Genomic DNA, 72,089 nt, shown 5'->3' with positions numbered 1-72,089 from the left:
GAACTGTGCGGTTATGGAATCTTAGAAAGTCACCTCAATAGACTTAGTAAAATTAGAGATGACTGATTTTGATGTTATTCTCGGCATGGATTGGCTTTATTTATGCTATAACACTGTCGATTGCAGAAATAGAATAGTCCAATTTTAGTTTCTGAATGAACCTGTCCTAAAGTGGAAAGGTAGTACTTTAGCTTTCAGAAATCATCTTATTTCCTACCTTTGGGCATGGAAAATGATATCTAAAGGATGTTTCTATCATCATGTTAGAGTTAAGGACACTATTTTTGAAACTCCCAGTCTTAAATAAGTCCCAGTCATGAATGAATATTCAGATGTCTTTCCCAAAGATCTTCCAGGAATTCCTCCTGAAAGAGAAATAGACTTCAGCATTGATCTTTTTCAGTTACTTAGTCCATATCTATTTTGCCATACAGAATGGCACAAAAAAAATCAAAGAACTGAAAAAGCATTTGGAGTATCTCTTAGAATTGGGATTCTTTAAGCCTAGTGTGTCACCGTAGGGTATACCAATCTTATTTGTGCATAAGAAAGATGGTCCTCTCAGAGTATGCGTTGATTACCATAAGATCAATAAAGTCATGGTCAAGAATAAGTATCCACTTCCCAGAAGTAATAATTTAATTCAAAAACTTCAGGCTGCTAGCAATTTCTCTAAGATAGACCCCAGATCAGGCTATCATCACCTTAGAGTCAGAGAATGTGACATTCTAAAAATAGCCTTCCGTACTCGGTATGGTCTCTTCGAATTTATAGTTATGTCCTTTGGTATTACCAATGCCCCAACAACTTTCATGCACTTGATGAATAGGATGTTCAAGTAGTACTTGGACATATTTGTCATAGTTTTTGTAGATAACATTCTGATCTATTCCTGCAGTGAGCGTGATCATGCAGACCATCTCAAAATCGTACTTCAGACTCTTAGAGATCATCAAATATTCACCAAATTATGTAAGTGAAAATTTTGGCTAAGGTTAGTAGCATTCCTTGGTCATATCTTTTCTGGTGATGGCATTAAGGTTGATCCTCAAAAGACCAAAGTGGTAAAAAAACTGGGCCAGACCTGTATCTCTATCAAATATTAGGAGTTTCTTGGGTTTGGATAGCTTTTATAGATGGTTTGTTGAGGGATTTCTCCTATTGCATCCCCTATGTCTAGATTAACCTAGAAGAAACTTAAGTTTCAGTGGTTAGATCCTTTCAAGAAGAGTTTTCAGAAGTTAAGGACTCAAATCACCTCAACTCCAGTCTTAGCTCTTCCAGTTGGTCCCGATGGGCTCGTAGTGTATTGTGATACATCCAGAGTAGGTTTGGTTTTTGTCATTACGCAGCATGGTAAGGTCATAACCTACACCTATGGACAACTTAAAACCCATGAGAAGAATGATCCTACTCATGATCTTGAGTTAGCAGCCGTAGTATTTGCCTTAAAGATTTGGAGGCATTATCTATGCGGAGTTCGTATGGATGTGTTCAAAGATCATAAGAGCCTTCAGTATTTTTTTTATTTAGAAAGATCTTAATTTTCATCAGAGAAGGTGGTTAGAGCTCTTGAAATATTATGACATGAGTGTCCTTTATCATTCGGGAAAGGCCAATGTAGTGCCCAACACTCTCAGTAGACTGTCTATGGGTACTCTCAGTAGACTGTCTATGGGTAGTGTTGCTCATGTTGAGGACAGTAAGAAGAAGCTACCTCAATAAATCCATCATCTTTATAGACTAGGCATTCCTTTAGTGGATTCAAATGAGGGTGATATATGGGTTTAGAGTAGTTCATAATTATCTTTAGTTTCTGAAGTGAAAGAAAATCAAGATAGAGATCCCAGTCTAGTTAGGTTAAAAGAGTTAGTCAAGGATCAGAAAGTAGAGGTTTTCTCCCATGGAAGAGATGGTTTATTGCATTGTTAAGGTCTTCTGTGTGTTATAGTTGTAGGTAGCTTAAGGCAGTGAATTCTTGCAGAAGTGAATGGTGCACTCTACTCTATTCATCCAGGGGCCACAAAGATGTACTACGACTTGCGAGAAATCTATTGGTAGAGTGGGATGAAGAGAAATATTGCAGAGTTTGTGTCTAAGTGCTCTACATATTAGCAGGTTAAGGTAGAGAATCAAAAGCCTAGTGGGTCCATATAGGAGTTCAGTATTTCTACTTGGAAGTGGGAAGAAGTGAACATAGACTTTGTGATGGGTTTGCCTCGTACTCATTGCTAGCATGATTCAGTTTGGGTCATTGTAGATTGGATGACCAAATTAGCTCATTTTCTTCCAGTCCATACCTCTTATTCAACTGAGGATTATGCCAAACTCTACATCAGATAGTTGGTCAGATTTCACAGTATTCCATTATCTATTATTTTGGACAAACGTACCAAGTTCACCTCTCACTTCTGGAAAGAATTCCAAAAGGGTCTTGGTACCCAAGTTCATCTCAGTATAACCTTTCATCTATTTAGAATTTAGAAGACATGCTAAGGGCGTATGAAATTTATTTCATGGGTATTTGGGCTGACCACTTTCCTTTAATTGAGTTTGCATACATCAACAACTATCATTCCAATATTCGGATGGCTCCATTCAAAGCTCTCGATGATCGGAGGTACAGATCTCTAATCGATTGGTTTAAAGTTAGTGACGCCTTAGTCATAGTTCCTGACTTAGTATTCGATGCCTTAGAGAAAGTCTAGATGATTAGAGAAAAACTCCAGGCTACTCAGAGCTGACTGAAGTCTTAAGTAGATATGCACAAAAAAGATCTTGAATTTGAGATTGGTGATTATTTCTATCTAAAGATTTATCCCACAAAAGAAGTGAAGAGATTAGGTTAGAAGGAAAAGCTCAGTCCTCGATATGCCTGTCTCTTCAAAATTCTCAGTCGTTTAGGGAAGGTAGCTTATGAACTCGAATTACCTTCAGACCTAACCTCAGTTCATCTAGTCTTCCATGTCTCTTTACTGAAGAAGTGCATAGGTGACCCAACAACTGTAGTCCCTATTCAGAGCATAGATGTTTAGAATAGCCCCTCTTATAAAGAGATTCCAGTTGAAATTCTTGACTACCAGACTCATAGATTGAGGAACAAAGAAGTCCCTTAAGTGTAAGTTCTTTGGCAAAATCAGTCCGTTGAGGGAGTTACTTGGGAAGAAGAAGTAGACATACATACCAAGTATCCTCACCTCTTCTCCGCTAACTCAGATATGGCTCAAGGTAGCAGTTCTACCTAAGCTTTTCAGTTTTATGTTAGGCTTTCAGTTACTAGCTTAGTATTAAGTTCATGTTCAGAATTTAATTATAAACCTGGTATTAAGTACCATTGCATAGTCAGTCATGCATTCATGTATTAGTTCAGTTATATAATCATGCATCAGACATGCTTTCTTATTGTGAGAACCTTGGTTCATCAGAATACTCAGTCACGCAATTATGAATCAGTTATAAATGCATCATATATGCATGATCAATATGATATATTTAGTTATTAATTATGTCAATCATAAGATCATATTCCAATTGTTCATGTTCAGTATGTATGTTAGTTTATATTCTCCCCTCTCACTTAGTCTCAGTCAATTTTCTTGATAAAGTGCAACGGATAGGTTAATGGACTGTCAAACTTGCGATGGACCATCACCCAAGCCGTCGCTATAAGGTAGTAAGTCCTTTTTTTGGTTCACGTACAATGGTCGAAATGACGGACCATCGATCCACTGATAGACTATCGCACAAACTATTGCAGATCCTATTCAGCAAATTTTAAGTCATTTTTATATGGTATTTGGGTCTTTTACCACCCATTTTAACCCCTAATTATATCAGACCAAGGCTCATAAGTTCATTGATCATTCGCAACATCAAATTAGGGTTTCCTTACAAAGATAATATCCAAGAACAAGGTCCAAATCCTTTTTCAAGAAACTAAGAGATTCAGGTTCTTCAAGTCTAAGAACTCCAATAAACTCACAACCCAAGTATGTCATGTATTGATTCATGGGTCCCTTTTACCCATGAAGCTCAAGAATCTCTTTTCAAAATCCAAGATTTGTTTATGTATGAATGTTCATGATTTAAATTGAATTAAAATTCATGTTCATTATGTTGTGAGGTTTTAATTCATGTTTAAAATTACATATTGCAATTATTGACCCTAGGATGTGATAATTTGTATTATAATCATGATAAACCCTTAAATTTACATGTTAATTGATGTTTCCATGATCATTAGATGTGTTGATGAATGTATAATCAAAGCATGCTTCCCATGTGTTTGGTTAAATGATTATGTGAAGGAAAAATGTCATTCTAGTATGGTAATATAAAATCAACATTCATGTACAAGTTCACGCATGTTAATTGTTTGATGAAATGTCTTAGTCAGTGAATTATGGATATATGTGTAGCCATTTTGGTGGTTTAGCACTTGTAATTCATGAAATCCCCATCTTATTAAATTATGGATTGTCAATATTGGTAATGTATTCAAGAAAGTCATGCTTTGATAGTTTTATGCTATTGAGTCTTGGGGGTACTTGTAACCGAAAATTAGCTGTGTGCCTAGAGTCAGTGTCATGCTTTCAAAATACTATCAGTCAAGCCATGTTCTTCGAAATTCAGTCAATCATGTGACTCTGGAATACTCAGTAAATACAATAATCTAAGAAACCTCAGAAATTCAGTAATCTAAGCAGTATTTCGTTAGACAATGAAATTCAGTTAGCTCAGTCCAGTTACTTTAGTTAATAATGTTCAGTGTCTATCCATATGGGAGAAGAAATTAGCACCAACCAAACCCAAGGGTGGGAACCCACCTTTTATATGAGGGTATGATTCTTAGATGCAATCCTTGCATTCCAGAACTGCGTAGCCAGTGTAGGTTAAGACATCATAGATTTTTATTTGAGTGCAGATAAGGTGGCTTAACCTGTTATATGAGATTTCTCACCGTTCTCACTGAAGTTACCTATTATATGAGGGTTACTCACAGATTGTCCTTACCAGTGACGCGGTATTGACACCCTTCAAATTGGGGTTATAAATTAGACCCCAAGTCAGCCATAACGGCGTATTAGGATCATATCAGTTAGATGACTCCTTCCCATAGTTTTAGTATAGAATTAGGACTGTTAGATACAGTCATTAAGTCTCAGTAATACAACTAAGATAGTTCTAAGGAATTCAAGACTATCAGATACAGTCAACTCAGAATAGTATAAAACTCAACGAGTTCCATCAAAACCTACACTACCTGATAGAGTCGCACAGTATAAGTTATTTTAGTTACACAAATATTAGTATCTCATGTTAGCTGTACTTAGATTCAATAATCATATTATCACGAACTTAGCTACAGTTACTATCTATTCTCACGTTCATGTTATTCAGTCAGTTAGTATAGTTCAATCATGTGAACCTTTGTATTCAGTCTACCTCACATGCATACCACTACATTCGAACGTACTAACGCATTTGAGCTATGGTATTTTATACCATAGGTTTCGAAGCATGACCCCCAGAGCATTAGTAACATTCCAGTCTCTGCATTTAGAGTTAGCATTAAGTCCTCATCCTTCAAGGACATGACCATTACTTTATTACCTAATTAATTAATTTATTTTAGTAGTTAGAGTTAGTTGGGGACTTGTCCCATCAACTTTTTATTCAGACAGTTCAGTCAGTTAGAGGATTTTTAGACTAGCATGTTCAGATAATTATTTCAGTTGTTTTAGGTATTACATACCCTACCCAGATGTTATATTTTTCTATGTACTATGTCTCAGTTCTAAACTTTACAGCCTTACAACCTTTATTTCTGCATTTATATAGTATATTATGTAGTGTTTAGGTATAGATATCAATCATGGGTTAGATTGTGGTCCTTTGAGATCATGAGCACCGTGTAGCATTTTTGGGTATTTGATTGGGGTGTTACAAACTTAGTATCAAAGCCTAAGGTTCAATAGAGTCCTCGGAAGTCTGAAAGCTACATCTAGGAGAGTCTTGTGCATGGTTATGTTGCGTGCCACAATTATGTACAGGAGGCTATAAGATGTTTTATGAATAGTTTCCCTTCTTTCAATATTCATATTGTGCTAGTGAGCATAATATCCAGTACATCTCTCAGTCTGGTCTAATTTGTTTATCCCCTTTTTCTACATAACAGGTCTCCTAAAAGAAGAAATAGGAATCAGCCAACCCTTAAGCCTGAAGATCCTTTGGGCGAACATGTTTCTCATACAGAGTTCAGAGCTACATTCACTACTCTTGCTCAGTTAGTTCCTGCTCAGAATGATTGATCAATTGTCTTTCAGCCAACGCAGTGGCTAATTCAGCTGCAGCTAGGATTCGGGATTTCACCCGAATGAATCCTCCATCCTTTTTCAAGTCTAAGTCAGATAAGGACCCTTAGGAATTTCTTGACCAAGTTCAGAAGGTTATAGATATCATGGCTGTTACTTCTAGTGAGCGTGCAGAGCTAGCTGCATATCAGTTACTGAATATTGCTCACCCTTAGTCCAAACAGTGGAAGTCAAAAAGAGTTGTAGATGCATGGCCTATTGAGTGGGAGGAGTTTGCTACTGCATGATTAGATAGATTCTTTATCCTATAGCTAAGAGAATTTAAAGTGTTAAATTTATCAACCTCAGGTGGGGCAACATAACAGTGAAAGTGTATTCTCTAAAGTTTAATTAATTATCCAGATATGCCCCTCATGTGGTTGCAGATAGTAGGGCCAAGATGAGTAGGTTTATTTCTAGGGTGAACAATAGTGTGGTTAATGAGTGTAGGTCTGTGATGTTAAATAGTGACATGAAAATAGCTAGGCTTATGACTCATAGTCAGTAGATAGAGGCACAAAAAATTAAGATGAGGGTGAAGAAGAATAATAGAGCATGGAAAAGTAGTTTCAACTTTGCTCAGCACAAATCAGAAGGAGGAAACCATTATCAGTTTCATCCTAAGTTAGCAGTTCCAGCTCCTTCTTCAACTAGCACTCCAACTCCTAGATTCAGGGACGGTAACAGAGATAGAGCACTAGGCTCTAAGTCTAAGTGTAGTGTTAGCAGTTCCTGTACATATACCCTTTTCCAGACTTATGAAAGTACCATCAGGGTATTTGCACAACTAGCACTGGTATTTGTTTTGGTTATGGCAAGCTAGGCCATATTGTCAAAGACTGTCCTCAGCCAGGTCCTCAGAGTCAGCAGAACAGTTCCTCAGCTCAGTCTGGTCACCTAAACCAGCAAGTTGCCACCTCTATCACTACTAGTGGACAACGTCCAAAATGACTCTATGCTCTCAAGTCCCGATAAGATCAGGAAAATTTTCCTGATGTGGTTACTGGTACATTATAGATCTTTCATGTGCATATTTATTTTTTACTAGATCGAGGAGATTTTTTGTCTTTTATTAATCCCTATATAGAAGTTAATTTTGGAGTCAGTCCTAAAATTCTTGCAGAGCCATTTTCAGTCTTTACCCCTTTAGGTAAAACTATCATAGCTCAACGGGTATACAGGAACTATGCGGTTATGGTATCTTAGAAAGTCACCTCCACAGACTTAGTCGAATTAGAGATGAATTATTTTAATGTCATTCTCGGCATGGATTGGCTTTATTTCTGCTATGCCACTATCGACTATAGAAACAGAATAGTCTAGTTTCAGTTTCCGAATGAACCTGTCCTAGAGTGGAAGGGTAGTACTTCAGCTTTCAGAGGTCAGCTTATTTCCTACCTTTAGGCTCGAAAAATAATATCTAAAGGATTTGTCTATCATTTTTGTCTAGTTAAGGACACTAGTTCTGAAACTCCCAGTCTTGAATCAGTCCCAATCGTGAATGAATATTTAGCTATCTATCCCGAAGATCTTCCCAAAATTCCTACTGAAACGGAAATAGACTTCATCATTGATCTTCCTCTAGATAATCTTGCCATATATATTCCGCCATTTTGAATGGCACCAGCAGAACTCAAAGAGCTCAAAGATAAGTTGAAGGATCTCTCAAATAAGGGATTCATGAGGCCTAATGTGTCCTCGTAGGGTGCACCAATCCTATTCATGTGCAAGAAAGACCAGCTCAATAAAGTCACAGTCAAGAACAAGTATACACTTCCCAGAATAAATGATTTATTTGACCACATCAAGGTTTTAGCTATTTCTCTAAGATAGACCCCAGATCAGGCTATCATCAACTCAAAGTTAGAGAATATAAGATTCCAAAATATCCTTCCATACTAGGTATGGTCACTTGTAATTCATGAAATCCCCATCTTATTATATGATGAATTGTCGATGTTGGTTATGTATTCAAGAAAGTCATACTTTATCAGTTTTATGCTATTTAGTCCTGGGGGTACTTGTACCCAAATATTAGCTGTGTGCTTAGAGTCAGTGTCATGTTTTTAAGATACTATCAGTCAAGCCGTGTTCATAGAAATTCAGTCAGTAATGTGACTCAGGAATAATCCATAAACTCAGTAATCTAAGAAACCTCAGAAATTCAGTAATCTCAGTAGTATTTTGTCAGTAAATGAAACTCTATTAACTCAGTCAAGTCAGTTCAGTTAATCATGTTCAGTGTCTATCCTGATTGGAGCACAAGTTAGCACCCCCCAAACCCAAGGATGGAAAACCACCTGTTATAAGAGGGTGTGATTCTTTGAAGCAATCCTTGCATTCCAGAACTGCATAGCCAGTGTAGGTTGAGACATCATAACTACTATATGAGGTCAGATAAGGTGGCTTAAACTGTTATATGAAGTTTCTTACTCATAGATTGTCCTTACCAGTGGCACTGTATTAACACCCTTCAAATTGGGGTTATAGATTGGACCCCAAGTCATCCGTAATGGCGTATTAAGGGCATATTGATTAGATGACTCCTTCCCACAATTTCAGTACAAAATCAGGACTGTCAGATATAATCATTTAGTCTCAGTAATAGAACTAAGATAGTTCTATAGGTATCAACACTGTCAGATACAGTTAACTCAAAATAGTACAGAACTCATCTTTTTCCATAGAACCTAGACTGTCTGATACAGTCGCTTATTATAAGTTATTTTAGTTATACAAATATCAGTATCTCATGTTATCGGTACTCAAACTCAGTAATCATATTTTCATGACCTTAGCTACAGTTACTATGTATTCATGCATGTATTCTGACGTTCATGTTATTCAGTCAGTTAGTATAGTTCAAGCATATCAACCTTTGCATTCATCCTACCTCACATGCATACCACTACATTCAAACGTACTGACATATTTGAGCTATGGTATTTTATACCATAGGTTCAGAAGCACGAGCCCCAGAGCATCAGTAACATTCTAATCTTCGCAGTCAAAGTTAATAGTGAGTCCTTATCCTTAAAGGACATAAACATTACTTTATTATGTCATTAATTAATTAATTTTAGTAGTTGGAGTTAGTTGGGGACATGTCCCATCAAGTTTTTATTCAGATAGTTTAGTCAATTAAAGGCTTTTTAGACTACATGTTCAGATAGTTATTTTAGTTATTTTTGATATTCCATACCCCACCCAGATGTTATATTTTTACAGATATTATGTGTTAGTTCTAAACCTTATGACCTTACGACCTTTATTTCTACATTTATATAGTATATTATGCAGTGTTTAGGTATAGATATCAGTCATGGGTTAGCTTGTGGTCCATTGCGGTCATGAGCACCGTGTAGCATTTTAGGCATCATAATTGTTGTGTTAAAAACTTGGTATCAAAGCCTAAGGTTCTATAGAGTCCTAGGAAGTCTGAAATCTGCATCTAGGTGAGTCTTGTGCATGGGTATGTTAAGTGCCACAATTATGTACAAGAGGCTATAAGATGTTTTAGGAATAGTTTCCCTTTTTCAGTATTCATGTCGTGCCAGTGAGCATAATCTCCAGTAAATCTCTCAGTCTAGTCTAATCCGTTTCAACAATTCTTCTAGAGAACATGCCTCCTAAAAGAAGAAACAAGAATCAGCCAACCCTTCAGCCTGAAAATCCTTTGGGTGAATATGTTTCTCAAAAAAAATTCAGAGCTATATTCACTACTCTTGCTTAGTCAGTTCCTTCTCATAGTGAATGCTCAGTTGTCGTTCCAGCCAACCCAGTGGCTAATTTAGTTATAGCTAGGATTTGGGACTTCACTCGAATGAATCCTCTATTTTTTTGGGTCTAAGTCAGATAAGGACCCTCAAGAATTTCTTGACCAAGTTCAGAAGGTTATGGATATCATGGCTGTTACTTCTAGTGATAGTGCAGTGCTAGCTGCATATCAGTTACAGGATATTGCTCACCCTTGATACAAACAGTTGAAGTCAAAAAGGGTTGTAAATGCATGGCCTATTGAGTGGGAGGAATTTGCTACTATATTCTTTGATAGATTCTTTCCCCTAGAGCTGAGATAAGTTAAAGTGTTAAAATTTATCAACCTCAGGTGGGGCAACATGACAGTGAAAGAGTATTCTCTTAAGTTTACTCAATTATCCAGATATGACCCTCATGTGGTTGTAGATATCAGGGCAAAGATGAGTAAGTTTATTTCTAGGGTAAATAATAGTGTGGTTAATGAGTGTAGATCTGCGATGCTGAATAGTGACATGAACATAGCCAGGCTTATGACTCATGGTCAACAAATAGAGAAGCAAAAGATTAAGATGAGTGAGAAGCAAAATAAGAGAGCAAGGAAAAGTAGTTTCAAATTTACTCAGCCCAAATCAAAAGGAGGAAACCGTTATCAGTTTCGTCCTAAGTCAGCTGTTCTAGATCCTTCTTCAGCTAGCGCTCCAACAACTAGATTCTGAGACGGTAATAAAGATAGAGTGTCAGGGTTTAAGTATAAGTACAGTATTAGCAGTACCCATGCCTAACCTCTTTTCAAGACTTATGAAAACTACCATCAGGGTATTTACAGAGCTGGCACTTGTATTTGTTTTAGATCTGGCTAGCCAGGCCACAAAGTAAGATACTATCCTAAGCTAGGTCCTCAGAGTCAGTAGAACCATTCTTCAGCTCAGTTTGGTCACCCAAACAAGTAGGTTGACACCTCTAGTACTACTAGTGGGCAACACACAAATTGACTCTATGCTCTTCAGTCCCGGTAAGATTAGGAAAATTTTCCTGATGTGGTTACTGGTACGTTACATATCTTTCATATGAATATTTATTCCTTACTACATCTAGGAGATTTTTTGTCTTGTCTTACTCCCTATATTGCACTTGATTTTGGAGTCAGTACTAGAATTCTAGCAGAGCCCTTTTTAGTCTCTACCCCAGTAGGTAAAACCATTTTAGCTCGATGGATATACAGAAACTATGTGGTTATGGTATCTTAGAAAATCACCTCCGCAGAGTTAGTAAAATTAGAGATGACTAATTTTGATGTCATTCTTGGCATGGATTGGCTTCATTTTTGCTATGCCACTATTTACTATAGAAATAGAATAGTCCAATTTTAGTTTTTGAATGAATCTGTCCTAGAGTGGAAGGGTAGAACTTCAGTTGTCAGTGGTCAGCTTATTTCCTACCTTTGTGCATGGAAAATGATATCTAAAGGATTTTTCTATCATTTTGTTCAAGTTAAGGACACTAGTTCTGAAACTCCTAATCATGAATCAGTCCCAGTCATGAATGAATATTTAGATATCTATCCCAAATATCTTCTCAGAATTCTTCCCGAAAGGGAAATAGACTTCATCATTGATGTTTTTCTAGATACTCATCCTATATCTATTTTGCCATATAGAATGGTATCAACAGAACTCGAAGAACTGAAAGATCAGTTGAAGGATCTCTTAGATAAGGGATTCATCAGGCCTAGTGTGTCCCCGTGGGGTACACCAGTCTTATTTATGCGCAAGAAAGATGATTCTATCAGAATGTGCATTAATTACCTTCAGCTCAATAAAGTCACGATCAAGAAAAAGTATCCACTTCCCAGAATCAATGATTTGTTTGACCAACTTCAGGGTGTTAGCTATTTCTCTAAGATAGACCCAGATTAAGCTATCATCAGCTCAAAGTCAGAGAATATGACATTCCAAAAATATCCTTCTATACTAGGTATGGTTACTTTGAATTCTTAGTTATGTCCTTTGGTATTACCAATGCCCCATCAGTTTTTATGGACTTGATGAACCGGGTGGTCAAGCAGTACTTTGACTTGTTCATCATAGTCTTCATAGATAACATTTTGGTATATTCCCACAGTAAGCGTGATTATGCAGACCATCTCTAAATTGTACTTTAGACTCTCAGAGATCATGAAATGTTCCCCAATTTTAGTAAATACAAATTTTGGTGACAGTCAGTAGCATTGATTGGTCATATCATTTCTGGTGATGGCATTAGGGTTGATACTCAAAAGAATGAAGCATTAAGAAACTAGCCCAGACCAATCTCTCCATCAGATATCAGGAGTTTCTTTTGTTAAGGGATTTTCTTCTACTGCATCCCCTATGTCCAAATTGACCCATAAGAAAATCAAGTTTTAGTGGTCAGATCCTTGTGAGAAGAGTTTTCAAGAGTTGAAGACTCGACTCATATCAGATCTTGTCTTAGCTCTTCTAGATGGTTTCGATGGGTTTGTAGTGTATTGTGATACATCTAGAGTAGGTTTGGGTTGTGTCCTTATGCAACATAGTAAGGTCACAGCCTGCGCCTCTAGACAGCTAAAACCCCATGAGAAGAATTATCCTACTCATGATCTTGAGTTAGTAGCCTTAGTATTTGCCTTACAGATTTTGAGGTATTATCTATACGGAGTTCATTTGAATGTGTTCATATATAACAATAGCCTTTAGTATGTCTATTCTCAGAAATATCTCGATCTACGTCAGAGAAGGTATTTATAGCACTTGAAAGATTATGATATGAGAGTCCTTTATTATTCGGGAAAGGCCAACATAGTGGCCAAATCTATCAGTAGACTATCTATGGGTAGTTTTGCTCATGTTGAGGACAACAAGAAGAGGCTAGCTCAAGAAGTCCATCAGCTTGCCAAACTAGGTGTCTTCTTATTTGATTCAGATGAGGGTGTCATATGGGTCCAGAGTAGTTCAGAATCATCTCTAGTTTTTGAGGTGAAAGAACATCAAGATTTAGATCCCAGATTAGTCAGGTTAAAAGAGTCAGTCAAGGATCTGAAAGAAGAGGTTTTCTTCCAAGGGGATATGTTGTATTATGTTGTCAGGGTTGTTTATGTGTTCCAGGTGTAGACGCCTTTAGGCAACAAATTTTTGCAGAAGCGCATGCTGTGCGCTAATATATTTATCCAGGAGACACAAAGATGTACCATGACTTATGAAAAATCTAATGGTGGAGTGGGATAAAGAGAGATATTGTATAGTTTATGGCTAAGTGCTCTACATATCAGCAGGTTAAGGTAGAGCATCAGAAGCCTACTGGGTCCATGCAGAAGTTTAGTAGTCCTACTTGGAAGAGGGAAAGAGTGAACATGGACTTTGTGATGAGTTTTCCTCATACTCATCGCCAGCATGATTTAGTTTGGGTCATTGTAGATAGGATGAGTAAATCAGCTTATTTTCTTCTAGTCCATACATTTTATTCAGCCAAGGATTACGCCATGATCTACATCAGAGAATTGGTCAGATTGCACGGTGTTGCATAATTAATAATTTCAGACAAAGGTACCTAGTTCACCTCTTACTTCTGGAAAGCATTCCAAAAGGGTGTTAATACCCATGTTCATCTCAGTACAACCTTTAATCCTCAGAAAGATGGTCAAGTAGAAAGGACTATTTAGACTTTAGAAGATATGCTAAGGGAGTATGGAATTAATTTCAAAGGAAATTGGGATGACCAATTTCCTTTGATTAAGTTTGCATACCACAACTGCTATCATTCCAGTATTTGGACTGCTTCATTCGAAGATCTCTAGGGTAGGAGGTACAGATCTCTAATCGATTGGTTCAAAGTTAGTGAGGTCTTATTCATAGTGCTTGATATAGTATTCGATGCCATGGAAAAAGTCCAGATGATCAGAGAAAGACTCTGAGCTGCTCAAAGCCGATAGAAGACTTATGTAGATGTCTGTAGAAAAGAGCTTGAGTTCGAGATTGGTGATTATGTCTATCTAAAGATCAGGGAGTGAAGAGATTCGAGAAGAAGGAAAAGCTCAGTCCTCGATATGTCGGTCCCTTTAAAATTCTCGGTCATTTAGGCAAGGTATCTTATGAGCTTGAATTACCTTCAGATCTAGCCTTAGTTCGTCCAGTCTTCCATGTCTCTTTGCTCAAGAAGTGCATAGGTGACCCACCAGCCGTAGTCCCTATTCAGAGTATAGATAATCAGAATAGCCTCTCTTATGAATAGATTCCAGTCGAAATTCTTGACTACCAGACTTGTAGATAGGGGAACAAAGAATTCCCTTAAGACAAAGTTCTTTGGCGAAATCCGTCCATTGAGGGAGCTACTCTGGAAGAAAAAACAGAAATACATACCAAGTATCCTTACCTCTTCTCCACTAACTCAGATATCACTCAAGGCAATAGTTCTACTTAAGCTTTACAGTTTCATGTTCAGCTTTCAGTTACTAGCTTAGTATTAAGTTTATGGTCAGAATTCAATTATAAACTTGGTATTAAGTACCATTGCATAGTCAGTCATGTATTCATGTATTAGTTTATTTATATAATTATGCATCAGGCACGCATTCTCATTATGAGAACCTTGGTTCATCAGAACAATCAGTCATGCAGTCATGAATTAGTTATACATGCATTAGATATGCATGATAAGTATGATATATTTAGTTATTAGTCATGTAAGTCATGAGATCATGTTCCCATTGTTCATGTTCAGTATGTACGTCAATTTGTATTCTCCTCTCTCACTTAGTCTCATTCTAAGATGAATGTTCTCAAGGGGAAGATATTGTAATACCCCATACTTTTACCTAGCTTGAAACCATTCGAAGAATGTTAGAAACTTACTTTTAAATATGATTTCATTATTTTACACTTAGAAGTTTTATTATTTTCACTTTTTATCATATGAAAAATTTAATTATCTTTCCAACGATACCAATTTCGTCCAAATCTGGTATCAGAGCAAAAAGTTATGGATATTTTACTTAGAACTATCAAAATCGCCCAGGTGTGATGACCAGGTTGATGGACGGTCGATCTGATGATGGACCATCAGCTAGACCATCATAACCAAGTCAGTGAGTTAACTTTTTTGATAAGGTGTGACGAACAGGTTGACGGACCGTCAAAATTGGGATGGATAGTCGCCCAAGCCATCGCTATAAGGTAGTGAGTCCTTTGTTTGGTCTAAGTACGATGGTTGAAATGACGGACCATCGATCCAATGATGGAGCATCGCATGAACTATTGCAGTTCTTATTCAACAAATTTTAAGTTATTTTTAAAGTGTAATTGTGTCTTTTTCCACCCGTTTTAACCCCTAATTATATCAGACCAAGGCTCATAAGTTCATTGTTCATTCATAACATCAAATTAGGGTTTCCTCACAAAGATAAACTCCAAGAACAAGGTCCAAATCCTTTTTCAAGAAACTAAGAGATTTAGGTTCTTCAAGTCCAAGAACTCCAATAAACCTACATCCCAGGTATGTCATGTGTTGATTCATGGGTCCCTTTCACCCATGAAGCTCAAGAATCTCTTTTCAAAATTTAAGATTTGTGTATGTATGAATGTTCATGATTTAAATTGCATTAAAATTCATGTTCATGATGTTGTGGGGTTTTAATTCATGTTTAAAATTACATATTCCCATTATTGACTCTAGGATGTGACGATTTGCATAATAATCATGATACACCCTTAAATTTACACGTTAATTGATGTATCCATGATTATCAGATGTGTTGATGACTGTATAACCAAAGCATGCTTCCCATGTGTTTGGTTATATGCCTATGTGAAGGAAAAATGCCATTCTAGAATGATAATATGAAATCAACATTCATGTACAAGTTCATGCATGTTAAGTGTTTGATTAAATGTCTTAGTCAATGAATTATGGATATATGTGTAGCCATTGTGGTGTTTTAGTACTTGTACTTCATGAAATCCCCATCTTATTATATTATGGATTATTGATGTTGGTTATGTATTCAAGAAAGTCATGCTTTGTTATTTTTATGCTATTGAGTCTTGGGAGTGCTTGTACACAACAATTAGCTGTGTTCTTAGAGTCAGTGTCATGTTTTCAAGATACTATCAGTCAAGCCACGTTCATAGAAATTCAGTCAGTAATGTGACTCAGGAATACTCCGTAAACTTAGTAATCTAAGAAACCTCAGAAATTTAGTAATCTCAGTAGTATTTCATCAGTCAATGAAACTCAGTTAACTCAGTCCAATTAGTTCAATTTATCATGTTCAGTGTCTATCAAGATGGGAGCACAAATTAGCACCGCCTGAACCCAAGGATGGGAACCCACCTATTTTATGAGGGTATGATTCTTAAAAGCAACCCTTGCATTCCTGAACTGCGTAGCCAGTGTAGGTTGAGACATCATAGACTGTTATATGAGGGCAGATAAGGTGGATTAACCTATTATATGAGGTTTCCCACCGTTCTCACTAGAGTTACCTATTATATTAGGGTTACTCACAGATTTTCCTTACCAGTGGCGTGGTATTAACAGCCTTCAAATTGGGGTTAGAGATTGGACCCTAAGTCAGCCATAATGCCGTATTAGGGGCACATCAATTAGATAACTCCTTCCCACAGTTTCAGTATAGAATTAGGATTGTCAGATACAGTCATTTAGTCTTAGTAATATAACTAAGATAGTTTTACCGAATTTAAGACTGTTAGATACAGTCAACTCAGAATAGTATGGAACTCAGCTAGTTCAATTAGAGCCTAGACTGCCCGATATAGTCGCTCAGTATAAGTTATTTTAGTTATACAAATATCAGTATCTCATGTTATCTGTACTCAGACTCAATAGTCATATTAGTACGAACTTAGCTACAATTACTATATATTCATGCATGTATTCTCACGTTCATGTTAATCAGTCAGTTAGTATAGTTCGAGTATATGAACCTTTGTATTCATCCTACCTCATATGCATACCACTACATTCAAATGTACTAACATATTTGCGCTATGGTATTTTATACCATAGGTTCAGAAGCACAAGCCCCAGAGCATCTGTAACATTCTAGTCTCCGCAGTCAGAGTTAGCAGTGAGTCCTCATCCTTCGATGACATAACCAATACTTTATTATATCATTAATTAATTTATTCAGTAGTTGGAGTTAGTTGGGGACATGTCCCATCAACTCATTGTTCAGATAGTTCCGTGAATTAGAGGCTTTTTAGACTAGCATGTCCAGATAGTTATTTCAGTTGTTTTGGATATTCCATACCCCAGCCAGATGTTATATTTTTATAGATATTATGTCTCAGTTCTTAACCTTATGGCCTTACAACCTCTATTTCTACATTTATATACATATTATACAGTTTTTAGGTATAGATATCAGTCATGGGTTAGCTTATGGTCCTTTGCTGTCATGAGCACCGTGTAGCATTCTGAGTATCAGATTTGGGCATTACAAACTTGGTATCAAAGACTAAGGTTCTACAGAGTCCTTGGAAGTGTGAAAGTTGCATCTAGAAGAGTCTTTTGCATGGGTATGTTATGCACCACAATTATGTAGAGGAGGCTATAGGATGTTTTAGGAATAGTTTTTCTTCTTTTAGTATTCATGTCGTGCCAATGAGTATAATCTCCAGTAAATCTCTCAGTCTGGGCTTATCCGTTTCTCCCTTCTTTTACAAAACATGCCTCTTAAAAGAAGAACAGGAATCAGCCAGCCCTTCAGCCCGAAGATTCTTTGGGAAAACATGTTTCTCAAATAGGGTTCCGACCTATAATTACTATTGTTGCTCTGTCAGTTCCTGCTCAGAATGAATGATCAGTTGTCGTTCCAGCCAACCCAGTGGCTAATTCAGCTGTAGCTAGGATTCGGGACTTCACCTGAATGAATTCTCCATCCTTTTTTGGGTCTAAGTTAGATAAGGACCCTCAGGAATTTCTTGACCATGTTCAGAAGGTTGTGGATATCATATATATTACTTCTCGTGATAGTGCAGTGCTAGCTGCATATCAGTTATAGGATATTGGTTACCCTTGGTACAAATAGTGGAAGTCAGAAAGTATTGTAGATGCATGGCCTATTGAGTGGGAGGAGTTTGCTACTACATTCTTAGATTGATTCGTTCCCCTAGAGTTGAGAAAAGTTAAAATGTTAGAATTTATCAACCTCAGGTGGGGCAACATGACAGTGAAAGAGTATTCTCTTAAGTTTACTCAATTATCCAGAGAAGATAGCAGGGCCAAGATGAGTAAGTTTATTTTTAGGGTGAACAATAGTGTGGTTAATGAGTATAGGTTTGTGATATTAAATAGTGACATGAACATAGCCAGGCTTATAACACATGCTCAGCAGATAGAGGAGCAAAAGAGTAAGATGAGGGAGAAGCAGAATAAGAGGGCAAGGAAAGGTAGTTTCAACTTTGCTCAGCCCAAATCAAAAGGAAAAAATCGTTATCAGTTTTGTCCTAAGTCAGCAGTTCCTGCTCCTTCTTCAGCTAGCGCTCCAGTTCCTAGATTCAGAGACGGTAACACAGATAGAGTGTCAGGCTTTAAGTCTAAGTGAAGTGTTAGCAGTGCTCGTACCTATTCTCTTTTCCAGACTTATGGAAAGTACCATCACGATATTTACAAAGTTAGCACTGGTATTTGTTTTGGATATGGCAATCCTGGCTACAGAGTTAGAGACTGTCCTCAGCCAGGTCCTCAAAGTCAGTAAAATCATTTCTTAGCTCAGTCTAGTTGCCCAAACCAGAAGGTTTCCACCTCTAGCACTACTAGTAGGCAATGCCCAAATTGAATCTAAGCTCTTAAATCCTTGTAAGATCAGGAAAATTTTCCTGATATGGTTACTGGTGCATTACATATCTTTCATGTGCATATTTATTCTTTACTAGATCCAGGAGCTTTTTTGTCTTTTGTTACTCCCTATATAGTAGTTGATTTCGGAGTCATTCCCAAAATTCTAGTAGATCCCTTTTCAGTCTCTACCCTAGTTGGTAAACCTATCATAGCCAGACAGGTATACAGGAACTGTGTGGTTATGGTATCTTAGAAAGTCACCTCCACAGACTTAATTGAATTAGAGATGACTGATTTTGGTGTCATTCTCGGCATGGATTGGCTTTATTTCTTCTATGCCACTATCGACTGCAGAAATAGAATAGTCCATTTTCAGTTTCCAAATTAACCTGTCCTAGAGTGAAAGGATAGTACTTCATCTTTCAGAGGTCAGCTTATTTCCTACCTTTAGGAATGGAAAATGATATCTAAAGGATGTGTCTATGATCTTGTTCAAGTTAAGGAAACTAGTTTTGAAACTCCTAGTCTTGAATCAGTCCTAGTCGTGAATAAATATTCAGATATCTATCCTAAAGATCTTCTCAGAATTCTTCCCAAAAGGGAAATAAACTTCATTATTGATCTTCTTATAGATACTCAACCCATATCTATTCCTCCATACAAAATGGCACCAACAGAACTCAAAAAACTAAAAGATCAGTTAAAGGATCTCTTAGATAAGAGATTCATCAGGCCTAGTGTGTCCTCGTGGGGCGCACTAGTCTTATTTGTGTGTAAGAAAGACAATTCTATCTGAATGTGCATTGATTACCATCAGATCAATAAAGTCATGGTCAAGAACAAGTATTTATATCCCAGAATCAATGATTTATTTGGCGAACTTCAAGTTTTTAGCTATTTCTCTAAGATAGACCCAGATCAGGCTATCACTAGCTCAAAGTCAGAGAATATGACATTCCAATAACATCCTTCCATACTAGGTATGGTCATTTTAAATTCTTAGCTATGTCCTTTAGTATTACCAATGCCAAAGCAATTTTAATGGACTTGATGAACCGGGTGTTCAAGCAGTACTTGGACAAGTTAATCATAGTCTTCATAGATGACATTCTGGTCTATTCCCGCAGTAAGCGTGAGCATGCGGACCATCTCTAAATTGCACTTCAGACTCTCAAAGATCATCAAATATTTGCCAAATTTAGTAAATACAAACTTTGGCTAAGATCAGTATCATTCCTTGGTCATATCATTTCCGGTGATGGCATTAGGGTTGATCCTCAAAAGAATGAAGCATTAAGAAACTGGCCTAGACCCATCTCTCCATCAGATATCAGGAGTTTCTTATGTTTGTCTGGCTATTATAGATGGTTTGTTGAGGAATTTTCTTCTACTACATCCCTTATGTCCAGATTGACCCATAAGAAAATCAAATTTCAGTGGTCAAATCCTTGTGAGAAGTGTTTTTAGGAGTTGAAGACTCAACTCACATCAGCTCTTATCTTAGCTCTTCCAGATAGTTTCGATGGGTTTGTAGTGTATTGTGACGCATCCAGACTAGGTTTGGGTTATGCCCTTATGCATCATGGTAAGGTCATATCCTACACCTCTAGACCGCTTAAACCCTATGAGAAGAATTATCCTACTCATGATCTTGAGTTAGTAGTTGTAGTATTTGCATTAAAGATTTGAAAGCATTATCTATACGGAGTTTATGTGAATATGTTCACATATAATAAGATTCTTTATTATGTCTATTCTCAGAAAGAGCTCAATCTACGTCAGAGAAGGTGTTTAGATCTCTTGAAAGATTACGACATGAAAGTCCTTTATTATTCGAGAAAGGCCACTAAAGTCGCCAACACTCTCAGTAGACTATCTTTGGGTAGTGTTACTCATGTTGAGGATAGCAAGAAGAAGACAGTTCAAGAAGTCCGTCAGCTTGCCAGACTAGGTGTTTGCTTAGTTGATTCAGATGAGGGTGACATACGGGTTCAGAGTTGTTCAGAATCATCTCTAGTTTCTGAGGTGAAAGAAAAGCAAGATTAAGATCCCAGTCTAGTCAGGTTAAAAGAGTCAGTCAAAGATTTGAAAGTAGAGGTTTTCTTCCAAGGGGAGATGGTGTATTGCATTGTCAGGGTCGTCTATGTGTTGAGGGTGTAGACAACTTAAGGCAACAAATTTTTGTAGAAGCGCGTGGTGCGCGCTACTCTTTTCATCCAGGGGCCACAAAGATTTACCATAACTTATAGGAAATCTATTGGTTGAGTGGGATGAAGAGAGATATTGTAGAGTTTATGGCTAAGTGATATACATGTCAACAGGTTAAGGTAGAGCATCATAAGCCTACTGGGTCTATGCAAGAGTTCAATATTACTACTTGGAAGTGGGAAGGAGTGAACATGGACTTTGTGATGGGTTTGCCTCGTACTCGTCACCAGCATGATTCAGTTTGGGTCATTATATATAGGATGACCAAATCAACTAATTTTCTTCCCGTCCATACCTCATATTCAGCTAAGGATTACGCCAAAATCTACATCAGAGAATTGGTCAGATTGCATGGTGTTTCGATAACAATTATCTTTGAAAGAGGGACCTAGTTCACCTCTTACTTCTGAAAAGTATTCCAAAAGGGTCTTAGTACCCGTGTTCATCTTAGTACAACCTTTAATCGTGAAATAGATGGTCAAGTAGAAAGGAGCATTTAGACTTTAGAAGAGATGCTAAGGGCGTAGGCAATTGATTTCAAGGGTAATTGGGATGACCAATTGCCTTTGATTAAGTTTGCATACCACAACAGCTATCATTCCAGTATTTAGATGGCTTCATTCGGAGCTCTCTATGGTAGGAGGTGCAGATCTCTAATCAATTGGTTTGAAGTTAATGAGGCCTCAGTCATAGGGCCTGACTTAGTATTCGATGCCATAGGAAAAGTCCAGATGATCAGAGAAGGACTTTGAGCTGCTCAATGATGACAGAAGTCTTATGTAGATATCCGTAAAAAAGATCTCAAGTTCGAGATTGCTGATTATGTCTATCTAAAGATCAGGGAGTGAAGATATTTGGGAAGAAGGGAAAGCTCAGTCCCCGAAATATCAGTCCCTTCAAAATTCTAAGTCATTTAGGCAAGGTAGCTTATGAGCTTGAATTGCCTTCATATTTAGCCTTATTTCATCCAGTCTTCGATGTCTCTTCGCTCAAAAAGTGCATAGGTGACCCAACAGCCGTAGTCACTATTTAGAGTATAGACGATAAGAATATCCTCCCTTATAAAGAGATTCCAGTCGAAATTCTTGACCACCAGACTTGTAGATAGAGGAACAAAAAAGACCTTCTAGTCAAAGTTTTTTGGCGAAATCAGTCAGTTGGGGGAGCTACTTAGGAAGCAGAAGTATACATGCATACCAAGTATCCTTACCTATTCTCTGCTAACTCAAATATGGCCTAAGGTAACAGTTCTCCTTATGTTTTTTAGTTTCATGTTCAGCTTTAAGTTACAAGCTTATTATTCAGTTCATGTTCAGCTTTAAGTTACAAGCTTATTATTCAGTTCATGTTCAGAATTCCATTATAAACTTTGTATGAAGTACCATTACATAGTCAGTCACACATTCATGTATTAGTTCAGTTATGTAATTCTGCATCAGACATGCATTCTCATTTTGAGAAGCTTGGTTAATCAGAACACTCAGCCATGCAGTCATGAATCAGTTTTACATGCATTCAATATGTATGATAAGTATGACATATTTAGTTATTGGTCATGTCAATCATGAGATCATATTCCCATTGTTCATGTTTAGTATGTACGTTAATTTATATTCTCCTCTCTCACTTATTCTCATTCAAAGATGAATGTTCTCAAGGGGGAGATATTGTAATACCTCGTACTTCTACCAAGCTTAAAATCATCCCAAGAATGTTAGAATCTTACTTTTAAATATGATTCTATTGTTTTACACTTGTAATTTTTAATATTTTCACTTTTTATCATATGGAAAATTAAAATAGATTTCTAACGATACCAATTTCGTCCAAATCTGGTATCAGAGCAAATAGTTATGGATGTTTTACTTAGAACTGTCAGAATTGCCCAGGTGCGACGACCAGGTTGATGGACCGTCGATCTAGCGATGGACCATCACCTAGACCATCACAGCCAAGGCAGTGAGTCAACCTTTTGGATAAGGTATGACGGACAGGTTGACGGACCGTCAAACTTGCAATGAACCATCACCCAAGCCATCGCTATAAGGTAGTGAGTTTTTTTTAATCCACGTACCGCGGTCAAAATGACAGATCATCAAGACATTGATGGACCATCGCACAAAATGTTGTAGGTCTAGTGTAATGAATTTTAAGTCATTTTTAAAGGGTATTTTGGTCATTTTCCACCCATTTTAACCCCTAATTATATCAGACCAACGCTCAAAAATTTATTATTTATTCACAACAATAAATTAGGGTTTCCTCTCAAAGATAATCCCTAAGAACAAGGTCCAAATCCTTCTTCAAGAAACTAAGAGATTTAGGTTCTTCAAGACCAAGAACTTTAAGAAACTCCTAACCCAGGTATGTCATATGTTTATTCAAGGGTCCCTTTCACCCATAAAGCTCAAGAATCTCTTTTCAAAATTCAAGATTTGTGTATGTATGAATGTTCATGATTTAAATTTAATTGAAATTCATGTTCATGATTTTGTGGGGTTTTGATTCATGTTTGTAATTACATATTCAAATTATTGATCCTAGGATAGATGTGTTGATGATTGTATAACCAAGGCATGCTTCCGATGTATTTGATTAAATGTCTATGTGAATGAAAAATGGTATTCTGCTGTGATAATATGAAATACCCATTCATGTACAAGTTCATACATGTTAAGTATTTGATGAAATGTCTTAGTCAATGAATTAAGGATATATATGTAGCCATTGTGGTGCTTTAGAACTTGTACTTCATGAAATTCCAATCTTATTATATCATGGATTGTCGATGTTGGTCATGTATTCAAGAAAGTCATGCTTTGTTAGTTTCATGCTATTGAGTCCTGGGGTACTTGTACCCGACAATTAGCTGTGTGCCTAGAGTCTGTGTCATATTTTCAAGATACTCTCAGTCGAGCCATGTTCATATAAATTCAGTCAGTCATGTGACTCAAAAATACTCAGTAAACTTAATAATCTTAGAAACTTCAGAAATTCCGTAATCTCAGTATTATTCCGTCGGTCAATGAAGCTCAGTTAACTTAGTTGTGTCAGTTCAGTTAATCATATTCGGCGTCTATCCAGATGGGAGCAGAAATTAGCTTCGAGCAAACCCAATGATGGGAACCCACCTATTATAAAGGTGTGATTTATAGTAGCAATCCTTGCATTCCAGAACTGCGTTGCCAGCATAGGTTAAGACATCATAGACTGTTTTATGACCGCAGATGATAAGGCTTAACCTATTATATGAAGTTTCCCTTCGTTCTTTCTAGAGTTACCTGTTATATAAGGGTTACTCACAGATAGTCCTTACTAGTGGCGCATTATTGACACCCTTCTAATTGGGGTTACAAATTGGACCCCAACTTAGCCATAATGGAATATTAGAGGCATTCCATTTTGATAACTAATTCCCACAGTTTCAGTAAAAAATCAAGACTATTAGACAGATTCATTCAGTCTCACCAATAGGACTCGGATAGTTCTGTAGGATTCAAGACTGTCAGATATAGTCAACTCAGAATAGTACAGAACTCAGCTAGTTCTAACAGAACCTACACTGTCAAATACAGTCGCTCAGTATTAGTTAGTTCTGTGATATAGATATTAGTATCTCATGTTATCTATGCTCAGACTCAGTAATCATGTTATTACGAACTTAGCTACAGTTACTATGTATATTATGCATGTATTCTCATGTTCGTCTTATTTAGTCAGTTATTATAGTTCATACAGGTGAACATTTTCCATTCAGCCTACCTCACATGCATACCACTATATTCAAATGTACTGATATATTTACACTATAGTGTTTTATACCATAGGTTTAAAAGTACGAGCCCCAGATCCACAGTAGCTTTCCAGTCTCCATAGTCCAAGTTAGTAGTGAGTCCTCGTCCTTATAGGACATGACCATTACTTTATTATCTCATTAATTAATTTATTTCAGTAGTTGGATTTATTTAGGGACATGTCCCATCAACTCCTTATTCAGACAGTTCAGTCAGTTAAAGGCTTTTTAGACTAGCATGTTCAGATAGTTATTTCAATTGTTTTAGGTATTCCATACCCCACCCAAATGTTATATTTTTGCAGATATTATGTCTTAGTTTTGAACCTTACGGCCTTACAACCTTTATTATTGAATCTATATAGTATATTATGCAGTGTTTAGGTACAGATATCAGTCATGGGTTAGTTTGTTTTTTTTTAGGGTCATAAGAACCGTGTAGCATTTCAGGTATAAGATTCGGTGTGTTACAAACTTGGTATCAAAGCCTAAGGTTTAATAGAGTCCTAGGAAGTCTGAAAGTTACATCTAGGAGAGTCTTGTGCATGGGTGTGTTGCACGCCATATTTATGTGCAGGAGGCTATAAGATGTTTTAGCAATAGTTTCCCATCTTTCAGTGTTCATGTCGTGCAGTGAGCATAATCTCTAGTAAATCTCTCTATTTGGATTAATTCATTTCTCTCTTTCTTCTACAAAACATGCCTCCTAAAAGAAGAAATGGGAATCAGCCAGCCCCTAAGCCTAAAGATCCTTTCGGTGAACATGTTTATCATATAGAGTTCAGAGCTATGTTCACTACTTTTGCTCAGTTAGTTGCTGCTCAGAATAAATGACCTGCTATTGTTTTGGCCAACCCACTAGCCAATTAAGCTGCAGCTAGGATTTGGGACTTCACCCAAATGAATCCTGCATCTTTTTTTAGGTCTAAGTCAGATAAGGACCTTCAAGAATTTATTGACTAAGTTCAGAAGGTTATGGATATCATGGGTGTTACTTCTAGTGAGAGTGCAGAGCTAGCTGCATATCAGTTGTAGGATATTGTCCACACTTGGTACAAATAGTGAAAGTCAGAAAGGGCTATAGATGCATGGCCTACTGAGTAGGTAATGTGTGAGCAGATGTTAAAACATTAGAGGCTTTTAACTTAGAATAATTGGAAAGTCTTAAGCAACTTTTTTTAGTTTTAATTATTTTTATTGTGTTAATGTAGATGTAAGTGATGGGGGAGGAAACAAAAGGAAAGAAGAACAAATTAGTTAGAATCTGGTGCAACTAAGCTGAAGTAAAGCTGATGATATTTCTAAAGCACCGTCAGATATGTGAAAGTCTGTCAAAGTCACCATCAAGTGTAGACAGAATCTAAAGAATTGAAGTAATGTCTGACGACCTTTTTTGAAGAGCCTTCACAACTGTGATAAGGCATCAAAATTGTCGTCAACTCGAAGCAGAGCATGATGAATTCCAATTAAGATATGATGACATCTTTCATGCACCATCACCTAATTGACACGCCGTCAGATTTAACGTCAAAAGACTCAGAAGATAAAAATTCACTGGAATCTTTGATGATTTCTTGCACACGTCGTCAAACGTCTGACATGTCATCGAGATCGCTGTCGACTATTATGAAGAGTAAACTAAAATCTTAATTTTTGTGTCCTTATTGAGAATTAACTATTTAAAGACTTCTTTTAGGTTTTTTGAATGATCTTTTTTGGGATTTTTATGATTGAGAAGCTATCAGACATTTAACTCGGAGGGTGGCACATAAAATTGCTTTATCTTTTTCATCAAATATTTCTCTTGTTTTCTTGTAAAACACGTATCAAGTATTGTGGTTTTTTATCTTGTGATTGAATTGAAGAAATACGAAGTGGGTTTCATCCATCACTAAGTTTATCCATATTATCATGAATCCAACTTATTATTTCATTCATTAAATCATGAATGGCTAATTCCATTAGCTCGAGTTATGAGATCCATGGATAAGGGTTTAATATGATGCTAGGTATTTAAACGATTCAAAGAGTAGTAGAACATCTTGAAATCCTATTGCTTTAACTTGAATCTATTAGTTGCAAACAATAGGTTATACCTTAGGCTTATTTTCTTGTAACAGAGAAATAAACTAGAGGACGTGAATTATCAATAGGGACTCGGAAGCTACCAACCTTCTATATAATTATCAATTCCGTAACTGGATTGATCTACCTGAGATAAAATTCTATTGGAAATAGATAAGTTATCTAAGTTTGAGAGAATTAGAAAATAAATTGTCTGGTGAGGTCGAGAGATAAGTCAGATAGTATCGTCGTTAGGGATATTCTTCTATTTCTACTTAATTCAAGAGTCTTTAGCATTACCTAGTATCTGTCAACCTCCAAAAACCATGGTGAACATAACTCTGGTCTCCCATTTATCTTGGTTACAAACACTAAAATATTGAAAGTGACAATTGACTCTCTGTGAAACATAAACCCACATTTTCGAAAATAGTAAACTACCAGTAAAGTATTTTGTAAACAAATCAAAGTTTACACACTATTCCCTATGGGATTCGACACCAACCTAGTTGGGTTTTATATTTCTAACGATCGCTTACACCCATTAAAGAGTGTAGTTTAAACTTTATCAAAAATAGCGTCGTTGCAGGGGAATACAGTTGTAGACTAAAAGTTTGTGTGCAAAAATTTACTGACAGTTAAGTTTCCTTGATTTATGTTTACTTGTTGTTTTTGTCTATTTTAGGTGTTGTGTTGTTTATGCCAAAAACAAGAAGTTCCAGAATCAACCCAGAACCTCAGCTGATAGGGAGGATGGCTGAACAATAGGAAGCAGAAAGACTAGTTATTTTGGTCAGGGCTCAGGTGAATGTGCAGAATTAGGTCAACAAGCGCGTCACCAAAACCCTGATGATAAAGACTTGGATGATAAGGAATTGCTGAATCCTTAAAACCCAAGGAGAGCTGAGCAAGTTGCTACACCTGTGCAGCAAAAAGTCAATAGAAATCGTCCAGTTCAAGGAAGATATGGTCAACAACCTATTCAATATGAGGATGAAGAAGATGATTAAGGGAAGGATGAAGCCAGTGCAATGGGTGCTATCATTCCTCCATCATTGGCACCAGGTGCAAAAGTCAGCATAACAAATACCATGATCCAAATCTTGAATCTAAAGGGGTTATTTGGAGGCTTTCCTGGTGATGATTCAAACATGAATTTGGTGAACTTTATCACTATTTAAAAATTCTTTGACAATCCAGGACTGAGCCAGAATGCGATCAGGTTGAGGTTGTTTCTGTTGTCTCTGTCTGGAGAGGAAACAATGTGGTTGAATGAACTAGAAAATGATTCTATAACCAACTGGAGACAATTGAAAGATGTGTTTCTAGAATTGTTCTTTCCACCCTCCAGAAGGGTACATTTGAGGGATAAAATTAGTAACTTCAGACAGCTCCCGACTAAAGTATTACACAAAACCTGGGAAAGATTTAAAAAGAAACTTGCACAATATCTGAACCACAACATGACGGACTTGCACTTGATGGAGACTTTGTACTGAGCTTTCAACTATGTGATAAAGCCAATTATTGACAACGCTGCAGGTGGTTCATTCATTGACCTCTCTTTTCTAGATGATTCTTTCATGCTGAATAGAATGACCAAAAAGACTCAATCTTGGCACACTAGGGATTCTATGGTGGCTAGCCTAATTATTATTGGTGGTATAACTGTGGAGCAGCGTAGAAGAGATGAGGAGCGACATCAGGACATGGCTCATTTGACGACGCAGATGGACTTACTAGCCAAGCATTTGCTATCCGATAAGACTAAAATGGTTAAAGCGGTGGAATCTCAGGGTACTGTTTCTGCAGGTGCTGATGCAAAGGCAAACTATGTGAGTAATCAGGGGGTTTCTGAGGCAATAGACAAGGGAACCATGGTCGGACTTTCTATGACAAACCTAATTATAAAGATAGCGAGCAGGGACACTTGAAAAACAATAATGATAGGAGTGGTTTGTATGTTCCTACTGGAAGTTGGGATACTGCAACAACTAGTTCTGGTAAGATGTCAATGGAGGACATGATGGAAAAGCTGTTAAAGGGAGTTGAAGCTACCAACTTGGGGGTAACTACTATGAAGAGTAAGTTTTATACCCTCAGTTAGTTGTTTAGTTCACACTCTACTTCTATGAAGCAGTTGGAGCAGCAGATGAGCCAACTTTTTGCTACACTAAACTAGAGAAAAGCTGGTACTTTACCTAGTGATACAGTTTAAAACCCACAGACGGATGGCTCTTGTATGGTGATTACCACTTGAAGTGGTAATATGTTATGTGGCCCTCCTATGGGAAAATATGTAGGGAATGAGGTAAGAGTTGATAAATCAGAAGGAAGAAATCCAGTGGAGTTTGAGAAGCTGGATGGTATTTTAGATATTTTAGAGAAAGAATACGAAAAGGAAAGGGAAGTGGTATTGTAAGAAATGGAAACACCACCGCCTCCCTTTCCCTAGAGATTGTGGAAGAAAGCAGATAACAAAAAATTTAGCAAATTCATAGCAATACTGAAATAATTGACAGTGAATGTACCATTAATGGAGGCACTTGGAGAAATGCCAAACTATGCTAGATTTATGAAGGAATTTTTAACAAAGAAACGGAAGGTAAGCTGTGATCCGATGGACAACATCCACCACTGTAGTGCTATTTCTTCACAATCCTTAGTGCAGAAAAAGCCTAACCCTGGAGCATTTATTATACCGTGCACAGTTGGGTCCATGAAGTTTAACAAAGCTTTATATGACTTAGGAGCAAGTATTAATCTGATGCCACTTGATATCTACAAGAAACTTGGATTGGGGGAACCTACCCCCAAAACGATGCATCTTGTGATGGTAGATAAATCGGTGAAACGACCAGTTAGTATATTGCATGATGTGCCGGTAAAGGTGGATGACTTTATTCTGCCTGTAGATTTTGTGATATTGGATTGTGATGTTGATTTTGAGGTACCCATCATTTTGGGTTGATCACTGTTAGCCATGAGAAGAGTACTAGTTGATATGGAGCTCAATGAGCTAAGTTTCAAGTGGAAGAGATGAACATCTTCTTGGTTGTGGATGTATTCTAGGAAAATGGTAATGAGGTATCGATACGGTATCTTGATGAAGTTTGAATAGTCGATATAACCAAGTTGTGCTGTGACGTTAAATCGAGCACTGTTTGGGAGGCAACCTAAAGTTTTAATTTTGTTAGACTAGTGTTGTTAATTTTTGTAGCTAAGAGTTGTACAAAGGAGGTGAACTGGTTGTAGTCAGCTTGAAAAGGTTGACATTAATTTTGATGGGCAGTCACAAGTATGACAAGCCATGAGAAACGTCGTCAAAACAATCAAGTCAAAACCTTATACTGTTAAGGCTGACGGTAATTTTGAAGTGCCGTATGATCTCTGACGGGCCATAAAAACTGTCATCAAATGAGTTGGGCCCAATTTAAAAATTTGAGCTAGCCCAGCCCAACAACAGCTGTTCACGTTCCCGCGTACTACAAATAATTTTTTTTTCTATTTTGGTTTTCTTTCCTTAGTGAATTATTTCCTTTCCTTTTTCAAAGTTATTTCCATCTAAGGTAGAATTTTAATACTTTCCTTGTAAGTTGAAGCTTGAGAGTTAAGTCAAGAAACCTTCCCTCTCTCTTATTATAGTCTTTTCTCACTCACAATTCTAAGTTCTCGAAGTACATCAGCTAAGAGTCGACATTCAGGTATGAGAAAAACTTCAACTTCATCTTTTTTTGGAGAAATTGTGAACTACAAAAAACCTTGGTTTCAAAGGAATAAGCTGAACCCATCAACATATATGATCCTTCGAAAACTAGGGTTTGTACGGTCATGCGGTACAATTTCATTAAAATTTCAGTTGAATCACATGACCTAAGTTGAAAATGAGAATAATGGTAGATGAAAAATCAAGTAAAAAGAAATTAGAAGTGGTAATTTTGTCTGACGATAACTTTTATAGCCTTGCACCTGTGTGACGACTTTTCAAAAATGCCATGAAAAGTTGGGAAATATTGTAGATTCTGGATAAGGTTGACGACGCATTTGAAGCGCTGTCACATTTGTGACGGTAAATCAGAAAGGCTGTCAAACCTTCGAACTAAAAATAGTAATGAGGTTAAACTGAGGTGATCCTTTTCTTCTCTTGTTTGATTATAGACACTAATTGAGGATTTCTATGTTTTTGCAGAACTGAGCATGGCACTCAAGAAAAAGAATCCAACTACACCAAAGAATGAGGCTAAAGAGAGTATACCTCGGCAACTTGTCAATGAGGACTCTGACTATGAAGACAATGAACCATTGCTCAGAGGAACTAGAAAGAGGGCTGGTATGAGGACACCACCTCTAGCTAAGCTATTGAGGTGGAGAATACTGATGATACTGAGGTAACAACCTCATTTGAGCAACCATCAGAGAAATAAGGATCAGAACACACTAAGTAGGAGCCAGAGGACACTGAACAAGAATCAGAAAATGAGGGTTCTGAGAAACCTACAGCTGAAGAAACTGCATCTGAATCACCATCATCAGAGCATTAAAGTGATAAGGATTCTCCTGTATGGGGAACTTTGGTGAAATGGAAAAACCCCGAGATTAGGAACAATGTGAGATGGCAAATCCTAAGAGCTGAAGTAATCTTTTTGGACAGACTTCGGAGAACAGATCAAAGAAGTGCTCAAAGGCGACTTTTAGAGGATAAGAAGATTATCACTACATGGTTGATCAGATACCCTGAGGTGATGCAAAAACTCAAGGATTATGGCCTGGAATGGACTACTAGGGGAAACGGTATTTATTGTCCTTCATTAGTCCGAGAATTCTACGTGAACTACCAGGCTATGGTGGAAAATATGTGCAAAGAAGGGGAAAGAACTTCAGATAAGCTTCTAATAACCAAAGTTGTTGTATGTAGAGTGACGGTGGATGTATCAGATGCCACCATAAATAGGTTTCTTCATGGGCCAGCCTTCGTCCCACGAGTCACGTCACCTACCTTCTATGCCCAGTTAAAGCATTGGGAAAATCAGCTCAAATGCCTAGCGACTCTCATAGTAGATTGAGAACCTGAGTGGATGAATAATCCTACAGAAAAGATAACCAAAGAGTCTCTAAATTCTGAGGTAAGATTTTGGTAGGGTTCATTATGGATTCATCTGATACCCATCAAGGGATAAAACATATTGGGGGATGATCGATCAATATTATTTGCAAGCTAGATAGATAGAAAGCCCTTGGATTTCAGAGAAATTATAGTGGAAGAGATCAAGATTCAGCTCACAAAACCCGATGTTGCATATCCATTCCCATGTCTAATAACTTGGTTGTGTGAAGCAGCTAATGTACCTGAGATTTTAGCTATTGATGTTGAGTTACATGCCAAAAAGACCCACAACCCTATCAGAAAAGATAAAATTCAGCCGGTTTTACGACTTGATCAAGATGCAATTGGCGCAGCAGATCCTCCATTCACTGAGACTATTTACTCACAATATATGAGGGTACAAAGCTCTAAAGCTGTACCACCACCACCAGAATATTCAACTTAGGCAGGCTCAGTGCCTTAAAGTAAGTCGACTACCTTAGTTTCTCCAATAGTAACAGGTTCTGCATTTTAGCCTATTGATATCAGGAAGGTGGCTAGGCAAGGAAATTGGTGCGAGGTACAACTACAGGCCTTCGCCAAATAGTTTGCTACTGCTGTGGATAAAAGAATCAATACTGCACTTTAACCTTTTATGACTTTGCCTAGGAGGGTGGCAGATCTAGAGAAAAGATTCGATGCTCGGGCAAGAGAGATGATAGGTACTGATCTTGCCACTTTCAAGGCTGCATTAGACAAGGTGAAGGCTGAGGTTGGGATGCTGCAGCAGCGCAAAATTATGGTGCCAACAAGATCATCCATTCATAATGTATAGGAAGAAATTCCTATCCTTGATCTTACTACGAATTCCTTAAAAAAAAAAAGAAAAAGGGGGAAGAGAAAGGAAAGAATAAGAGATATGAGCCGGATAGTAAAGAGAAAAGAAAAGCTAAAAAGAAAGCAAAGAAAAAGGCAGAGAAGGAATACTTGAAAAGGGCAATATTGGAGTATCTGGCTGACACCAAGAAATAGGAAGCAGCCATCAGAGCTAGGACTGTAGGTGCTTCATCAAGCCAGGCTTCAGCCACTGCAAAGGCAGATGCTACAAGTGGGGGGAAGACAACATATGATAAAGTAGTAGGGTCGAAGACGCAGGATCCATAGGCTTGACTATCTTCAGGTATATCCTAACCCTTAATGTTTTTTATTTCTTGATTTTAAGTTAAGGGTGTAGGAAAACTGTTGTTGTAATATGTTTTGTAGATAATTAGGAGTAGTACAAGTACTTGAGACAGTTAGCTTGTTTTGTGATTTTTGAGTACCTCTCTAGTGGTCTGATCTATTGTGTACTATGTGGATTGCTTCCATTGTTTTGACTATGTATCTGTTTGTGGCATTAATATGGCAAATAAATAACTTACAGAAAACAAATACATAAAATGGATGAGTAGTGATATGTGATATACTTGTGTGCCATGTGCATGTAAGGTCTTACTTAGTTCCCATTGTGCGTTGAATCCAGAAATTGCCCAGTTAGTCATGCTATAGTCATATGATAGGCATTAGGAAAGAATCATAGGCCGTTTTTACATGTTAACCCATGTTATCTTAAATGACCATCCAATTGTGAATAATATCCCTTGATCCCTTTTTGAGCCTAAATAGCCTAGTTCTTTCTTGTACATCTTTCACCTTCCCATTATATCACAATGAATCTATTTTAGACGCGGCCCTCTTTGGACACTATACACCTTGACTTAGGCAAATAACCTAAGTTGAGGGTGGCTACTATAGGGGTGTGTGATGCAATATGAGTATTACGAGATTTAAAAGAAGAAGAATGAATAACAAGTTAGGTGCAGTGACAAAGAAAATAGAAAAAGGGAAAAATTTTGAAAATTAATCTAATGCTTGAACAGACAGCACCCATCTTAAGCAAACTTGACAAATAAAAGAGGGAGGAAAATAAGGTCTAAAGTTGAAACCCCAAGATTGAATATAGTGCCAAGGAAGTGTAGTCACTATGAAATACCCATGAATATCATACCAGCCCCTAGCCTATATTACAAGCTTAAGAAAAGCCCTATAATGATCCTAACTGACTTGTCTGAAGACTTAGGTACTGACTATAAGGGAAAGCCTCTAGCATTTGATGCACAATGTTGGAACTTCGTTTTAAGAGAGAGTCTTATGTTCATCCCTATGTCTATACATTTGAGTCTGAGTGAAAAAGGGATTTCTTTGTTCTGAGGGCACACTAGGCATATTGGTAATAACTTCTTTATTCAGATAATGTAATTTAGGTATGTGCTACGTTGTTATAGCTGAGATTTTTGCCATATCTAGCTACTTGTGAGTTAGATGGTCATTTTAAAATTCTAGACATAGTTGATTTTACTTTGATTGTTCATGGAGATGGCGCATGAATTTTGACGTGATAAGAGTGGTTAGCTGCCGAATTGTACTTTGTATACTCCTAATTATGTTTTGGTTGCTTGAGGACAAGCAATTGTTTAAAGTTGAGGCTGTTAATGTGTGAGCATATGCTAACACATTTGAGGCTTTTAACACAAAATAATTGCAAAGTCCTAAGAAAATTTTTGTAGTTCTGATTATTTTTATTGTATTAATATAGATGTGAGTAATAGGGGAGGAAAGAAAAGGTAAGAAGAACAAATCAGTTAGAATCTGGTGCAAATAAGCTGAAGTAAAGCTGATGACATTTTTGAAGCATCGTCAGATATGTGAAAACCTGTCAAAGTCACCGTCAAGCATAGACAGAATATAAAGAATTGAAGTGACGTGTGACGACCTTTTTGAAGCGCCATAACAACTGTGATAAAGCGTCAAAATTGTCGTCAACTCGAAGCAGAACATGATGATTTCCAATGAAGATGTGACAACATTTTTCATGCGCCGCCACTTAATTGATATGCTGTTAGATTTGTCATCAAAAGACTCAGAAGATAAAAATTCACTGGAATCTTTGATGATATCTTGCACACGTCGTCAGACGTCTGACACACCGTCAAGATCACTGTCGACTATTCCTAAGAGAAAACTAAACACTGTATTTTTGTTTTCTTATTTATAATTAACTATTTAAAGACTTGTTTTAGGTTTTTTGAATGATCTTTTTGGGATTTTTATGATTGAAAAGCTATCAGAAAATTAACTCGGAGGGTGGCATGTAAAATTGCTTTATTATTTTCATCAAACATTTCTCTTATTTTCTTGCGAAACACTTATGAACTATTGTGGGTTTTTATCTTGTGATTGAATTGAAGAAATACTTAGTGGGTTTCATCCATCAGTAAGTTTATCCATATTAACATGAATCCAACTTGTTATTTCATTCATCAAATCATGAGCGGCTAATTCCATTAGCCCGAGTTATGGGATCTATGGATTATAGTTTGATATGATGCTAGGTATTTAAAAGCTTCAAAGAGTAGTAGGACATCTTGAAATTTTGTTGCTTTAATTTGAATCTATTGGTTGCAAACAATAGGTTATGCCTTTGGCTTATTTTCTTTTAACAGAGAAATAAATTAGAGGACGTGAATTATCAACAGGGACGTGGAAGCTGCCAACCTTCTGTTTAATGATTGATGTCATAACTGGATTAATCTACCTGAGATAAAATCCTTCTAGAAATGATAAAATACCAGTAATGTTTTCGAAACAAAATCGAAGTTCACACCGTATTCCTTATGGGATTCGATCCCAAATTAGTTGGGTTTTATATTGACAACGATTGCTTACACCTATTCAAGAGTGTAATTTAAGCGTTATTAGTAGGAGGAGTTTGCTACTGCATTCTTAGATAGATTCTTTCCAATAAAGCTGAGAGAAGTTAAAGTGTTAGAATTTATCAACCTAAGGTAGGGCAACATGATAGTGAATGACTATTCTCTTAAGTTTACTAAATTATCCAGATATGACCCTCATGTGGTTGCAGACAGCAGGGCCAAGTTGAGTAAGTTTTTTTTGGGGTGAACGATAGTGTGGTTAATGAGTATAGTTCTGCGATATTAAATAGTGACATGAACATAACCAGGCTTATAAATCATTCTCAGTAGATAGAGAAGCAAAATATTAAGATGAGGGAGAAGCAGAATAAGAGAGAAAGGATAGGTAGTTTTAACTTTGCTCAACCCAAATCAGAAGGAGGAAATTGTTCTCAGTTTCTTCCTATGTCAACAGTTCCAGCTCCTTCTTCAGCTAAAGCTCCAGCTCCTAGATTCAGAGATGGTAATAAAGATAAAACTCCAGTTTCTTAGTCTAAGGGTAATGTTAGTAGTTCTCATACCTATCCTCGTTGCCAGACTTATGGAAAACACCATCAGGGTATTTGTAGAGCTAGCAATGGTATTTGATTTGGATGTGGCAAGCCAGGACACAGAGTCAGAGGCTGTCCTTAGTCAGGTCCTCAGAGTCAGCAGAACCATTCCTTAGCTCAGTCCGATTGTCCAAACCAGTATGGTGCCACCTCCAGCACTACTAGTGGGCAATGCACAAATCAAATCTATGCTCTCCAATCTTAGTAAGACCAAGAAAATTCTCCTGATGTTCTTACTGGTACGTTACAGATCTTTCATGTGCATGTTTATGATTTGCTCGATCTAATAGATATTTTGTCTTTTGTTACTCCCTATATAGCAGTTGCTTTTAGAGTCAGACCCAAAATTCTAGTAGAGCCCTTTTCAATCTCTACCTCAGTGCGTAAAACCATCATAGCCCGACGGGTATGCAGGAACTGTCTTGTTGTGGTATCTCAGAAATTCACCTCAGCAAACTTAGTCGAATTATAGATGATTGATTTTGATATCATTCTAGACATGGATTGGCTTCATTCCTACTATGCCACTATTGATTTTAGAAATAAAATAATCCAGTTTCATTTTCCAAATGGACCTGTCCTAGAGTGGAAGGGTAGTACTTCAGCTCTTAGAGATTAGCTTATTTTCTACCATCAGGCATGAAAAATGATATCTAAAAGATGTGTCTATCATCTTTTTTGAGTTAAGGACACTATTTTCAAAACTCCCAGTCTTGAATCAGTCCCATTCGTTAATCAATATTTAGATGTCTATCCTAAATATCTTTCAGGAATTTTTGCCAAATAGGAAATAGACTTTGACATTAATCTTCTTCCAGTTACTCAGAACATATAAATTCTACCATATAGAATGGAACCAGTAGAACTCAAAGAACTGAAAGAGCAGTTGAAGGATATCTTAGATGAGGGATTCATCGGGCCCAGTATGTCCCCATGGGGCGCATCAGTCTTATTCGTTAGCAAAAAAGACCGTTCTCTCAAAATGTGCATTGATTACCGTTAGCTCAATAAAGTCATGATTAACAACAAGTATTTAATTCCCAGAATTAATGATTTGTTTGACCAACTTCAAGGTTTTAGCTATTTCTCTAAAATAGACCCCAGATCAGGCTATTATCAGCTCAAAGTAAGAGAATGTGACATTTCAAAAATAGCTTTCCATACTAGGTATGGTCACTTTGAATTCATAGTTATGTCATTTGGTATTACCAATGCCCCAGCAATTTTAATGGACTTGATGAACCGGGTGTTCAAGCAGTACTTGGATAAGTTAATAATAGTCTTCATAGATGACATTCTGGTCTATTCCCGCAGTGAGCGTGATCATGCAAACATCTCACAATCTACTTTTAACTCTCAGAGATCATTAAATCTCTGCCAAATTTAGTAAATGCAAATTTTGGCTAAGGTCAGTAGTATCCCTTGGTCATATTAATTCTGGTGATGGCATTAGGGATGATCCACAAAAGATTGACCAGTAAAAAACTGGCCTAGACCTATCTCTCCATTAGAAATCAGGAGTTTCTTAGGTTTGGCTGGCTATAACAGATGGTTTGTTTAAGTATTTTCTTCTATTGCATCCCCTATGTCTAGATTGACCCAGAAGAAAGTCAAGTTTCAGTGGTCAGATCCTTGCGAGAAGAGTTTTCAGGAGTTGAAGACTCGACTCACCTCAGCTCCTATCTTTGCTCTTCTAGATAGTTTTGATGGGTTTGTAGTGTATTAAGATGCATCCAGAGTAGGTTTGGGTTATTTAGTCATGCAGCATGGTAAGGCCATAGCCTACACCTCTAGACAGCTTAAACTCCATGAGAAGAATTATCCTACTCATGATCCTAATTAACTACCGTAGTATTTTCCTTGATGATATGGAGGCATTATATATATGATGTTCATGTGAATGTGTTCATAGATAATAAGAGCCTTCAGTATATCTTTTCTTAGAAATATCTCAATCTTCATCAGAGAAGGTGGTTAGAGCTCTTGAAAGATTACGACATGAGTGTTATTTATTATCCAGCATGGACAATGTAGTGGTCGATGCTCTTAGTATACTGTCTATGGGTAGTGTTGCTCATGTTTACGACAGCAAGAAGAAGCTAGCTCAGTAAGTCCATCAGCTTGACAGACTAGGCATTCACTAATCGATTCAAAGGAGGGTGACATTGATTCAGAGTAGTTCTAAATCATCTATAGTTTCCAAGGTGAATGTAAAGAAAGATATAGATCCCAATCAAGTCAGGTTAAAAGAGTCTGTCAAGGATCAGAAAGTAGAGGTTTTTTTCCTAAGGGGAGAAGTGTATTGCATTGTCAGCATCATCTGTGTGTTCCAGGTGTAGAGGACTTAAGGTAGGAAATTCTTGCAGAAGCACATGGTGCGCTCTACTCAATTCATCTAGGGACCATAAAGATATACCGCGACTTATAGGAAATCTATTGGTGGAGTAGGATAAAGAAAGATATTGCAGAGTTTATGGCTAAGTGATCTATATGTGTGAAGGTTAAGGTAGAGCATCAAAATCTTAGTGGGTCCATGTAGGTGTTCAGTATTCCTACTTGGAAATAGGAAGAAGTGAACATGGACTTTTTGATGGGTTTGCCTCGTACTCGTTGCCAGTATGATTCAGTTTGGGTCGTTGTATATAGGATGTACAAATTAGCTCATTTTCTTCTAGTCTATACCTCTTATTCCACCAAGGATTACACCAAACTCTACATCATATAGGTACCCAGTTCACCTCTTATTTCTAGAAAGCATTCTAAAAGGGTCTTAGAACCTAAGTTCATCTCAGTGTAGCCTTTAATCCTCAAACATATGGTCAATTATAAAGGACCATTCAGACTATAGAAGCTATGCTAAAGGTGCATGCAACTGATTTTAAGAGTAGATGGGATGACCACTTTTCTTTGATTGAGTTTGCATACAACAAAAACTATTATTCCAGTATTTGTATGCCTCCATTCAAAGCTCTCTATGGTAGGAGGTTTAGATCTCTAATCAATTGGTTTGAAGTTAGTGAGGCCTCAGTTATAGGGCTTGACTTAGTATTTGATACCTTAGAGAAAGTCCAGATGATCAGAGAAAGACTCCAAGCTACTCAGAGCCGACAGAAGTCTTATGCAGATGTCTGCAGAAAAGATCTCGAGTTCGAGATTGGTGATTATGTCTATCTAAGGATCCCATGAAGGGAGTGAAGATATTTGGCAAGAAAGGAAAGCTTAGTCCCTAATATGTTGGTTCTTTCACAATTCTCAGTCATTTAGGCAAGGTAGCTTATGAGATCAAATTTCCTTCAGATCTAGCCTCAGTTCATCCTGTCTTCTATGTCTCTTTGCTCAAGAAGTGCATAGGTGACCCAATAACCATAGTCCCTATTCAGAGCATAGATGTTTAGAATAACCTCTCTTATGAAGAGATTCCAGTAGAAATTATTGACTTCCAGGATCGTAGATAGAGGAACAAAGAAGTCCCTCTAGTCAAAGTTCTTTGGCGAAATTAGTCTGTTGAGGGAGCTACTTAGGAAGCAAAAGCAGACATGCGTACCAAGTATCCTCACCTATTCTTTGCTAACTCAAATATGGCCCAAAGTAATAGTTCTCCTTAAGCTTTTTAGTTTCATGTTCAGCTTTCAATTACAAGCTTAGTATTCAGTTCATGTTTAGAATTCCATTATAAACTTGGTATTAAGTACCATTGCATAGTCAGTCATGCATTCATGTATAAGTTCAGTTATATAATTATGCATAAGACAAGCATTCTTATTGTGAGAACCTTGGTTCATCGAAACACTCAGTCATACAGTCATGAATCCGTTATACATGCATCAGATATGCATGATAAGTGTGATATATTTAGTTATTGGTCATGTCAGTCATGAGATCATTTTCCAATTGTTCATGTTCAGTATGTACGTCAGTTTATATTCTCCCCTCTCACTTAGTCTAATTCGAAGACGAATGTTCTCAAGGGAGAGATATTGAAATACTGCGTACTTCTACCTAGCTTAAAATTGTCCCAAGAATGTTAGAAACTTACTTTGAAATATGATTCTATTTTTTTACACTTAGAATTTTTAATATTTTCACTTTGTATCTTATGGAAAATTGAATTAGCTTTCAAACGATATCAATTTCATCAAAATCCAGTATTGGAGTAAAAAGTTATGGACGTTTTACTCAGAGCAGTTAGAATCGCCCAGGTGTAGCGACCAGGTTGACGGACCTTCGATCTGGTGATGGACTATTTCCTAGAATATCGCAGCAAAGATAGTGAGTCAACCTTTTGGATAAGGTGCAACGGACAGGTTGATGGACCGTCGAACTGGCGATGGACAGTCGCCCAAGCCATTGCTATAAGGTAGTGAGTCTTTTTTTTGAACCACATATGGCGGTCGAAACAACGGACCATCGCGGCAGTGATGGACCGTCATACAAACTGTTGCAGGTCCCGTTCAGAAAATTTTAAGTCATTTTTATAAGGTATTTGGGTTTTTTTTCACCCATTTTAACTCCTAATTATATCAGATCAAGTCTCAAAAGTTCATTATTCATTCATAACATCAAATTAGGGTTTCCTCTTAAAGATAATCCCCAAGAATAAGTTCCAAATCCTTCTTCAAGAAACTAAAAGATTCAGGTTCTTCAAGTCCAAGAACGTCAAGAAACTCACAACCCAGGCATGTCATGTGTTGACTCATGGGTCCCTTTTACCCATGTAGCTCAAGAATCTCTTTCCAAAATCCACGATTAGTGTATGTATGAATGTTCATGATTTAAATTGAACTGAAATTCATGTTCATGATGTTGTGGTGTTTTGATTCTTCTTTGTAATTACATATTCCAATAATTGACCCTAGGATATGATGATTTTCATAATAATCATGATAAACCTTAAATTTACATATTGATAGATGTATCCATGATTTTTAGATATGTTGATGATTGTATAACCAAAGTATGCTTCCCATGTGTTTGATTAAATGCCTATGTGAAGGAAAAATGCCATTCTAGTATAATAATATGAAATTCCCATTCATGAACAAGTTCATTCATGTTAAGTGTTTGATGAAATATCTTTCTCAATGAATTATGGATATATGTGTAGCCATTGTGGTGCTTTAGCACTTGTATTTCATAAAACCCTCATCTTATTATATTATGGATTGTCGATGTTGGTCATGTATTCAAGAAAGTCATGCTTTGTTAGTTTTATGCTATCGAGTCCTGGGGGTACTTGTACAAGACTATTAGCTTTGTGCCTAAAGTAAGTGTCATGTTTTAAAGATACTCTCAGTTGATCCATGTTCATAGAAATTCAGTCAGTCATGTGACTCAGGAATACTCAATAAACTCAGTAATCTCAAAAAAATTAGAAATTTAGTAATATTAATAGTATTCCATCAGTTAATTAATCCAGTCAGTTCAGTTAATCATTTTCAGTGTCTATCTAGATAGGAGTAGAAATTAGCACCGAACGAACCCAATGATCGGAATCAATCTAATATATGATGGTGTGATTCTTAGAAACAATCCTTGTATTCCAGAACTTTGGGCAGATAAGATGGATTAACCTGTTATATAAGGGTGCCCACCTTTCTCAGTAGAGTTACCTATTATATGAGGGTTACTCACAGAGTGTCCTTAACAGTGGCGCGATATTGTCACCATTCCAATTGGGGTTGTAGATTGGATCCCAACTCAGCCATAATAGTGTATTAGGGGCATATAAGTTAGATGTCTACTTCCCATAGTTTCATTACAGAATTAGCACTGTTAGATACAGTTATTCAGTCTCAGTAATAGAATTCAGATTGTTCTACAAGATTCAGGACTATTAGATACAGTCAACTTAGAATAGTACGAAACTCAGCTATTTCTATCCGAACCTACACTGCTAGATACAGTCACTCAGTATTAGCTATTTAAGTGATACAGATATCAGTATCTTATGTTATCAGTACTCAGACTCCGTAATCATGTTATCATAAACCTAGCTACAGTTACTATGTATTCATCCATGTATTCTCACGTTCATGTTTTTTAGTCAGTTAGTACAGTTCATTGATATGAACCCGTTTTATTCAGCCTACCTCACATGCATACTAGTACATTCAAACATACTGACGCATTTATGCTATGGTGTTTTATACCACAGGTTCAGAAGAACGAGCCCCAGAGCATCAATAGCATTCTAGTCTCTGCAGTCAGAGTTAGCAGTGATTCCTCATCCTTAGAGGACATGACCATTACTTTATTATCTTACTAATTAATTTATTTCAGTAGTTGAAGTTAGTTTGGGACATGTCCCATCAACTCCTTATTCAAATAGTTCGTTCAGTTAGAGGCTTTTCAGACTAGCATGTTCAGATAGTTAGTTTAGTTGTTTTAGGTATTCATACCCCACCTAGATGTTATATTTTTTACAAATATTATGTCTAAGTTTTGAACCTTACGGCCTTACAACCTTTATTTCCACATTTATACAGTAAATTATGTAGTGCTCAAGTATAGATATCAGTCATGGGTTAGCTTGTGGTCTTTTGGGGTCATGATAACTGTGTAGCATTCTGAGTATCGAATTTGGGGTGTTACACTACATTACAAGCCAATGAAAATCCCATAATTATCATAGTCCGACAATTCGAAAACCAAGACATAGAAAATAAGGACAAACATATAGTGTTTCACACACATTATGTGAATGTATTTGTGAGAGTGAGCATTTGTATTCAATACATATTTCTAATTATATATTTAGACTTTAAATGAATAAGACCTTTTTTATGTGAAGGCATATGTGTTGCATTGTTTGTTGCTATTTGTTCAAATAAATTTTATCTACACATATGGTTGGTTTATTGTTTATAATCTACTGCCATACCTTGATCCCTTTGTGTTATAATAATGGGTCATGTGTGTACCTAGAATGGTTTTAAGTCTTACTAAGATGAGTTGAAAATTCTATGTAAAAACCATTGGTTTGAATATTTTAGGTCCTTAGGTTTTTCTTCGTTAAGCATTATAGTTGTTATGTGACATGCAATTGTTATAAGTTAAGGGTGTTGACGCGTTCTGGTTTCATAGAACTATTGATGATAAAAATGAGAAAAATATGCCAAGTCAAATGCTTTTTTAGATAGATATGATGTATTTGTGGTAGTTTGTAAGAAAACATGATTAAGAAGTTATTAAAGGAAAAAAGAGTGAAAATACACAAGTGTTGATACTTGACATTGGCTATGACTTTTTTGGTCATGATGTGCCATTTTTTTTGCACTTTCAATGCTTAAAATTGGAAACTATTCAAGTACTTAGGTTTATTTTGTTGGATGTGATGTGCTTTTGTATGTTTTTCTGAAAGAAATTAGGTTTCAAAGTTGAAAAAGAAGTATAGAGTTAAAGTGTCTAGAGTGCCCACTGTAAGTGGCTACATAAGTATTAGAGAAAGCATGTTCTAAGAATCTGAAGTCTGAATTTTTATCTGAGAGTTATGAAGCGTCATTTATAGGATGTAAGTACCACTTACACCACCCATAAGTCTCATAATAGTTGGTATTCTACAAGCTTGAAGAATTGTCTGACACTTACAACCCACCTAGGGGCCTGTAAGTACCACTTAATAATGATAATTGGGTCAGTAAGTAGTCCCTGACCTAGTTTTTCCTATACATTTTGGTTAGGATTGTTAGAGTGCTGATGTAATATATTAATACCCTTTTAATGTTTTTATATTAGTGTAGAGAACTATTTGCATTCTGAATATTATCTTGATTTTGAGATTCGACTTTTGATCTTGGAATCCATTGTTCTTGGTTTTATGGTTGATAATTAGTTTGAGATTCTTGATTTTGTTCTTACATTATTCATATGCTTTTTTTAGTGAATTCAATGAATTTTTTGCTAACACGAGCGGCTAAACCACCTAACTGGGGTTGTGGGAACCCTGATGTAATGACGAAGTAGAGAAAGTGTGAAGTTGTTCTTGATCAATATTCTTGGATGTACTGATTTAATATTTGGCTTGATTCCTTTCTTAATGATTGCAGAAGTTAAGAACCTACCCATATTAGACACTTAATTTACAATAGAGTTAGAGATTAGGAATAATAGATCACAATAGTAATCTGAGGCTACCAATCCATATCTAATTAATTTGACACTCAAAAGGCAGTAGTTAATCTAGGATCTAAGATAGGGGTTTGTAAAGAAACACTTTGAGACTCATAATTTAAACAGTGAAACTCATCAAAGGCATGCACAAGACGGTTGGTGATACATATCAAATTATGCATATAAAGTATTAGGATAGTTTAGTGAAGAATGATAAGTCAACAGAGTTAGGAAGTCAGGGGAAATAGAGTCCTAATATTCATAACATATTTATTTCAACCAAAGTAATGAAGATTAGTTACTATTAATATTGTTCTCAAAAAATCTCCCCATTTACTTTTCTACATTGTTCTAGCAACTTTAGCAAATTTGTGAGAGATGTCGGCCTATTCCTTGTGGGATCGATCCAAACCTAGTTGGGTTCATTATTTGTTCAATGAACACTTTATTCCAAGGTGTAATTTAGGTGATATCAAATTTTGGAATCGTTGATGAGGAATACGATTACATATTGATTGACAGAGTTTGTTGAGATTATTGGGTCTACTTTTTTGCTAGTTTGGGATGTACACATCTATATAGTGTTTAAGATACAGTCAATAAAAAATCTTCTCGATTATTAGCTAATGAACGGATGAAGGTTTTTTCCTATCGTGCAACTCAAGAAATAAGAATAAGACAAAAAATTGAGATTCAAACAAACCTCGATAAAGATAGAAGAGAGAGAGAGTTAAACCACTCCAATCTTTCTAGTACTTGCAAGCTTAAGATGATATAGAGGAAGACATGGGATATGTTGAGACTATCGAGATGAGCTATCATTCCCCATCAGTTACCCCAAGGTGTGAATTTTGATATAGTAGGTGCTATGATTCAGATGCTCAATCTTAAGGGCGTGTTTGCTAGTTTGTAGACTGATGATGCAAATATGAACATCATAAAATTTGTGGGAATCTCACTTCATATAATTTACTTGGGGTTAATTGGGAATATTTAAGACACAGGTTATTCCTAATATCTCTGACTAGTGAAATGACATTATGGTTAGGGGAACTATATCGTGTGTCCATCACTAATTGGAATGAGTTCTGAAAGTAGTTATTGGATCGTTTCTTCATGCCTTTAAGAATTTTTGTAGTTAAAGGACAAGATTTATAATTTTAGGCAATTGCATTATAAGCCACTGTACGGGGCAATGTTGAGGTACAAGAAGAAGTTGATGATAGTGCCCAATCATAAGATTTTGAGTATGAATTTGCTTGAGATACTTTATCAAGCCTTGAATACTAATACCAAAGATGTCGTGGATACTATTACTGGTGGAGCATTATGAGCCTACATTAGGAGTTATCTTCAAAAATCTTTGATTGGGTCTCTATTAGCAAACAAGGGTGGAATACTCAGGAGGTTGACAAAGGAGACGGAACTTATCATAGTATACTTCCAATGAGCAGAGAATATAGATGATACAGGGGCTCAAGAGGTTGCATAGTTAATGGTGAAAATTGGGTTGTTGATAAAAAAATTTGCTACTTTGAATTCAAAAAAGGTGAATGTTGTGGGCACAAAAGTTATATCTCCTAAGCTATATGATTTAGATATTGAGGAGGAGGCAAAGTACCTAGATTGAGATATAGCTGTGTTTTGAGCCAAGGTTCTAATCAAGACACTTGGAACTTGAGCTAAGGGAATCAAGGTTTAAACTATTATAGGAATTTATATAGAGATAGGATTAGAGAGAGATAATGACTCAAGACAAAAGAATGAACATAAGGAGAGGAGTTTTGCATATGTTCTATCGGGGAACTGTGATACTAATTAGAGGAAGGAAATTCGCTGACTAAGTTTAAGGGTTCACAAAATCAAAAGAGTTACCTTAAAGAGATTAAGGAAGATATTTTGGGACTAAGACAAGAAGTTGAATCGCATGATACAAAATAGAAGCTTGAGCAATAGTTTGGTCAAATATCAGCTAATTTCAATCATTGTCAATGGCCAATCTTTCAAAAAATACTATGCAGAATCCCAAAAATGATACACTACCTTGGCATCACCATTCAAAGTGGTAAGGATATAATTGATCCTCACTGATAAGCCACCATCATTCAAAATGTTAAGGCTACTATTGATCCTCATATGGTTGTAGTTTATAATATATGGGATGATGTTTTTGATGTTGATAATGTACGCAAAGAAATATCTAAAAAAAGTTGGTGACTAGTAATGAGTCAGCATAAAAATCAATGGGTATAGATAAATGAGTTAAGAAGGATAAAGGTAAGAGGAAGGAAGTCGGGCATATAGTAAAGACAATTGCATAACCTCCACCTCCTTTACTTCAGAGATTGAAGAAAAAGAAAGAGAATGGGAAGTATTAAAATTTCATATCAATATTGAAGGAATTGTCTATTAATATTCCTCTTGTCAAAGCATGAGCAGATGCTTGACTATGAAAATTTCATGAAAGATCTTTTTACTAAGAATCAAATGATGAGTTTTGAGCTTGCTTATTATATGCACCATTGTAGTGCTATAGCTTTTAGTCTTTTGTTGAGCATAAAGAGGACCCCAAAGCTTTCACTATACTTTGCACTATTGGTTCTAAATTTTTCACGAGCATTAAGTAACTTAGGAGCTAGGATAAATTTTATTTTGATAGTGGTGTACAAGTAGTTGGGGTTAGGGACACCTAAGCCGACGTCGATGAGATTATTGATGTCTGATAGAATTATGTAGAAATCAATTGGTATATTGTGTGATGTTTTGGTGATGTTAGTTGATGTTCCATCTTTTGATGGAACATTTTACATCTTATTCAAGAGATAATTGTATGTTTTTCAAGCAACTACTATTGTATTTAATACCGGATTTTAGTATTTTCAGGTTATGGAGTAGCTGGAAGAAAAACATGGAAAAATAGCAAAAAAAGGGCACTGACGATCAAACTAGCAGACCGTTATCCATGTGATGGACCCACCAGGGTGGCCGTTACAGCTAAATATAATTCTCAAAGTAGAGAAATCATGCGATGGTCCAAGTAGAGGACCACCAACATGGCCTTCAGGCTTAAACAAAAATCAAGATTCTGGAGGATCCAGCGATGGCCTCTATGATGGACAGTCTATCCAACGATGGTCTACCAATAAGACGATCAGACCTTAGTAGAACCTGACATCTTGGGACATTCAACGACGGACCGTCAGGCTTCCGACAGGCCATCAGTTAGATCGTCAACTTGGACGCGGCTTTTTTGCGTTTGAATTTTAAATCCTCTGTAACTAGAAAAATATAAATACCCAGTTTAGGTTTTACGTAGGTATGTTTATCCTATTTACAATATTGAAACTTATTGTAACGTAGCTTTCTTTGAGTATCAAGCTAGAATTTGGGATCTAAATATTTTTATGCATATTTTCTTCTGATGATTCAAGAACAGATCTTGTAATTTTTGTAAGTATTTTCTAAATTTATTTATAAGAAATAAAATGACTTCTTTTTTTTTGCTTCTATGGAAATTTGTTGCTAACCTCCCATAACTAGGGTTATGGGAGCCTTGATGTGAAAAGTTAATTGGGGTTGTGAAAATATTTTATTTCCATAGTTAACTAAAGTAGTATAAGCCCCTCTTCACAATAATGTATTTTCTTGGTTGCAACTCTAAGGATGAGCCCAAGAACATCACTTGTTTGAATAGAAAAGTGTTTGTTGGGAAAAGAAGAGGCTTATATGGGATCTAACGGCTTTAACATTTGGTTTAAGGGTTTCTTCCTTAAGGGGATCAACCCACATGAGAGAATAACTGAATAAATTAACGTATTCTTTAAGTTTCACAGAATAGAAGGATAATCTACTCTTTCAAGTTTTGAAACAAATGGGTAATTTGGAGGATTCAATAACTCTTACAATTGAAGCTATTAATTGGAGAGTCAAAATAATTCACAACCCTAGTTGTTTAAACATCTTGGTAACCATAACTCTAGTTTATCTATTCTCATTGAATGGCTATTTGCAATAAAAATCACTGTTTGGAATACTTACTGTTACAAATAATGAAACAAAGTTTACAAACCAATACCCCCATTTAATTTTGAATCTTTGATCAATAATCTAGTAACAACCACAATACTTAGTAAACACAGTATTCCCTGTGGGATTCGATGCTAACCTAGTTGGGTTATATTTTTGACAATGACCACTTGCTCTCTCGTAAGAGAGGTGTAATTTAGGCATATCAAATTTTGACGTCGTCGCTAGGGAGTACGGTTGTCAATTAAGTTTGAGATTGTTAATTGACCTTTGGTCAAGTTTCCCAAATTTTACATTTATTTGTTATTTTTAGTTTATTAAAGGTTCATTGTTGTTTATGCCACACACCAGAAGTTCACGAGAACTGCTATTACCCTTCAATCCTGAACGACATGTAATTGGTAGAATGGAAGAACAAAAAAAAGTTTAAACACTAGCCAACTTGGCTAGAGCACAGGTTAATCGGCAAAAAGATGGGAAACCAATTTCTGAACCTAATCCTGATGATAAAGATTTGGTAGATGATAATTTGATTAACCAAGTAAACAGGAGAGGAGTAGAAAATACTGCAGTGGCTAATAGTAGAAATCGGGATGCCAGAGTGAGAGAAAACTACCAACCTTCTATTCAATTTGATCTTGATGAGGAAGAGGATGACTTGGACAAAGCTTGTTCTACAGGAAAGATTATTCCACCTACACTACAAACTGGGTTGAAGTTCAATATAACCAGCACCATGATACAGCTGCTAAATCTTAAGGGGTTGTTCGGATGACTTCCAGGAGATGACCCAAACATATACTTAGTGAATTTTATCAACATTTACAAGTCCCTTGATAACCCTAGTGTTGGTCAAAATGCCATTCATCTTTGGTTATTCCCACTGTCTCTGTCTGGAGAGGCAACAATATGGTTAAATGAGTTAGCCCCCGATTTTATAAAAAACTAGAGGCAAGTGAAAGGAGCTTTCCTAGAAAGGTTCTTTTTGCCCTCTAGGACGTTACAGTTGAGGGATGAACAGCAATTTTAGACAATTACCAAATGAGGCACTACATGAAACTTGGATGCGATTCAAGAAAATATTGACATAGTGTCAAAACCACAAAATAACTTATGAGCACTTAATGAATACCTTCAATAGATATTTGAACTATAAAACCATACCAACAATTTACAATTCAGTAGGAGGAGTATTCATAGAGCTTACATTCAATGAGGATGCAGATATGTTACAACGATTAACTAAGACAAGTACAACTTGGCATACTAGGTATTCAATAGTATCATGCCCTACTGTGTCTATTGGTATGTCGGAAGAGCAACATCAAAAAGAGAAGGAGAATGACAAGGATATGGCACACATGAAAACACATATGGATCTGTTTATTAAATACTTATTATCTGAAAACACTGTGAAGGTAAAAGTTGTTGGATCACAAAGCAGAGTTGATTCTGATTCTTAAGAGGAGTCGAACTATCTAAATAATTAGGTGCGTTTTTGAGGAAATAGCCAAGGGAATCAAGGTTGGAACTAATACGACAAGACTGAATACAAAGATAGGGACCAAGGGAGCTTGAAGAACAAAAATGATATGAGTGAACTATATGTACCTCCTGGAAACCAGGACAATGCAACTACCAATTCATGGAAGATGTCCATGGAGGAAATGATAGAGAAACTATTAAAGGGAGTTGAGGCTACTAATGCTGGGGTGACAATAATGAAGAGTGACTTATCTACAATGAGTCAGCTAGTGAATTCATAGTCAATATCTATTAAGAAGTTGGAGAAGAAGATGAAAGAGATCTTAACCATATTTAATTAGAGGAAGAGTGGTACATTGTCTAGCTATACAGTACAGAATCCTTAGAATTATGGCGCATACATGGCAGTTACCACTTAGAGTGGTAAGGCTTTATCTGGCCCTTTGGTGGGTAAAGCTATGATTGATGATATGATTGAAGAAGTGTTTGATATTTATGAAACGTATCCAGTAGAGTTGGAAAAATTGGATGGTAAAGTGAGTACATCTAACTATCAGCAGGTTAATGAGTTAGAAGAAGTAAAGAAAGAAGAGAAAGAGGGAGTAGTTACTACCCTTCCAAAACCACTGTTGCCCTTTCCTTATAGATTGAAGAAGAAAATAGATAATATAAGGTTTAACAAATTCATGGCTATGCTGAAGCAACTGGCGGTGAATATGCCTTTATTGGATGTATTAGAGAGGATGCCTAGGTAATCTAAGTTCATGAAAGACTTGGTGACAAAGAAGAGAGAAGTAATCGATGAACTAGTAGATAACCTTTATCATTATGGTGCTATTTCAACAAGGTCTTTGATACAAAAGAGCAAACCCAGGCGCATTTATGATTTCTTGTACTATCGGGTCTCTTGATTTTGCTAAATCCTTGTATAATCTGGTAGCGAGTATTAACCTGATGTTGCTTTCTATTTCTAAGAAGTTGGGTTTGGGAGATCCTACACGCATAAACATGCGACTAGGGATGGCAGGCAGGTCAGCAAAGCGGCCAATGGGTATTTTTTATGATGTGCCAGTGAAGGTTGCCAGTTTTATATTCTTTGCAGATTTTGTTATTCAGGATTGTGAGGAGGACTTTGAAGTGCCCATGATCTTGGGTCGACCCTTCTTAGCAACTGAAAAAAAAACTTATTGACTTGTGATCTAATAAGATCTTATTTAGGCTCAATGATGAAATAGTTTTGTTTGATGTGTGCCAATCTATAAATCAGCATAAGGAAATTAGTGTGTTCTCTATTATGGATGTTTATTACAAGGATAAGCAAGAAGTTCCAATAGAGTAGAAATTCATTGTCTTGCCTTTGGATGTTGTCGTGATGAATTTTGATAGCGAAGAAATCAAAGAGTATGAAGAGGCTATGTGTGCCTTGACTGGAATGGGATCATATTCTTATTCTCCCAAGAAGCTGGATCTAGATCTTAGAAATTGCCCAACACCACCGGCAAAGCCATCCATTGAAGAGCCACTAGTCTTGGAGTTGAAGAAAATGCTAGGCCATCTATGGTATGATGTTCTAGGTAGCGGAAACACTTTACCCATGATTATTGCAGTAGATCTAGGTGGGCAGCAAGTGGAAGCACTTATCTATGTACTTTAGAGGTACAAAGCGCAATAGGCTAGACTATTACGAATATTATTTATATTCTTCTGCATATTTGCACTCATCAAATCTAGATTGAGAAAGATTACACACTGACCATTGAGCATCAACGCCATCTTAAAACACCTATGTAAGATTTGGTTAAGAAGGAGTTCATTAAATGGCTTGACACAGGAGTTATATATCCCATTTCTGATAGTAAGTGGGTAAGAGATGTTTAATGCATGCCCAAGAAAGGGGGCATTACTATTGTTGCAAACGTGAAAAATGAGTTAATTCCATTCAGGCCTGTGACTGGGTGGAGAGTTTGTATGGATTATCGCAAGATTAACTCATGGACTTTGAATGACCACTTTCCAATGTCTTTTATGGATCAGATGCTTTATCAGTTGGTGGGAAGAGGTTGGTATTGTTTCTTAGATAGATATTCTAGCTATAACCAGATTTCTATAGATATTCTTGCTCGTATGGGACTTTTGCCTTCAAGCGGATATTGTTTGGTATGTGTAATGCACCCATTACTTTTCAACGATACATGATGTCCATCTTTTTTGATATTGTTGAAGATACCATGGAGGTGTTCATGGATGACTTCTCAGTAGTCGGTGATTCATTTGTCCTGTGTTTGGTGAAATTATGTAAAGCCTTGCAGCGGTGCAGGGAGTTTAATCTTGTATTTAATTAGGAGAAATACCATTTCATGGTGAAGGAGGGCATTGTCCTTGGTCATAAAATTTCAACCAAGGGGATTGAGGTTGACCGAGCTTAGGTCGAGGTTGTTGAGAAGCTACCACCCCCCATTTTTGTAAAGGGAGTGCATAATGTCCTTGGTCACGTGGGCTTCTATTGGTGATTCATAAAATACTTCTCAAACTTTCAAACCCACTTTGTAAAATTTTTGAGATGGAGGCCAAATTTATATTTGATGATGATCGCTTGAAGGCATTTGAATTCCTAAAAGGGAAATTGGTTAATGCTCCTATTATTGTTGTTCCAGATTTTTCAAAGTCATTTGAGATTATGTGCGATGCGAGCGTACTGGAGATTGGGACTGTACTTAGTCAGAAGAGGGATAAGCTATTCTATCCTATTTATTACACCAACAAGTCCTTAAGCGGTGGTGAGAAGAACTACACTGTTACTGAATAGAAACTTCTTGCAGTTGTTTATACTTTTGAGAAGTTCCGAGCTTATTTTCTAGGAATCAAGGTGGTGGTCCACACATACCACGCTACCTTGAGATATTTGATGGTCAAAAAAGACATGAATCCAATATTAATTAGCTGGGTGTTATTGATAAAAAAATTTGTCTTCAAAGTCAAAGATATAAAGGGATGTGAGAATTAAGTCGGAGACCCCTTATTTAGACTGGAGGGAGTTCAAGCACTTGAGGATGGGCTAGAAATTTATGATGCTTTTCCAGATAAGGAAATCATGGCTGCTGTGTTACAAAGAGCACCGTGGTATGCATACTTTGCAAACTATATGGTGAGTGAGTTATTCCGGAGAACCTTTCTTTTCACCAAAGAAAGAAATTTCTTCATAATGTGACACTTTACTTTTGGGATGAGCCATACTTGTTTCAGTGCTGTGTAGAAAATATTATTAGGAGGTGTGTCCCAGAAGTAGACATGCTGAACATTTTGGAAGCTTGGCATGCCTTTCCGGTTAGAGGTCACCACGTAGGTGACCATACTTCTAAGAAAGTGTTGGAAAGTGGCTACTATTGGCCAACTTTATTCAAAGATGCGTATTAGTTCATACAAAGATACGACCCATGCCAATGACAAGGGTTAATCTCAAAGCACCATGAGATATCTTTGACCCAAATGATAGAAGTGGAGTTCCTTGACATTTAGGGTATCGACATCATGGAGACATTCGTGAGCTCATATGGGATTAAATATATTCTAGTTGCTGTTGATTATGTTTCGAAATAGGTTGAGGCCATTACGTTTACAGAAAATAAAGGAAAAAGAGTTGTTGCACTCCTCAAAAGGAACATTTTCTCTTAATTTTGGGTTCCTCACACCATTATAAACGACGGTGGATCTCACTTTTGCAACCAAGTATTTTAGGCTTCCTTTTAAAAGTATGGTGTTTTTAAAAGTATGGTGTTATGCAACATAAGGTAGAAACTCCATACCACACATAAACTAGTGGGCAAGTGGTGATTTCGAATAGAGGTATTCTTGCTAAAACAGTGAATGCAAGTAGATAAGACTGGTCCTGGAAGCTTGATGATGCCTTATGGGCATATATAACAGCTTTCAAGAAACCTATAGGCATGTCACCATATTAATTAGCTTATGGAAAGAAATGTCTCTTACCGATTAAATTGGAGCATAAGGTGCTGTGGGCACTCAGGAAGCTGAATTAGAATTGAAATGAGGCAGTAGAGTTGAGCTTAGGACATCTCAATGAGATGGATGAGTTATATGTCGGTGCGTATGAAAGAGCAGATCTTTACAAAGAGAAGATGAAAAAGTACCATAATCGGAGGATTGCAAAGTGAGACTTTTAGTAAGATAACTGGGTACTCTTTTTTAACTCTGTATAGAAGCTATTTCCAGGTAAACTTTAATCCAAATTGTCTGGACCATTCAAAGTTAACCAATTATACTCATCTGGAGTAGTTGAACTTGAAAATAAAGACAGAAATGTCTTTAAAGTTAATAGGAAATGAGTGAAGTTGTCTATCGGTCTAATGGAATCGATAAAGTACATAGCTACTATCTTTCTCGATGAAGTCTGAGCAATCGAGATAACTAAGTCTTGCTACGACATTATATCAGGCGCAAGTGGGAGGCAACCCACAAAATGTTGTTGTAACCATTGTTAGAATTTATTTGTTGTTCTTGTGTAATCTGATATGTTTGTGAAGTGTACAGGGATGAAAATGTAGAGAGAAAGAAGTTCTTAAGTTGAAAAGGGGGTTGACGTAAAGATCGACAGACCGTCATGATCTCGATGGACCATCACTTAAACTATCAAAGCCATGTAACAAAATTGGACATTCTAGATAAGGTTTGAGGTTGAGTTGGCGTAGCGTCGCTACCTCGATAGATCATCACTTTCTCCATTGCACTGAGGTTAAAATTCTCAGATACTAGAATGGACTGACGAATAGGTTGACGGACTATCGCATCACTGATGGACCATCGACTAAGTCATTACAGCAATGCATAATTTCTTGGTCTTTGGTATGATGCGATGGCCAACCAGATGTATTGTCGGGCATCAAATGGACCATCGAGTTATCCATCGATGAAACCCTAAGTTCTTGATAGGTCAGGATGATCTGAAATGTTATTTAAATCTGAAGAAACCGACCCAATTCTCTTTTAAACCGATTAGAGAAAATGGTTATAAACGTTGATACCTTTTCAAATTTTGCAATTGTTTAACTTAATCCGAATTCAAAGAATTTGGAATCAGTTACTTCCCTTTAGGACCCTTCCTCCTCTTTTCTCTCCTATTTAAATACAGATATCCTTCTCTTCTCCTCATCACAACCAAAGTAGATATCACTGACAAAAGCCTTAAGTTGTTTTTATTTTCTGAGTTGCAAGTTGAGTATTGAGTAGCACTCTGAAGTCAAGGTATGATCAAACTTCTTTGAAATTTTGGTTGCAATAATGAATTCAAATGCAAGAAGTTTTCAATACTACAAAAAAATCATCTTGTTTTCTTCTTTTGCCTTGTTGATGATATTTTTGATTGTCAAACTCTGATATACTCTATTTTAGTATGATGTCTGAGTAACCCATGTGCTTAAAGTAGAAAAGTTTGTAATTAAATGTGAAATCAATGTCATTGTGATTTTGAAAATCGACTAATGTACATCAGCTGTTTCGAAAAATGTCAAGGTGGAGTTAAGACTGAAAAGGGCTGCTTACGGTCACCTTGGTATATCGTTGGATCTAGGATGGACCACTGGATGGATCATTGCAAAAGTCCCAAAATTGTTACTCACTAGATAAGATGTGACAGACCATCAGTAATCAGACAGACTGCAACTTTAGCCATCGCAAGACTCTAACAAATCAGCACCTACTGGTTAAGGCAAATGGTTAGTCCGGCGGACCGTCATAACATCGATGGACAATCAGGATGACTGTCAAGACATATCTTCAGCTGCTTTCAATCTGTTTGACTTGTTAAATGATTCCTTGTACCTTTTCCAGGCATTATTGAACGTAAACTCCCTTCAGCTGGAGGAATTACTCGGGTACGAGAAAAATCCAAACCTGCTAGGAGCAAGGAGACACCATCCTTCAACACTCAGCAAAAAGATAGGGCAATCTGTACACTATCCCATGTCTGAAGAGGAGAATAAGAGTGGCACTAGAAATACTTGTTCAAGCACCAACAAGGAAGGGGCTAACACAACTAACCCCAACCCTGTTGAGGCAGAAACTGGTCCTGTCAAGACTGATATCGAGGAGGCAAATGTAATTAAGTATAAAGACCCTCAAATGAGGAAAGCAGTTAGGTGGAAGAATGAGGCATCAAAGAATAAATTCTTTAATAGATTGGAGCTGAAAGAAAGCAAGGCCAAAAGGCCATTTGCTGAGGAGTACTAGATAGTAACATTAGAATTGTATGAATATCCTGAGCTGGAGCATCGGTTTAATGAGTATGAATTTTCCTAAATAAGCAAGCCTCCCGAATCATATCAGCTGAATTTGGTAAGAGAGGTCTTTGATAATTATTTTATGATGGCATACAAGTATTGTCCAAAGGGCTTGAAGATATTAGATTTTCCCAATAGGGAGTCAGTCCCAGTTCGAGTAGTTAACATCGACATATTGGCTCGAACCATCAATAGGATGCTATTTGGCCTTACTATAAAATGACACCTTCTATTTCTGATCTTGAGTTATCGGCTAACATTTTCAGATACGCACAAACCTTGGTTAGCTGGGTTGCTGACTGATAATGGTAACCCCTCCTGGGTAACCAACCCACATGAGCGTATTGCTAAGTCCTCTCTTAGCTTAAGAGCTAAGTTTTGGTGGGTTGTGGTTAGATTGACATTGATTCCTACCAGAGGTGATGCAAATTTAGATAATCATAGTGTTTTGTTAGTGGCTAGTTTAATTTTAGGGTTGAAGATTGATTTTGACCAAATAATTGCTGATGAACTATTTGTGAGAGCGCATAAAGTGGCTAGTCACTACTGTTCCCATGTCTAATCATGTAGTTATATAGGCAAGCGAATATGCCTTTGATTTGAGGTGTTGATAATGAATTCTGGGCGACACATAAGCAAGACATTGAGAAATCAAAAGATGATTCAAAGTTTGAGATACAGGTCACTAAACCCCCAGCCTATTAGAAGTAATATGCTCCATCCCCGGATACTTTAGAAATCGTAATAGGTATGTTGTTGCCCATCACCACTTATGTGTTTCCTGATTATGTGCCACAAAGTACATTTGCAGGGTCAGGATCTGTGCCACCAATGGGTGGGGTAGATTATATAGAATATAGGTTTACGCAGAAGAATTTTGCCAAGTAAGTGAAGTTGTAGAAGAAATTTCAAAAACAACTAGACACGTGGGCTTCACAATTCAAGCCTTTTGTTTATCAAATTATGGTAGAATCAATCCATCCATTCCAAAACATTCAGCTATGGATGGATCACATGGAAAACCGTATCAACAAGAGGTTGGATGAAATATCTATTCTAGATCTGGCAAAGTTCATGGTGGAGTTTAAACAGGCACAGGCCGACATAGCAGAAATAAAGAGTAGGCCATCTCAGCAGCCTATTTTTTACCCATCCCTAGTGATGAGGGATGATAATAAAGGAATTGTTGATTTAATGGGAAATCCACTAAAAGTCAATGGAAAGAAACACGTAGAAGAAAGCGCCAAAAAAAAAGCTGGGAGAAGAAGAAAGAGAAAAACAATGACACCTGAAGAGAAAGAAGAGTTTGATATACGGAAATCCTAATAAAGATCAAGAAGAGATGAAGAGAAAAAATAGAAGAAGGTAGTAGATGAAGCTGCATAAGTGTCTACGAGTTCTGCCCCAACAAGGGGGCATGGTTTAGACCCAACTCGAGATGTGATTCCTCTGATTCTGGAGGATGAGATTATGAGTACCCCTACCACCATAGGGGTCTTCATTGTATTAGGTGAGGATGCTGAAGCCTCACCATATTTCACAGACGCCTTAGATGAATAAGAGGCATTAAAAGTATTCCCTTCCTCTATACTTGAATTCAATACATTGAGGACAAAGCATTTATTTTCTGTGGGGGTAGGTGTACTTGTACCACAGGGGTTTTTGTTGTCGATGTTCTTTTCCTCCCATGTGATACCTAGTATAACTGACATATCTAGGATTGCATTTTCCCTTTATTAGGTTGTGGTGTAAATATCTATTGCTAATTTTATTTATAAAAGTGTCTTTTTATCTTAGCATCGTGGTGTATATATGAATTATAAATAATGTTGGCATAAGGCTATGAACATGTTTGTCTGACCGTTTACTCCTATCTTTTAGCATATGTAAGCAACCTTTAGTGCATCTATAATCGGCATTTAACATGTAAGTTATCCATGACATGTGATGGAAATCTTAAGAGTAGTCATGACATGTGATGGAAATCTTAAGAGTAGTAGAATGAGTTTGACTCAGTTTTCTGTGTGTGCGAGTATTTTGGTTAGTTCTTGCACAGTGTAGTACCTAGAACTTGCCTGATTCATTGATGCTATTTTGTGGTTGATGAAATAAGAAGTGATAGCGGGCCTCCTTGCACTTTCAGTCTACTTATCCAAAGTAATTAACCCCATCAAAAAAGATTTTTCCATTTTTGGAACCCTTTTTTTATGTTGTATTAGTTTTTATTCATCACCAATAACTCTAATTAACTCTCTTTAGGTTGGTAACACCTAAATCTAGCCCTAGTCCGATACTGGACATTGTGTACGAAAACTTAGGCAAAATCCCTAAGTTGAAGGTGGCTATTGTCAAGATGTTAGCTATCTAATGGAAAGTTGGCTTAGAGCTTATTTTAAAGCATTTGGCCTTGGTATATTCATGACATTATCCACCTTGACTGACTGCATCAGTGTAAGATAAGGGTGGATGATGCTTGTATGTATAAAAAAAGAGAAGAGAAAAGAAGGGTACTATGGTAAAGTGTGAATGAACGAGAGAATAGTAAGAGAGAAGAGAAAAGAGGGGTATTATAGTAAATTGGCTTGATGCGTATAATTTAAGGACAAAGAGAGTTAAATAATAATGTTGAGTCACTTTTCCTAAAATCATTCCTTCCTAGCTTGAAGCCTCATTACAGGCCTAGAAAAGACCTGCTTAATCTTAATAAGTCAACTATAAGAGAGTATTAGATGATAAGGGCAAGCCTATGGGTATGTACACTATGTTTGTAACTTCTTTGATGAGTGTGAGAGTTCTAATTTGAATCCATAAACTATAATGACTAGTGGATTTTATTGAATGTGAGGGCAACTTGAGTCACACTTAGTTTGCTGATCTCTGTGGGATATGATATCCATGTTTGTATGTGTTGAATTATAATCAATGTCAGCTATAGATCCTGATGTGTGGAGCCCATATAAGTGAGATGACAAGTAAATAGTTGTGTGGAACTTGATTCAATAGTTGATTGCCTGTCATTGTGTTATTCATGTATGCAATTTGGGGCTATGTTGCTTGAGGACAAGCAATTATCTTAAGTTGAGGTTGTTGACATTCCTACTTTTAAAAAAAAACTTTACATCTTCTTCAAGAGATAATTGTATGTTTTCAAGAAAATACTATTGTATTTAATACTGGATTTTAGTGTTTTTAGGTTAAAGAGTAGTTGGAAGAAAAACATGGAAAAATAGCAGAAAAAGGGCACTAACAATCAAATTGGCTGACCGTCATCCATGCGATAGCTTTCCAGTGTGGACGTCAGAGCTAAACAGAATCCTCCAAGTAGAGAACTCATACGATGGTCCAAATGGTGGACCGTCAACTTTCCGATGGACCGCCAACTTGACCGTCAGGCTTAAATAGAAATCAGGATTCTGGAGGATCTAGCGACGACCTCTACAATGGACCATCTGTCAAGCGATGGTCCATTAATATGAAAGTCATCCCCTAATAGAACCTGACATCCTAAAACATTCAATGATGGCCCCAGCGATGGACCGTCAAGCTTCTGATGGGCCGTAAGTTAGACTGTCAACTTGGGTGCAACTTTTCTGAGTTCAAATTTTAAATCCTCTGCACCTGGGAACATATAAATACCCAGTTTATGTTTTACATAGGTATCTTTTATCCTATTTGAAATATTGACACTTATCACAACATAGATTTCTCTTAGTATCAAGCTAGAATTTGGGATCTAAAATTTTTTATGCATATTTTCTTTTGAAAATTCAATAACAAATCTTGTGATTTTTGTAAGTATTTTCTGAATTTATTTATTAGAAATATAAAGACTTTTTCTTCTTCTATGGAAATGTGTGGCTAAGATCCCATAACTAGGGTTATGTGAGCCTTGATGTGGAAAGCTAATTGGGGTTGTGAAAATGTTTGATTACCAAAATTAACAAAAGTTGTATAAGCCCATCTTCACAATAGTGACCTTTCTTGGTTGTATACTTGAAAGGTGAGCCCAAGAACATCACTTGTTCAAATAGAAAAGTGTTTGTTGGGAAAAAAAGAGGCTTACATGGGATCTAAAGGCTTTAACCTTTGGGTTAAGGGTGGATGCCTTAGCTGGATTAAGCCACATGATAGAATAATAGAAAGTTAACGTATTCTTTAAGTTCGAGAGAATTGAAGGATAATCTACTCATTCAAGTTGAGAAATAAATGGGTAAATTGTAGGATTCAATAACTCTTGCAATTGGAGTAATTAATTTAAGAGTGAAAAATAATTCACAACCCTAGCTATTTGAACATCTTGGTAAACATAACTCTAATTTGAATTATACTACTATTACGAATAATGAAATAACGTTTACAAAACAAAGCTCTCTTTAATTCAAAACCTTTGATCAACAGTCTAGTAACAACCACAATGCTTAGTGAACACATTTTTCCTTGTGGGATTTGACCCAACCTAGTTGGGTTATATATTTGACAACGACCCCTTAATCTCTCATAAGAGAGGTGTAATAAGGTGTATTACTAGCTTTCTCTATCTTCCAAGATGATTTTGTGATCTTTGACTATGAGGTGGATTTTAATGTTACTATTATATTACAAAGTCCTTTCCTAACCATTGGTAGGGAATTGGTTGACATAGAGATGGGACATATGAAATTAAAGATCAATGATGAACAAGTTACCTTGAATGTGGGTCAGTCAATGCAGCAGCCGAAAGATATGAAAGTGATGTATATGATAGACACTGTTAAGGATGATGCAGTGAGTGTGACCATTAAGGAGAGACTTGGTGTTGATGCACTAGAGGTGGTGATCATAAAATTCGATAGTGATGAAATTAATAAATATGATGATATGGTAAGTGCACTCTATGGTAGAAGATCTTATTCTTATGCACAGGACAAACTAGATCTTGACTTAAAAAATTGGGAGACACTGCAGCTCGACCATCTATTGAAGAGCTACTGATCTTGGAATTAAAGGCCCTCTCTTCTCAGTTGAAATATATATTCTTAGGGGAACACAATACCTTGTCGGTCATTATTATTTTTAATTTTCTGGATTGACCAATTGAGGCATTGATTTCAGTAGTATAGACATTTAAAAGGGCCATCGAATAGAGTATTATGGATATTGTTTGGATCACATTCAAGATTAGTACTCATTTAATTCATCTTAAACTATATTGTGTTCCAAGCATGGAGTGGTAACATAGTTTGAACCCACCTATGTAATAGATATTGAAGAAAAAGATCATAAAGTGGTTAGATGTAGACATAGTTTATCGCATTGCTGAAAAAAGTAGGTGAGCTTAATTCAATATGCATTTAAGAAGGTTGGGATCACTGTGGTCCCAAATGATAAGTTCCCATGAGACAGGTTACTGGATGGAGAGTGATCATGTATTACCAAAAGTTGAACACTTAGACATTAAAAGACCATTAACTTATGTCATTTCTGGATTAGATGCTAGACATACTTAGATGCAGAGGCTGGTACTATTTTCTTGATGGTTATTTGGTGTATAATATGATTTTTTATCCTTCGAAAACCAAGAGATGACTACTTTTACATGCTTATATGGTACTTTTGTATTCAAGAGGATCTAGTTCGGACATTGCAATGCTCTAGCAACCTTTCAATATTGTATGATGCTGATATTTGTCTAATATGGTGTAGGACACTATAGAGGTCATCATGGATGACATTTTGTTAGTTGGAGACATATTTGATAACTTTCTGGCCTATTTGGCCAATACACTTCAAAGATGTGGGGAGTGCAACCTAGTTTGTAATTGGGAAATGTGCCACTTTATAGTGAAAGAATTGATTATTCTCTATCTTAAGATTTCTAATAGGGGTATTAAGGATGACAAGGAGAATATATAGGTGATTGAAAAATTACCTCCACCGATTTTAGTTAAGGGTATTAGAAGTTTTTTAGGTCATGCGGGCTTCTACAGAAGGTTTATGAAGGTATTGTCTAAAATTGCTAATCCATTATGCAAGCTTTTAAAGAAGGAGGAAAAGTTTGTGTTTGATGATGCTTCTATTAAGGCATTTGAGTGCCTTCAGGAGTGGTTGATCTTGGTTTCTATTATTGTATCTCTAGATTGGTCCTTACTTTTACAGGTGATGTGCGATGCTAGTGGTGTGGAAAATCATTAAACCCTGTGAAAAAAAATGTTACTATTACTGAGAAGGAGTTACTCATGGTAGTTTTTGCTTTTGAGAAATTCTGGTCCTATTTGATAAGGACTAAAGTCTTTATTCATACTGATCATGTGGCTTTGAGGTAGACAAAAAGTGCTAGGAAGAGGTCGATTCATTGGGTACTCTTGTTGCATAAATTTGACTTTGAGGTGAAAGACTAGAAAGGCATTAAAAACCAGGTTGCAGACCACCTATAACTTCTCAAAGAGGAGGAAATGCTAAAATTAAGATATGATCTTGAAATTGATGAAACTTTTTTAGATGAGTGGGTCTCGAAAGCATCTTAAGACTTAATCCCCAAGTTTGCTGATTTTGTCAACTATTTGGCAAGTGACCTTGTTCCAAAAGACTTGTCATTTAAGCAGCGCAAATGATTCATACATGAGGTATGCAAGTTTCTGGGACAACCCTTATTTATTTTGGGATTGTGAAAATAGAGTTATTCGGTTATGTATTCCTTAGGTGGAGATAATAATCTTTCTTAAGGCTTGTCATTCTTTGCCAGTTGGGGGTCATCATAGTTGTGATCGTACAACCCATAAAGTTTTCCAGTGTGGGTACTTTTAGCCCATTTTCAACAAAGATGCTCATAATTATGCATGTGGTTGTGATAAGTGAAAGAGGCACGGTAATATTTTGCGAAAACATGAGCTCCCCATGAGACCTATCTTGGAGTTAAGGATGTTTGATGTGTAGGGAAATTTAATGGGTCCATTTATGAGTTCTTATGGGATGAAGTACATATTGGTGGTAGTCGACAATGTTTCCAAATGGGTGGAGTAGGTTGCATTTCCCAATTATGAGGGCCGAAGTATCACCACACTATTAAAGAAGAACATTTTTTCTTGATTTGGCATTCCCCGTGCTATGATTAGTGATGGTGGGTCTCACTTTTGTAATTATCTTTCAAGGCCCTACTCAATAAATCTTGTGTGAAACATAAGGTGGTAACACCTCAGCATCCATAGATGGGTGGGCAGGTTAAGGTCTCCAATAGTGAGATCAAGTCCATATTAGCAAAGATTGTGAATGTCAACCGAATTAATTGGTTAAGAAATTTAGACGATGCACTTTGGTACTATAGGATAACTTCTTAAAATCCCATAGCTGCCTTCTATAGCTACTTGTATACGAAAAGGCATGCCACATTCCGATTACACTTGGGCACAAGGCAATATCAAAATTGAAAAAGCTAAATTTTGAGTGGAGTGATACTGCTAATTTGTGAATGAGTAAGTTTAATGAGTTAGAAAAAATTTGGATATGAGCTTGTAAGAGTTTAGTTGTACAATGAGAAAATAAAGTTGTATCATGAAAAAAAGATTGAAAAAGAGTGTCGAGCCATGTGATATGGTCTTGTTATATAATTTGAGACTTTGCTTTATTCCTAGCAAATTAAAGTCTAGGTAGCATGGACCCTCCACTATGGTTAGAGTGTTGCCTCATGGTGCTAATGAGTAGAAGCGAGATGGTAAAAACCCATTCAAGATGAACGGGCAGCATGTGAAGAACTAGTTAGGAAATATTGTGGAAGTGAATTTGGTGTTGACGTAAACCTTGGCGAATTCTAAGTAGACAAGACAATCGTGTCATGCCACGATACTAAATTAGCCACTTTAGGGGAGGCAACCCATGGATTTTTTGGTGAATTATAACTATCCTACATAGCCACATCATGTGGCGATGTTAAATCAAGTGCTAGTTGGGACGCAACCTAATGTTTTAATGTTCACTTTGTTTTTGTTTTTGTAGGTTTAAAGAATCGGAAAGAACCTGGAAGCTACTAAAACTTTTAGAATTCAGACAAGTCCAGGTAAGTGGAATTAAGGACCCACTTACGGGGGTCAAAGGCTCACCTATGCTAGGTAAGTGGTTTCTTAAGAGTCAGAGTGAAAATTTGAGGAATTTAAGGTATTTGAAGTTGTACGTACGAACCCATTTACAGATATCATAAGTACAACCTACGACCTCGTCAGTGGGGTGGTAGGAATAATAGTAAAAATAATAACTTAGAGGTCACTTACGGAGACACTTACAGTTGTCGTAAGAGCTACTTACGAGGGGTTTAATTTTTTTTTAAATTTCGATCGGGTCCAAGTGGATCCAACCCTATCTGGCTTATCCCACATTTAAAAACCCCAAACCCTACCCATATACCTCCACTTCCGAAGATTTTCTAACTTAACACTTAAATTCAAACTCTCCACCTCTCTCTTAATCAACAAAGGCCAAAAATACCTCAAAATAACAATACTTGCATGCATATTCATCAAAGTAGGCCTAAAATTCATATCGTTCCTCTTCTATTTCAAGGTCTCTTCAAATCCAGGTAATAATTTTGGCTCCAATTCTAGTAAAAACTTGTTTTTGATTTTTGAAGTTGAAAAATAATGCTTGATATAGCCTGAATTTCATACTTTATAATGAACTCTAAAATTTATGGAGCCTAATTGTTAAAAATTGAAATTGTGCATGACTTATGTTTAAGAATATATGTGATCATATCATATAGGGAAGTAGAGGTTGAAGAGTGAAAGGAAAGCCCAAAAATACTTATGAAATATATGTGAACTAGAATTGGTATATGTTGTAGTGTACAAAATAGGACATAAAATTTCAACATACAGTGTATGGGATGAAAACTTTGATAAAAAGTTTAAGTTCCATTAGGAGGGAACTTACATAGGCACTTATGAGTCTCATAAGTAGCACTTACAGGCCGTAAGGGGCCTCGTAGGTGTTAGATATGAAGCCCTAAAATTTTAAGACATTATCTAACACTTGTGATGGCACCTATGACACTTGTAAGTGGCACTTACGACCCATAGGTAGGGTCGTAGGTATCCTGCCGTAGGTATTCTAATTTTCTTTAAAAAAAATTATTGTCTTCTTCTTATTCAAGAATGAACAAATACTTTTTCAAGTTTGACGGCATCGAAAGAAGCACAAAAGAAGTGAATAAAGTCTAGAATCTGTGATGAGTCTCTTGAGCAGAGTACAGAGTGGCTCAGTAGAGAAGTACTCGGTGAGCCTTGATAGACCATTATTTTCTTGATGGACTAGGGAAAGATCTCAGAGAGAGATTGTCGCTGCAACAATAATGGTTATATTGGCTGCTCATCCAACACTGGCCCTACATGTACCACAGGCATAGGCCCAGCCTCTATTACCCCCGACCTTTAGGATAGGACATCAAATGAAGAATCCATGTCAGACACTACTATACTCTTTCCAGTCTTAGAAGGAAGAGGATAATGCAGAGGATGAGGTAGATTAATAATTTGAGCCTTCGGATGAGATTCAGACTAGGATAATTTTTGGCTTTGGAGAGGTGGAGGATGCACCCAGCTCCCTGTCTGAGGAATGATCAAAGGACCTCTTTTAACAGATATCTATTAGGGTGGATGGCTCAGCCCCAAGGTTTATACAACCTAGCTCTAGTTTAAAATTTTTATGCTTCTTACGTCTCTACGATTTATTTGATTACCCCTCCTGAGGTTAGAGGTTTTGAGAAACCCCATCTAAACTATACTTTTTCAGGGGTTCAGAGTAGACATTTCTAAAGGGGCCATCTACCGAGCATTATTTGGGATGGAGTGTATGGGAGCAGCATGACTGTGGATTTGGATTATTGGATGAGATTGGCACATGATATAAGAGCTACAAGAGATATAAAGTAAAAACAGCAGAGGCTTGACTTATCTAGGTTGATAGACATCAAGATTTATGATTTGGGCACTAATATGCCATGGATAAAAGGCAATGAGGAGATAAAAAAGGGTTTACTGGATTTTGTGGTGAAAATTTATGGACTATGGTACGACACAAGGTGATACTTGGCATCATCGGAGAAAGGGGCCCATGAATGAACACACTACATACCTTAAGCTTTTAACTTGAAATGAAAAATATTATTCTTGATACTTCAATTAAATGTTCTTGAACTTGGGGTACTTAAATTTTGGATTTCTTGGGAGAAACAAATTGAATTTGTGTTCTTAGGGAAATCGGGTGGCTTTCATTGGAGAAAAATTGGAGTAGCAGGGAAAACTTATGCCCTAACTAATTCCCAAGTCGTGATATGAACGATTGGGTTGAGGGAGAAAAACTCAATTTCCCCTTAACCATCTGAATAAAAAAATAGATGTGATAGGATTACTGCGACATGGTCCTAATGCGGTCATTCATTTCTCTCGTCGTGATGTAGTCTTCATGAGAAAGAGAATAGAGCTGTGATGCAGGCTTATCATGATGACCCTCTAGTTTTATGAACCAAACATGCCCCACATTTGTTCAAAAAATCTAAAACTTCTCTAAGACATACTTCTTACATCCCTGAAAATGAATTAACTCAAAAACCAACGTCACGAGTTCGGAAAGACAAATTAAAGATCCTCAAAATTTAGGGGTCTTGATAATGACTAAGTTTCTAACACTTTGTGAAATTTTTAGGCCTAAAGCCCCTTATGCATTCCATTGAAAACTTAACAGAGCTAAGAATAGTATGGGTTATTACAATATCTCCCCCTTGGGAACATTCATCATTGAATGAGGCTGGTTAGAGTGAGAGTACAGAACTAAGGCAACTAGGATCATATACTACACATTCATGATTTGGAACATGAATATATAACTGAGTCTAAAACAAGATACGTGAATTGAGCTGATTTCATGAATGCATGTAATGACATAAGATTGATTATATAGTTGGAACTAAGAATGGGAAAGACATAATTTAAGAAAAACTGTTACGTAAAGCTGAGTCTGAGTTTTATGAGAAAAATGAGGGTACTTGGTATGCATATCTTTTTCTAATCCCCTAGTAGCTCCGTCTATGAACCGATTCCACAATAGAACTTAACCAAGGGAACTTATTTGCTCCTTAGCCTATGAATCTTAAGGTATATGATCTCAACTTGGACTTCTTTGAAAGAAAGTCTAACCTGAACACCTGTACTTTCTAAAGGTTAACAAAAGCTGAATTGCCAATACATTTCTTTAATAAAGAAACATGAAACACCGAATAGACTGATGCCAACTCTACAGGCAACTCTAGCTCATATGCTACCTTCCCAAAAGGGTTTAAGATTCTATAAAGGCAACATATCAGGGACTGAGCTTCTCATTCTTACAAAATCACTCTACTCCCTTCACAAACAAGATTTTAAAATAGACTAAATCACCAATATCAAACTCAAGGTCTCGTTTACTCACATCTCCTTAATTATTTTGACGACTTTAGGCTACCTTAAGCCTCTCCCTAATTAGCTAAACTTTCTCTATCGCATTAAACACTGAATCTATCCTTATCAAAAAAGCCTCACCTGCTTCAAACCAATCAACAGGATACCTATATCTTCTCCCATAGAGAGCCTTAAATTGAGCCATCTGAATACTGGAGTGATAGTTGTTATTGTAGGTAAACTCAATCAAAGGTAAATGGTCATCCCAAGTACCTTTAAAATCAATAACAAACTCATATCTTAATTTTTCAAGAAATCAAGCCACCTTTTTTGACAAAGATTTAAATATTTCTATGAGAACACATACTGCAAATTTTTGTAATCCGTGAACACATCCAAATAAACTCCATCATGATAATGCCTCAAGATTTTCAAGGCAAAAATAACAGCTACAAACTCAAGGTCATGGGTAGGATAATTATTTTCATGGTGTTCAAGCTATCTAGAGGCATAGACTATGACCTTACCTCTCTACATCAATAAGCAACAAATACTAACTCTGGAAGCATCACAATAAACTAAAAACCCATCAGATCTATCTAGCAAAGTCAATACTACGGCTGAAGTGAGTCAAGTCTTCAACTCTTAAAAACTCTTCTAACATGAATCTGACTACTGAAATATGACTTTCTTCTGAGTAAATTGAGACATGGGGGATAAAATACAAGATAACCCTTCAATAAACCATCTATAATAGCCAGCTAAATCTAAGAAACTCCTGATATCTGATCGAAAGATAGGTCTGGGCCAACTTCTTACTACTTTAATTTTTTGAGAGTAAGCTTGAATGCCATCACCTAAAATAATATGGCCAAGGAAAGCTACTGATCATAGGTAAAACTTCCACTTACTGAACTTGGCAAACAATTGATGTGTTCTTAGGGTTTATAATGCAATTCTCAGATGGTCTGCATAATCATTTTCACTATGAGAATAAATAAGACTATCATTGATGAATACTATGATGATCATTATGTCCAAGTGCTTCTTGAACACTGAGTTCATCAAGTCCATGGATATGGTAGGGGCATTCATTAGTCCAAAGGACATAACAAGGAATTTGAAGTTACCATACCAAGTTCTGAATGCTACCTTTGGAATATCACATTCTCTGACTCTTACTTATTTATAGCTAGATCTAAGTTGTATCTTAGTGAAGTTACTGGAACCCTGAAGTTGGTCAAAAAATTCATCAATCCTAGGGAGTTGATACTTATCTTTATTGTGACTTTGTTCAATTGGCAATAATCGGTGCACATTCTAGGAGAGCCATCTTTCTTATACATGAACAAGACTGGAGTGCTCCATGAGAAAATGCTAGGATTGATAAATACCATATCTAAGAGAACTGTCAACTGATCTTTTAATTTCCTAAGCTTAATTAGAGCCATTTTATGGGGCAAAATAGAGATAGGATAGGTATCTAGAATAAGATCTATTTCAAAGTCAATTTCCCTTTTAGGAGAAACTTCAGAAAGGTCTTTAGGGAACATATATGGAAATTTCCTTAAAAATGAAATGGACTCGAGACTTGGCATCTCAAAACTAGAGTCTTTGACTCAAATAAGATGGTAAACACACCCTTTAGATATTATTTTTATTTCCTTATGGTAAAAAACAATCTAACCCCTAAGCATAGAGGTACTACCCCTCCAGTCAATGACAGGTTCATTAGGAAATTAAAACTGAAAAACTTTATTTCTATAATAAACTGAGACATAACATAAGTGGAGCCAACTCCACAAGATCAACTGAGGTAACCTTATGAGATACTGCAATCCAATAATTTTTTATACCTATCTAGCAATAATAGATTTACCCACTAGGGTAGGCACTGAAAAAGGTTCTGCTAAAGATTTGGGACTGATACCAAAATCAACTACTCTATAAGGGTTACAAAGGAGAGTGAAGCTCCGGGGACTAATAATACATGAACATAGAAATGAAAGACCTTCAACTTACCTGTAACTATATCAAGAGAACTTTCCTAAAATTTTCAGGTCTGGAGGGTATACAACCTGTTGTAATACCTAAAACTTTCTTTGAGTCAAATCTAGTCTCCAAAAGAGTTAGTGATCACTTTCAATATGATTAATGTTTAAATCAGATATAATTTCTCCAATTTCAAATTTTTATCATATGAGAAATTGAATTATCTTTCCAACGATACCAATTTCGTCCAAATCCTGTATCGGAGTAAAAAGTTATGGATGTTTTATAGAGAACTGTTGAAACTGCCCAAAAACGACGGTCAGACCGATGGACCATCAAGATAGCGATGGACCGTCGCCCAAGCCTTTATGACTGAGTCACTAAACTTGACTTCTAGTCCAGTGTAATAGCCAGGATTGATAGACCATTGAGCTAGCGATAGACCATTGCCCAAAACATCGAACATGAGGCAGAAAGTTCAGGTTCTGGCCAAATACGAAGATCAGGACTGACGGACTTTCGAGCCAGCGATGGACCATTTCCCAAACCGTTGCCACTTATGATCAGTGATTTTAAGTCATTTTTAAAAGGGTATTTGGGTCTTTTTCCACCTATTTTACCCTCTAATTAAACCATACCAGAGCTTATAACTTCATTATTCATCTATAACACCAAATTAGGGTTTTTCTCAAAGATCAATCCCCAAGAACAAGAAACCCTAGGTGTTTAATTCCAACTCAAGAATTCAAGCTTTCCTCCGCCAATCTTCAAGAAATCATTCATCCAGGTATGTTAAGTGTTGATTCATGGGTTCCTTTCACCTATGAAGCTCAAGAAACCATATTTGAAATATAAACTTTGGATTCTATGGTATGAATTGAATTATATCAATGTTTATGTTGTTGTTTGATTTCCAAGTTGAAGTCTTTAATGAATAACATGAAAATATGTTAGTATATGATTGAAAGTCTTATGAAGTGTAAAATCTAGCCATGAAGTATTATTTCAATGTCCATGCCTAAGCCTAAATATATGCATGCAAGGTGTTTGATAAAATGCCTAAGAGAATAGGAATTATGCCTTATGACTCATCTTTGACAAAAATTGATGAATCCATGTTTCTCCCTTATGTTTGATATGACTCCCATGTTATTGTTATGCTTTATAATGATTGACATAATGCTCATGAGATTAGGCTTACGAAAGTATGATATGTTTACATGCATTCCTATTCATGTGTAAGCTTATAGCATGCGAATACTTCATGAAAATCCCTAATGATTGTACTATGAATGGTTGACTATGGTCATATGTCAAGAAGGGTCATGTCTTGTAAGTTTCATATTATCGAGTCCTGGGGGTATTTGTACCGAACAATTTAGCTGTGTGCCTAGAGCCAGTGTCATTTTTTCCATATACTCTCAGTCAAGCCATGGTTCATAGAACTCAATCAGTCATGTGACTCAAGAAAACTTAGTAAACTCAGTAATCTCAGAAATTCAGTAATCTCAATAGTATTACATCAGTCAACGAAACTCAGTGAACTAGTCCAGTCAGTTCAGTATAATTAATTCAGTGTGTAATTAGATGGGAGTAGGATTCAGCACCGAGTGATCTCGAGGATAGGAACTCACCTACGAGTAGAGGGTGTGATTCTTAGAAGCAATCCTTGCGCTCCAAAACTATGTAGCCAGCGTAGGTTGAGATATCTAACCTGTTAGATAAGGGTTGATAAGGTGACTTAACCTGTTCTATTAGGGTCCCACCATTCTCCTTAGAGTACCTGTTAGATGAGGGATTACACACAGCTGATACGACATTGACACCCTTCCAATTGGGGTTGCAGATTGGACCTCAACTCTATTATACTATCTTTTTTGGGGTAGGTCAGTTACATGACTACTTCCCATAATTAATGTCTCAGTCTCAGTCTCAATCTCAGTAATAGAACTCAGATAGTTCTACAGAATTAAGGACTATCAGATACAGTCACCCAGTTCAGTACGGAACTCAGCTAGTTCCATCAGAAATAGGACTATCAGACACACTTATTCAGCTAATGGTATATCAGTTATATAAAACTCATGTTATCAATATTCAGATTTGGTGATGTCATGATCTCAGTTATAGTTCACATATTTATGCATGTATTCTCACGCTCATGTTATTCAGTCGGTTAGTATTATTCATGCAGATAAACCTTTTGTATTCAGCTTACCTTACTTGCATACCAGTATATTTAATCGTAATGATGAAATTGAACTAAGGTTTTTTAACACCATAGGTTCAGAAGCATGAGCTCCATAGCATCCTCAATAGATTAGACATTTAGTCGCCATACTAGCAGTGATTCATCATCCTTCGAGGAT

Source organism: Capsicum annuum, chromosome 5, assembly GCF_002878395.1.
Source record: "Capsicum annuum cultivar UCD-10X-F1 chromosome 5, UCD10Xv1.1, whole genome shotgun sequence".
NCBI lineage: Eukaryota > Viridiplantae > Streptophyta > Magnoliopsida > Solanales > Solanaceae > Capsicum > Capsicum annuum.
Note: the sequence above shows the minus strand (reverse complement) of the source record.